At 36.8% G+C, this 55086-nt stretch overlaps 1 pseudogene; it reads left to right on the top strand.

Annotated features, from left to right (window-relative positions):
* The first annotated feature begins 15410 nt into the window (after nt 1-15410).
* On the top strand, nt 15411-17891 carry LOC124974069 (protein Wiz-like; annotated as a pseudogene).
* Nucleotides 17892-55086: the final 37195 nt, after the last annotated feature.

Raw genomic sequence — 55086 nt, forward strand, 5'->3', positions numbered from 1 at the left:
AGGGCTAAAATTGTCAAAGTTAATTCTACTAGGGTACAAATTGCTTCTATGTCTGAGCTGGCTAAATGGTTTTCTTCTGCTCTCAATTTTGTAAACAGTGGGCAAGCCTTGGCACTTTGGGGTTTTTACTCCTCTTTGGTATCTTTTTCCTCACCCGCCTGGTTGTACAACTACGAGCCACCCAACAAATGGACCAGATTATTTTTCATCAGGCCATGACTGCCCTAGAGGCCGGCAGTTCCCCACAAGTATGGCTCTCGATGCTGGACCGGTAGTCAAAGATGGGTAAGGAAGGAGGTGACACCGTACCAACCTAAGACAGGAGCTGTAGCATACTCTGCAGTTATCCAATGACGGGTAAGGACGGTGGTTGACCACTCCGCCTAAGACAGGCACGGTCCCGAGCCTTTTTCTTGTAAAAGAAAAAAGGGGGAACTGTCGGGGCACCGCGGACCCCTGGCCCTGGGTGTGGCTTGGCTGCCTGGGTGTGGTATAGCTGGCTTGGCTTACTTAGATGCGTAGCCAAGATGGCACTTGGCAGGCTGCCAGTATGGTTGGCTTTTGCACAAACAACTGACATCATTTTGAGGAAGTTCCAGGGATTGGTTAAGTTCCCTCATGGACAGTGCATGATCACTGCATGTCTGCATTTACTGCCTGTATCTGTTCATGCTCTCCCCTCGTGCTCAAATGCTGATTGGTTACAGTACTGTATATTTTGGAGTGTAAGTTCCTCAAAGAAGGAGAACAAAGAAAGAACTGAGAGGAAGGGGGTGCACGCAATAAAAGGGCTGAAAAGAACCAGGTGTCGTGTCTCTCTGTGGGCGGGAAGCGCGACAACCAGAGAGGCTCCTCAGTCCTGTAAAATATCTGTCTTCTGGTATCACAAACAAAAAGTTTTAAATTAAGGTATTCATAATGGAAGATATCATCTAGAAGCCATATAAGGACTTTCAGTTGTGGGTAAACTAGCATAAATGTTGTTCAATACAATTTAACATTTTTAACATGAATTCTGAAAGCAGATTTTAAAGAAAAAAGAAAAACAAAGAAAAAGCAAAAAAACAAACAAACAAAAAAAAAACAGAAGCCCCAGAAGTCCCTATAGAAGGACAATTGGGCCCAAATATAAAGTGATAAAAACTGAAGACAAATTGTCCATATAGCAATGTGGCTGTAAATAGCCTTGCATTCAGGTGTTAAAATTAAGACACAAAGCCTGTGTCTTCATGACACTAGTGCACTGATTTGAAGAGTAAAATTTTAATTTAATGGGTAAGGTGTCTTTCCTAGATGGCTTGCAATGATTGACTTGACACATATTTTCACCAGCTTGATGAAGCTGATGGGTTGATCTGGCATCCTATAGAAGCGGCCTAACATGAGTGATATAGATGGGGGAGAAGTTGTGATTGATTGATAGCATTCACACAGTGAAAGGCTTAGATGATGGACACCTGAAAAAATAAATCTTTGAAACCTCACTCAAGATCCCAGTCTTTAAGATGCTGGTGTTTGTTCGATCTTGGAGCAGAGATTCTTGTGAGGTATTAGACATATTGAGTGTTTGGAGGCATAAATTGATTTTTTTTGTACTAATAATAATTAAAAAACACAATTGTGAAAATTACTATCATATAGTTAAATCTGACTCAAATTGTCACTCATTAAAAAAAAAAATTCTGTTCTTTTATTCTATTTCTTTCTTGGAAGAGGAAAGCCCATGGGAATACATATCTTGTTACACCTATTTGGAGTTTCCCATATGGAGACTTGCAAGCACTACTCTAGAGGACTGACAACTTACACTGCCTTGGAATATCTTATCCTAATGACATCAAGTTCATTATCAAGCTGCCTCCTGTGAATGTGGCTGGTTTTTCCAATGTAAAGTATGTTTCTCCATGTTCAAAGCAAGTTTAACATTTATTTAATTAACTTTTCCACGTATGCTGCTCAGACACTGATAAGAAATTAGTAAACACATTGATTTTCAATCTGGACACTTTGTGTGAAATTAAAATTTATAGAAATTATTTCACAAATCCTATTAAACTTAAATGTAAGGAGCTATTCAAGAAACTTCTTACAATGCAAAACCCTCTTAAAATTCATGAATTTCAATATGATCTGAAACAATGGAACATCAGAACAAAGAAAATGAGTGTGTAAAATGTGATTCTCAGCTAGGAAACAAGTAACTCTCCTGCCTGGGATTGGAAGGTATCAAGAAACAACTTGCTGCCACTCGTATCAGAGATGGCCTCACACAAACTGACTTCAGGGTATATAAACACACACAAAACACACACCCTTGTGCACACACAACATAATTCTTTTCTACTTTTTTTTCACATTTTGGTTGGTGTGAGTTCTTTATTGAAAGGGAATAAGAAAGGGAAATATGAGATACAATGTATAGCAGGGAACCAAGAACTGTGAAAGACTGGAAGGCAGGCTACATTTTATCTGTCAAATTCCCACTTTCTTTCTGTGAAATTGTCCTTTCTCATACTTTGCTTTTTTAACATAGATTAGCTCTCACCTAAGTCCTTCACAGTGCATTTAGAACTAAACAAAGCATTACTATGTTCATCTATGTGAAATGTTCCCTTAACTGTTATCTCTGACAGTCATTTAACTGAATTTGATATGGAGAACACATTGACATTGTAAAGGTTAACCATCCAATGATTAACAATATTCATTTTCAGAAAATGGCTGTATTCATTGTTTCATAGAACAAGGGAAAAAACAATTTGTTCAATTTGTTCAGTAGTCCTCCATGTCTGGGAGAAGTGTCTTTCTCTTTATGCTGAATATTATTCCATTGTCCTCAAACAGGTAAGTGTTCTCACAAACAGTAGGTAAAGTGACTCCTGTTGTGTCTTCATCTGTGCAGGACACAGAGGGTTAAAAGAAAAAAAGTGATTCACTGGCAAATAAGCAGCCCAATAGCAAATAAATAAATAAATTAAAAAAAAATGAAAATAGTCCAGCCTGGTAGACAGAGCTTGGTATTGAGAATTCATGATGAGGAGTACTTTGAGAGAGCCTGAAATGTGGATTTGAAAAGAGAAATCCTTCATGCAGATTGAGCAGAGCAACCCAAGACCAAGAAAAAAACCAATATGTGAAATTCCTTATGCTAGATGGGCAGTACTTTAGGACATTGTTGGGGGCTGTGCCAGCCAGAAGGGCACCTGATCACATCGGCAGTGAGGAGGTTAATTAGCATAAGCACACTCAGGTGATTTATCACTGGCAGTATTCAGTTAAGTCCACGCGCAAACACGTGCACAGGTGTTCCCCAGCGTGCCTGTTTAGGCCTGCTCGTTTTAACCCTTGCCATGATGAGGCAGCTGGCTCCTCGCCTGATCGCAACTGGCGTGGCCCCGCCTTCCACCTCCTGGAGGGAATATAAGTGGACAGGAGGGGGGGGCGAGAGTAAGAAGCCACCATAAGAGTAGCAGGTAGCAGAAAGTCATTAACAGAAAGAAGAAGCGGCAAGCAGATAGAAGCAGCGAGTAGGGGCAGCGGCGGAAGGCAGATCACAGAGCAGAGAATTGAGAACACACCTCTAGATGCACCCTTAATACACAGGATGCAGGACGCACCTTTAAGAAGAAGCAGCAGAACAAGAAAAGATTTCTGAAAGTGTAGTCTCTCTCTCTTAAGCAAAGCCTCTCTCTCTCTCTCTCTCTCTCTCTCTCTCTCTCCTCTCAAAGCAAGCAAACCTCATTTTCTCTATCCTCTATAGATAAGCAAGCAAGTAAGGAAGTAGCTCAGAAAAAGAGGTAGCTCAGTTTCCAGTCCACCACCCATAAAAAACCTGCGCAAATTGTTGCTGCAGGCGGTGACAAATACCTGTGGATTTGGCACCGCAAAGAGCCAGTGACAGGACATGAGTGAAAAGAACTGCAAAAAGATAAATGCTTGGCAAATGCTAGTGGATTTAATTTTTTAAAAGTGAATGATCTTATTTAGGAAAAGCAAAATTCTTTACTAATACTGAGGTTCACTATAAAAGATGAGGACTATTGCTATCAATTGAGAACTTCCTATGTGCCGATGTATCACCTCTTTCTATGTATCTCCATATCCTCTCCAAACAGATCCTCTAGGGTGCATAGTACTCATATTACAGCTGCAAAAACCAAGATGAAACCATCAAAGGTCAGAGCTACTAAGTGGCAAACAGTCTACCCAGATACAACTTGTTTCAGTAATAAAGGTCCAACTCAAAACCATCATTCAATCATGGTTTTCCACTTCTACAATTCTCTAATCATGACCACAGTGAACATCAGTGTTATCATCAGCCTCATCCTTATCATGTTATACAGTATCCTGATTTATTAGTGAATAAATCCTATCCAAGGATTCTAGGACTGATAGCCATCCTAAACTACTTGCTCACCAATAACTATGGTTATTAGAATCATACGTGAAGTTACCTTTGTAACCTCATACTGCTGGGGAGCTTATTATATATGTGAGGAAAACAGAAGCTCCCCAGGTATTCATATATAGTGAATTAAACCAATAGACTGGGTTAAACAGGTGATGAGAAAGCCCTAAGCCTATCAGATCAGATTGCAGTTCCTCAGTGATATGCAACTGCTGAAAAAACTGAAAGACAATGGAAGATAATGTGTTTATGGAGGTAAAGAGCCATCTAATAGGGCTAAAGCCAGGACCATCAGCACAGAATGGGACCACAGACATATTTTTTAAGCTGCCAGAAATATCCCTAGATTTGTATCTGAGGCACAAAGACCCATCACACCTCTAGAGATTGATGAAGGAGAGGGAGGCAGAGATACCCTGTCATCTCCCTTCCTCCTGCCTTTCTGACCAAATGACAAACTCCTACCCCACTGGCTGAATCTAATAGTAAAAGCAGTTGACAAAAGAACCGGAGAAATTAAGCCTGCCCAGTCACTCGCCTTGCCCCACTGACTGGAGCAGGAAAAGGGAGAGGAGAGGATCTGAGTACAAACAATAAATGACACAACAATCAACCTCAAATGATGGTTGCTTCTCTCTCAATCTAAGATGTGGGTGCTAAACAAATCTCACAAACTGAATTTTTCATTAACCAAATAACTTGTGTTTGTTTCATTTCACTCTGTACCAAATGACAAAAAATGGATTATCAGCAGTTCTGGAGGTCAGAAGTTGGAAATGTCTCATTGGACTAAAATGAAGGTTTGCATCGCACTCTAGAGACTCTAGGGGAGGCTCTTTCCTTGCCCTCTTCTTGACTCATGATCCTCTCCAATTATTGAAACCAGTAAATCACATTCTTATTCTCCGATCCTCCTCTTGGTTTCCTTTTTGAAGACATGTAAGGAACCAACAGCTCAAGGATGCTAGTAATTGTTTTGGGCCTTTCTGGACAATTCATGATGAATTAACCAGTAAATTTAATTTCATCTTCTACCTTCATTCCATTAATAAATTTGTAGTTCCTGGGAATTTGAGCATGAATATCTTGGAAGATTATTCTGCCTAGCATATAACCTGTCCTTCCAATTAAACCATTTAAAAAAGATTTCAGATGTTATTAGCATAAAATTTATTGTACTAATTGCATGTGATACAGTAACAGGCAAGCAGGAAACTCATTTAGGTTGAGGAAATTGAATTGAATCTGATCAATACCCTTCTCAAATCTTCAATGACACTTCAGTACCTACATGTCATTTGGGCTGTTAAGATTATTTTACTTTTTATAATAGTTTGTTTTGCTTTTAAATTTTACACAGCTGGACATGCTTATGATTTGACTTCTCTCTAATCAAGGTGTCACTATTCTGAGCACCATAATTGAATAAAATGAAGGCCTAGTTTAAGATACTTGCATACTAGTTGTAAGGAACAAGACTGCAGCTATTTCTCCCCTGATTCTGCCCACTCCCCACACACCATTTTGTAATCTACATTGTTAACTTTCTTGTGTCATTGGTCAAATTAGCCTGTGGGCTTTCACTATTTAAAGGTAATTCCCCTGCTATTTGCTCTATTTTCTCTCACTTTCACTCACTCTCCCGCTCTTTCTCTCGCCCTTAAGGGCAGACACTCTGTTCGTCTACTTATTAAAGTCTCTTGTATTAATTCCCGCATCTGGAGTGGTTTTCTGGGTGCTTTCACTAGTGTGTCTGAATGGTTTGGTCCAAATGGACTTTATTTTGCTTATTGGTCACTGTTATCCAGTTGGTTTGAAGAAAATCCTGGAACTAGAAAGGGCTGCTTTTGAGAAGATACCTAAACTTTGGAACTCGATATGGATTTCTTTCCTTAGAATTTTGTTCTAGCTTTTAATTTTCACGATGAAATCTTTTCCTGCCTCTTCCCACAGGGACTGATCATTAAATGGATAAATCCTTGGGTTGCTATGTAACTATGAGACTTAGAGAAATACCTTTGTCTCCCCAAATTCTCTTCTGACCTTAAGTTTCTGATAACTTGGTAGCTAGGAGGACATGTGACAATAGAAATACCAATGTAAAGATTTGAATATGACATTGTCATTTGATCTATCAAAAATGTTCTGTGTATATGACAATCTATCTTGGTTTAGAATTGTGGAGTCCCCCCAAAGCTCATGTGAGACAATGAAAGAAGGTTCAGAGATGAAATGATTGGGTTTTGAGAGCCATAACTCAGTGAATTCCTGATAGGGATTAACTGAGTGGTAACTGCAAGCAGATAGGGTGTGGCTAGAGGAGGTGTGGGTCATTGGGGACATGATTTTGGGGTTTATATTTTGTCTTGGTTAGGCAAGCTCTCCTTCTCTCACTCCCCTTCTCTTTAATGCCATGATCCCAACTGCTTTCCTCTGAAACACACTTCCAACAAGATGTTTTGCTTCACCTCTGGACCCAAAGAACAGTTGCCCATCTATGAACTAATACCACTGAAACCACAAGTCACAAAATAAACTATCCCCCAACTGAGTTCTTAATATGTCCTTCGGTCACAGCAGAGAAAAAGATGACTAAAACACAATTCTACTATAAAAATACTTTTAAATGCTTAGTTTAAATTTAATCAAATCTGTAGAAATTTGTACATTTTAATGTAATTTTAATTGTGTAATATACTTGACAACTTGTTATGTATACACTCAAACATAACATTAAAATTGATTTCTAGAATACTGATTTATACAAAGCATAGGTTCAATTAGCTGTTTGAATATTAGCTTTTCCAATATTTTACTAAGTGACTTTGGGAAAGTTCTTTATCTTCTCTCTACATATTTTCCTCAGATATAAAATGAAGAAAAAAATATAACCCATTTCATAAAATTGATATGAAAATTTTAGAAGTTGACATCCAAGGGCATTTAGAGAAACACTTTTCACATAAACACTATGTCTTCACTGCTATTAATAGAATAATTGAAGACTGTTTTATTCAGAATTTCACCTGAACTGGTTGGTTATTGAGGAATACGTTGCTCTTGCATGCATACCTGGATGGTGTGTGACCCATTTCTGGGTGAAAATGAGCCTTTGTGCAGGGACAAATCTTGCAATTGGTCTATGATCTGCAATGCAAGCCTCCCTTCAGAAGTGTACTCTTTCGTGAGTTAACTCCCTAAAGACTTTCCCACCTGGCTTAAAGTCCTTCACGTTCAAGTAGATGAGCTAGGCTTCAACCTAGGTTTTCCTTTTTACATGGCTACACCCATTCTAAAATACAGAAATAACCAGTTTTTTATTGTGAGTAAGGTGACTATAGATAACAATATGCTGTACACCTCAAAAAAAGCTGAGAAAGGATATTGAATGTTGTCACCATCAAAAATAGATAAATGTTCAGGGCACTAGATATGCTTACCTTGATCTGAACATCACTCTAAATATACATATACTGAAACATCACCTGGTACTCCATAAACATGTTTAATGATTACATGTCAAAAATGTAAAAACAACTAAGTAGAACTGTTTGGTATAACTAGAGACAGCACATGATCAAAAGTAGCCCTGGAGAGGAAAACTGAGTTGCTTTGATGAAGAAAGAAAGGCATGATTAGGTGAGGGGCACATAGCAAAGTTTCTAGCTCCCAATATGCCCCTAATATACTCACCACAAAGCTCACCTTACACTATTGAAATTTCAGTGATTGCTATTCTCCATCTTGTAGTGGAAATATTAACATTGAAATGACTATTCAAGGAATAGGAACTCTCTTGCTAAAATTTCCTTGGTACTTATACTTCAGCCAGTTAACCACAGTCTTGTGGGACAAATGTAAGCTTAGAACATGAAAAGTATTAGAGAAGGAATAGAGGCAACAACAGAACTAGATGGGCAAATTTGAGAGTGAACTTGAAAGAGAAATTCAGACTTTTAGTTGTTACCACAGGCACCAAGTGAAAGGAAACAACTCATTGCTGATGAAGTAGCACTGACATACCTCACAATGATTACCATGGGACCAAAGTGTAAACACACCTCAGTGCTCTTCACACAAAGTCATAACTTTATTTTAGGAAAAGAAAAAGTGAACCTATTTAACTTAAGAGTATCTTTTGCTTCTCCATGACCTACAAGACAGGAAGTAAAATATATATATATATATATATATATATCTAATAGGGTTTTTTTTTTTTTTTTTGGCCTTTTTTTAAAACTAAGTAGTAAAGAGCTAGAATGTGCTTAAATGTTACTTTGGAAACAGTGTTCTATTGAGTAATTAAGTGTATTGATTTAGACAATTAGCTGAAAACCTATGTGCTCACCTAAGCAAAGAACTGCATTATTTGTATTATAGGATTCTTGCAGCAAAACTATGAGTTATTTTATTCATACCTTGGTTTTATGTTATAAGAAAATTAAATACAAGACAGTTAAAGTGTCTAAGATCAGAGAAACAGTACTATGGGCATGAGATAGATGTAGGTTTGAAAATTTGTGTTTTGTATGCATGTATACTAAAGTTTTACACTGCTTTGGCTAATTTACCTCCTTTCTCCAAAATGGAGAAATGACAAACCAGCAGATTTTTTCATCTTTACTCAAAGAACCTTCCTCCCCCAACCCAAGTCTTCAAAAGCATTACTTACAAAGATGAGTAAAAGAATAATAGCTGAAGACATCACTCTCCTCAAATCACACTAATTTTAAGATCATCTCAGGCTTAAATAACCCACACAATTTGGGAATGAAATATTTCCTATTGTTTCTGATAATACGTGACTTTTCCCATCTAGCTTTCCTTTGCTCTTCTCAGTCCCCCTAATATCCCTTTCCCAGGCTGGGTTATACCATTGCCTCACAATGTTCTTTATTCCTTCTAAATACTCACAACTGACATCAGTTGTTCCTGGCTTCCTCCTATCTTAATTACCATTTTGTTAAACTAGATCTCTTTGTGTGAAACTAGTTTCTCTTTAAAGCTTTGGTTCTCGAAGTTAGGTACATATTGAAATAATCTGAAGAGCTTAGAAAATCCTCAAGTCTAGACCTGGAGACAGCAAATTACTTCAGAACCTGTGGAAGTCACCCTGTGACACAGGTAGTTTTTTAAACTCTTTAGGTTATCTAATGCCAACAGAGATGAGAATCATCATCTTAGACTTTTGTTCCAGATCCCTAACAAATTTCTTTAATTCATTCACCCATTAAAGCACTCATTAGCAGATTATAGCAGATCAGGGAGCCATCTCTTCATTTTGTGATTACAGGCAAAAGTAGTTGTTAATGTGGTTAGGGCAAGTTCCATCCAAGTGAGAAACAGGATTATAGGTTTGTCTCTTCAGTACCTGCAATCCACCATCAGCTACTTTTTTCTTTAAATGTTTTATTTACTTATTCACTGAAGTCACTGAAATTTAAAGCAGGAGTCATCTCAAAGGACAATAGGCGTGAATGGAAGTAAAGAATCCCAGGACCAGCACTGAGAAAAATAGGTGAGCTCAGAGAAGCGGTAATAAGGGCAATGATGGTGAGGATCACCTGCTCTCAGAGCCTTCTCATTATTGGCAAGTAAGGATGCAAAGATTTGGCTCTGTTTCTTGGCTGAAATCAAAATACAAGGGAAGGACAAATGCTCAAGAGTGGTATCCAGGCTGATAGGCAAACTCTAATCTCTGGACACTTATAAAACTCCCTATGCCCATTAAATTCCAGGCTAATTCAGTCAGAATTAGGGTCGAGGTCCAGGAATCAATGTTTTTAAAGCTGTGATTCCAATATGCATCCATTATGAGACTCACTCTACTAACAAATGGAACTTCATAGAGAACAAGTCAAATTTTTCTATCTTATGGCAATGGTGTTTGGTCAGGGCAGCAGGGTCAAGAGGAACATTCCAACTCTTCTCCTGACCATCACCCAAAACTGCTGCTCTCCACTGAGCCTGGTTGAATACAGATTTTAGAGTTGATTGCTGATCATCTGTTTCCTTCTACTTATTAGTCTCATTCTTTTGCTGCATTGATTTTTTTTTTTTTTTAAATGACATTGGGTGCCCTCCTGATCAAGCACACAGAACTTCGCCTTCAAAACTGTCACCCCTCTTCACTGCTGCCACATTTCTGATCCTTCACTTACCTCTAACTACCTTCTGTTGGCTACTGTAACAACAGTTACTGGTATATGGAACATGTGTTTCTATCTATAGAAAAAGGCTTGAGATAGAAACAGAAAAGGACATAGCAAACTGCTTAAATGATTTATAGGTGACATGTTCCAAATTTCATTACATGTAACTAATCATAGATATTATTTTTCTCTAACCCAGTGGCCTGCTTTTCTTTTTAGTATTCAATTCATGGAAGGTGAATGTGAAATCTTTGTAAAATATCTCATTGGTCCCCAAATAGTTTAATTTAACTTGATCCAATATTTTCCTTTATAAGTAGTAAAAAATTGAATTTATTTCCCCCCTCCTAAAACCGAACAAAGAATTGTCTCATAGTGTAAAACATCTTAGTAATTGAAGTTGAGCAGATAAAAATTTGTTCTTTGAGAAATGTCTAGTTGAGACTAAGCACACTTAACATGTATTTTAGCTCTCTATTTTTATCCTGAACCACTCAATGAACCACCCAAATGTAGATTCTTTGGTCTTTTCTTGAATTTATGGTTTAATAACTCCTTTGTGCTTTTCTGGAATATGCCTTGATGGTTACGTTCTTAAAAAAAAAAAAAAATTATGGGGCTGGGGCTTGTGGCTCAGTAGTAGAGAACTGGCCTAGTGTGAGGCACTGGGTTCGATCCTCAGCACCACATAAATTTTTAAATTCTAAACCTCAAGATCCTCACATATAAAATTGCAATAATACCAATAATCTTTTAAGATTGAATGGTTTAATTCATGTAAAGTACTTAATTTTAGTTTATAACATGTAGTTTATCACATTATGTCAAATCATGTGGTATTTGAGTTACATTATATTATATCACAAATGAATACAAATTATTTTACACAGGTATGAGCTTTTTGCTTGAAATACCACAAAAAGGGATGCAGAGATGTGATCAAGGTCAGATGGAGTTAATTAACATTTCAGTGTTGGTGAGTGGTAATGAGTCTTGAATAAGCAGAAAACTAGTAGCAATTACTCCCGTTAAAGACATGGCATTTGATAATGAGTGAGAACTAACTTGGCTGAATCACCTTGATATTCTAATAAGTCTGAACTTTACAGTAATGTATTATAATTTATCACTTTGAGAAATTCTTTGTAAAAGCCAACTCATTAAGTTTCTCACTCATGTATATTTTAGTCAATGAATTAAAAGGCAAAGCAATATCAGTCCAAAGTTTCCCTTGATGGATGCTATTTGAACATAAAGCATTGGAAAGGGAAGAAGCGGCCTGGTTTTTATGGGAATCATGGGAGCTGGGTGCTAACTCCAGGAACTTTACTATTTCCAAGGCAAACAATATACCGAATGGTCTGAGTACTCTGTTAAGAATATGTGCAAACATTTATACAATCTGACTTTGGGGATCCCTACAACTTTGAAATTATGTGTCCACTTTCTAAAATGGTAATCTTTTCTAGTCCATGAAAACAAGCAAAAAATGGTCTGAGATAAAAATGACCCACATAAAACACACACACACACACACACACACACACACACACAGGGCCATGGCATGCAGGTTTTGTACCTTGTTAGAGGATTCAGGTTGCAAAAAGAGTCAAGCTCCTAAAATATTGATGCTCATACTGTTTTTTTTTTTTTCCCCAAATAAAAAGACTAACTCATCTTATTTCAGACAGGATGTAGGGATATACAGTCACACTAAAAGGAATTTTTACATGACCAGTTGTGGTTAAGTTCTTATGTGTACTTCCTTTTGAGGTTCTATGTAGCAAAATTTGTTAATCTAAATTCACTGACCCAAATCACAACTATTGAATACCCAATGTGTGCTAGGTAAGGGTATGTGCATTATGAAAAAAATATAGATAAATGATACTTTCTTTGGGAGAAAATTGTATTCAGTCCAGAAGAGAGATTGTCACGTGCACAAATGTAATATATTGAAAACTAGCCCATAATTGATCTTAAAAAAGGTGTCTGCATAAAGGCCAGTCATTAAAGTCTAGACTACAGTGGAGATAGGGACAATGTTTCAGAAAAATCAAATTTTCAAACTACATATGCCTGTTATGATATTTTTCAGTGTACAGAATGAGGGTTAATAAAAGATAGTTTTGAAAATTCCCAAAGGTGACTTTTTTTACACGTACACTGTCACTTGCAGGAAATCACCTAATTAAAGGGAGAGCCCTTTCCATCTGGAGTGATCATGGAAGACCTCTTGTAAGAAACAACTTAGAAATAATTCCTTATTCTACCAAAGTTTTGGAAACAATATAATTTCAGAAAGAAGAAATTACCCTATAAACACCTTGGGCAAAATGTTCACAAATTGATTTTGAAAGGACAACCATGTTAAAAGCTTTGCAGACCTACATCCTCCACGCAGACACAATAGGGTGATGAAGGGGACAAGATGGGAGCATCTTAAGGCTACCTTTCCAATAACAATTGTTGGGCAATATTGAGTAATGAATTAAACTTATGGAACTACCTTCTCAAGAAACGGAATGTAAGACAAAAATATACTAAAGGTCTCATGGGGCAAATTACAAAACCCTTGTGTGATTGGCTTAAAGATGGTGCAGTCATCTGATTGGATAGGAACCAAATAAGAGCGTGCTGTTTCCACAGTAAACAAGTCGGCAGCTCTCGCCTTAGCCTGCTCTTATCTGACTCCCAGTGTCTGTGTGCTTCTTGACACTGCACCCTTCAACCCCCCTTTGCACGAGCCCCTGTGGTACAACAGACAGCATATTTGAGGGAGCCTGGGATGGAAAAAGTGTGGTTTGTTCATGGCAGGCTTCATGGGTATATTACTGGTGGAGTTGAACAGGGACCTCACTTAGAAAATTAATACTCTGTAGTTGTCTGACTATCAATGATTTTTGTCAACAAATTTGTAGTTTGTAGGTAAATCCAGTGGGACAATAGAACATTGACTTGCAATCATGACTTAGGGATAATACCATCTCTTACTAACTCCTTGTCTCCCCAGCAGACTCTCGACCACTGACACTCCCTGGAGTCTGTGTTTTCCTAGCCTCACTCTTTCCTCCTCTACCCCAGGATTGCTATAACTCCTCTGAAATAGAGATTGGGTTCTCTTTTCTTTAGAAGGTTGAATTCCACTTTATTCATTCACCCCTAGCAAGGAACTCAGTCATGAGGAGACTCCAGGTTGGGCAAGCACATTCCACAGTGCCTCGGGATGACACTCTATCAACATCAGTTGGGCAGCCCCACAGCTGTTGGTGAGGGATTCCATGGATATAGAAATCCAGCTGTCCCCAGATCCAGGTACCAAGCATGTCCTTGGATGCAGACCTTTGAGGGTCACTTATCTTTCAGCAGTTTGGGTGACAGGGTGAGTGGAAGGGACATTGACCTCTCCACCAATGGCCATCAAGGCACATTGGTTAAGCAGTTGTAGGACAGGGCACCCTCAGTCATTGAGTCCTGCATGCAACTGATATCTGGACCAGAACTCTGCATGCCTATGAGGTTATATATAAACCCTAAAAGTATCTCAGTGACTCAAAGAGGAAGACATGAAATGGCAAATTAAAAATTAAGAAACATGGAGTGGGTAAAAAAACATAGAGTGGGTAAAAAAAGAAAAATGTTTATTTTTGTAATTTGTAATATAAAAATGTATAATGAACCCCTTACAAAAAAGGGATTCCTATCTATTTTCTTGCTGTTAACAAGGAGTCCTTAATTTTCATTTTACACTTGACTACCCAAATGGTGTGACTGACCCTGGGTCTGTTTGCTTTTTCTGTGGTCTGTATATAAAAAGGGCCATATAAAGAAGTGAATGTTCACCAAAATCCATACCCCCACTCTTTTCTGGGTATATCAATAGATTGAATCTCACCCCTTACATGTAGGATGTATATATGATGCATTATCACTAACAGAATATGACTGGAAGTGAGGTGGGTTACAGGTCAAGGCAATGAGGAATAGGTATGCCTTCCTTTTCTTGGTTCATCATCTGGCAACAGGACTGGGCCCTGAAGAGTGATAGACATTGAAACCTTATTGACTACATGGGGCAGAACCCCATCCCAGTCCTCTCAATCCTCAAGAACACCAAATTCAATTTTACAAAAAGCTTTTTTTGTGTTAAATCACTTAAATTTTATTATGTCACTTAGCTACTTTTTTGACTTAATATAGGTCATGTAAATAGTCATCAAACTGATTTGCCTGGGTCTCTCTACTCAAAACATAAAAGCTCAGTATATCAGATTATTTTTGAGTTCCTTAGAGTATGAGATGCAAATATTTTAAATTATACCATCAAAAAATCATGTGAACTTGAACTCTTCTTTCCCTGTTTTGACGTGCCTTTAAAAAATGGTTAAAATGGTTTGGTGAACTTTGAAATCCAGGTATCGGGGTAAATCCAGAAAAGCATGATGAAAAGTTATGAAAAGGAGGGTGTAGGGAAACTGCTATCCCCACACAAGTACCAGACACTTCAAACCTACCAGACTTCCACGAGAAAGTGACTCATTTCAGTAGTTTTCCTAACATCCAAGAAAAACTTGAATCCATGGACTTGGACTAAAGAGAAGGAAATACTTCAGATCAGTAGGTTCTATGAAAGGGTTTGAACCTTAGAATTAGTCAGCCCTATTTGTGAGTTTTTAGTTCTTAGATACCCAACTTCACTCAGGGACAGGTATGGTGCTAAAAGGTTGAGCTTAGATGTGAGAAACCTTAAAACAAATTACCAAATTGACAGATACAGGCTCGTTCAGTACTATATTTCTAAGCTATATAATTTAGATAATGAAAAATTACAGTGAGCGGGAGCCAAGATGGCAGCCTCCACCGCCCAGTGCCAAGTGACAAAAGCCCAGAACAAAGCAGCGGGGCCGCGCGAGGGGGCGCCCCCGCCCTCCCATCTCCCTAGCCTGGTGCATGACCCTGCCGCCACCGCCAAGACCGCAGCGGAACCAGCCCAAGGCCAAACTGGAGCCTGGGCTCTGTCCCGCGCCCCCGCCGGGCTTGGGTTCTGAGGAACACACAATGGTGGCCATGGACTTGGGGGCCCCCTGCTTCCTAAGAAGAGCCTGCCTGTCCCTGGGGCCTTGGAGCAGGTGGCTAGTCGACTGAGCAGCGAAGCTCCTCATGGCAACAAACGGGAGCTGCTGGACCTCAAGGCCCAGAGCCAGACCACCTGTGAGGTCTGCAGTGCTTGCTTTGAGGCCCATAAAGACCTGTCCAGCCACGCACGTTCCCACCTTCAGCAGTTCGGGTGGCGGAATCAGAGCAGTCTTGACCCCATCGACCTCCTCTATGAACTGATGAAGCAGAAGGGCCTGCCTGATGTTGCCCTCTGGCTGCCCGCCAGGCCTAGAAGGCCAACAGGTCCAAAGAATTGGTCTCTGGGGCTACCCGGCCAGGTCTGCTTACCTTGGCCAAACCCCTGGACACCCCTGCTGTCAACAAAGCCATCAAGTCTCCTCCTGGCTTCTCAACCAAGAGCCTGGCCCACCCACCCAGCTCTCTGCTCCTCAAGAAGGCACCGCTGGCCCTGACTGGCTCCCATACCCCCAAGAATGAGGACAAGAGCCCCCAGCTGTCCCTGAGTCCCTGGCCAGCCTCCCCAAAGTCTGAGGATGAGGGGCCCCTGAATCTCACTTTAGATAGTGACGGGGGCAGAGAGCTGGACTGCCAGCTCTGTGGTGCCTGGTTTGAGACCCGCAAGGGCCTGTCCAGCCACGCCTGCGCCACCTGGGAGTCAGCGACCTGGATGCCAAGGGATCCCCCATCGAAGTGCTCCACAGGCTCATCAGGAGGGACCGAGTCCAGATCTGCATCCCACACGGGCACAGAGCCCTGGCCCAGCTGGGGCGGCCGACTCCCGCCTCTGCGGCCCTCTCCTTTCTCCCTGCCCACCGCCGGTCAAGAAGTCCAAGCTGAAGGCGCGGGTAAGGCCAGCACCTGGGGGAAGTAGGACCTCTCAGCCGCCGCAGCCACCGGCATTTTCTGGGCCTCTGATGTGGAGCCATCTCCTCTCAACCTCTCCTTCGGCCCAGAGCCAGCTCGAGACATCCGCTGTGAGTTCTGCTGTGAGTTCTTCGAGAACCGCAAGGGCCTGTGTAGCCATGCACACTCCCATCTGGGGCAGATGGGCATGACTGAGTAGTCTGTCAACGGCTTGCCCATCAACACGCTGCGGGAGATCCTAAAGAAGCGGTGCCTCAGCAAGGAGCAGCCAGCCGGAGACCTGGCTCCTGCCGTGGCTGAGGATGGGTCCTCCACAGTGGCGCCTGGACAGTCCCCACCACCACTTTCGCCCCTCGCTGGCCGGCCAGGCAAACCAGGAGCTGGGCCAGCCCTGGTTCCCTGGGAGCTCAGCCTGACGCCCATCACTGGGCCAAACCCTCAGCCACTGGCTACCTGGGATCAGTGGCAGCCAAGTGGCCCCTGCAGGAGGACTGTCTCCTCCCCACAGAGGTCAAGGCCAAGACCTACATCCAGACTGAACTGCCTTTCAAGGCAAAGACCCTCCACGAGAAGGTCTCCCACTCCTCCACCGAGGCCTGCTGCGAGCTCTGTGACATTTACTTTGAAAATTGCAAATCCCTGGCCAGCCATGCGCGGGCACACCTGCGGCAGTTTGGTGTGACAGAGTGGTGTGCCAACGGCTCGCCCATCTAGACACTGAGCAAGTGGATCAAGCATCAGCCCCAGAAGGTGGGTGCCTACCGCAGTTCCATCCAGGGCGGCCGCCTCTTCACCAAGAAGTTCTGCAGTGCTGGCCATGGCAAGCGACCACCCCTGGGGCTGGCATCTGGGGGCCTGGCCTTGGTTGATTGCAGTGCTGGTGGGGAGCCAGGGCTTGAGGCTGGCCAGGCAGCTGACAGCGGTGAGCGTCCTCTGGCAGCCAGCTCGCCAGGCACTATGAAGTCTGAGGAACATCAGTGGCAGAATATCAACAAACTTGAGCGCCCGCAAGCCCGTCCCCCAGATACCTCTAAGGTCAGGGGAGCGAGGAGGCCAATGACTTGCATCGGAAGCTGTTAGAGTTAGAGCAGCCTCCACCCAGGGTGCGGCCAGTCCCCTCCTTGGTGCCCTGACGTCCTCAAACATCACTCCTCAAGTTTGTTGGCAACATCTACACCCTCAAGAGCAGGTTCTGAGAAGTGGAATTCCAGGGCCCCCTTTCCATCCAGGAAGAGTGGGTATGACACTTACAGCGGCACATCCTGGAGATGAATTTCTCCAAGGCAGATCCTGCACCTGAGGAGCCCCATTCTCCGCTGGCAGACAGCATCAGCAGGGGCACCTAACACAAAAGCATTCCAGATTTCGTCTTCTGCCACCTCTGTCTCCTATTCCTCCTCTATGTCCTCCTCCCTCTCTTCCTTTCTTTTCCGTTTCCAAAGGAGCAAGCCAAAACCTCAAATCCGTGCCCCTCGGGGGCCCAGGCACACTACGGATGGGTGCCGGGAGCCAGCTAGCCACCCTTCCCCCAGTCAGAGGACTCTGGGGCCACAAAGGTGTCTTCCTCCAGTCCACACCCACCTGGTCCAGCAGGGGTAGCAGTCAGTCCCTGGTGGCAGCTGATCTGGTCACAGGGGAGGATAGCATTACCCCATGGCTAGCAGCCGACAAGGCTGTGTCTGCTATCCATGGCCATTTGCAGAGACCCCAAAGACTTCCATTCTGGTCCCCTCTTGTCCCCATGAATATCCTCACACATGCACCTCGTGAGACCCTGGATCTGCCCTAGCCTCCCAATTCCCGGATTAAGAGATGACATCATGCCACAGTGCTTGCTCAGCTCCCTCTGTGGGCCCACTTGGGCCTGGGAGCCCCCATTGAGCCCACAATGCCACAGAAATTCTTGTTGGCTACCCCCAGAGGGGCATTCCTAACTGGGGAAGAGCTCAGAGCTGACAGCTGCCTCCTGCCATGTCAAGGCCCCCCAGAGCCTCAGGGGCTCCAGGGCTGGATGGTAGAGGGCGATGGGACTCTCTTCCCCCATCCCTCCTTCCCTCCCCCTTTTCACTGTTGCTTTCTATGTATACTTCCCTAGATCTTTCACTTTTTTTTTTTTTTTTTCCCCTCTCGGGACTGGGGATCGAACTCGGGGCCTTGTGCTTTCGAGGCAAGCACTCTACTGGCTGAGCTATCTCCCCAGCCCGATCTTTCACTTTTTTTAAAAACACATTTTGTGTAGAGAATAAGGAACGTGGATCTTTATTTTGCAATCCTGGGCCAGCTAGATACCGGGAGAAGATTGTCCTCCTAACTTTTTTCAGTGGCCACCTTTTGGTTATTGATGTACCTAGAAATATGTAAATTAAATTTCTCCTCTAAAAACATGGGGAGGGGGGATTACATTTGAATTCCTGCCTCTACTGCACCATTGGATAATCCTACAGAGATGAAAGAATGTGAAAATATGCAAGTGTATATTTAGGTTTTCTCATGCCCTTTGGAAGAAAAAGACATTTCCCTGAGTCGGTCATCTTTTATCTAAAATGTGAAACCAAGGTACAAGTTTCATTTTATACTTTTTAATGTCTTAATTACAAGCAGTCCTCACTTTGCACAATAGCATGGGGCTATAAAAATGCCTGTGCAACCTGAAATCACACAAGGGCATCATATTAACCAATGAGAAACATTCTGATTATGCATGATCTTTACTTTTTGTAGAAATAGTAAAATAGGTTCAAATGTATAAGAAAATTAAATAGTAAAATTAATATTTTGTACATTATAATTGAACACATTGGTACTATTTATTGATGAACTTTGAGTTCTTTTGAATATCACTTGGCTTCCTGTTACTAATCTTGAAGTGCAAGTATCTTCTCTGCCTTGGTAAACTGTCATCCTCTTAAGACTGGATCACCTTCTAATATTTAACTTATACTACCAGTGTCATAAAATAATTTAGAGTCTCTTATGTTGTACCTTTTTTATCACTTTCTCTGGGACATCTTTTACGTTATCAATGCTTTCCACATTTACATTAACAAGTTGGCCTTTACTAAGTTCTTCTGGCTGCATATATAGTCTCTGGAACATCAGATAAGTCAGCATTCCCCTAAACAGCTATTCCTTTTATAATTCCAATTTATATTTTATTCATATTTCACTTTCATCACTTTCACTTTTCCTTTCTCACTGTACTTTCACCTTTACCAATTTCCTCTTTTCGTTGTTAAATATCAACAAGCTTATCCCCAGTAGACAAGGAGGCAACACACACTTTATTGTCAGTGTGCATAATAAATAACAGATGCACACTGACCAACCACCAACAGACTCTGGAAACAGTGATGCAGTTGATCATTTGTCATGATGTGAATCAGTTAATTAGATAGTGAATGTGGACTAAAGGGCTACAGCAGTTAAGTTTGTACTTTTTCCATTTATTCATAGATAATATATCACGGTAACTGAAATTTTAACCTTGTTCTTGGGGACAGGTTTTATTAAACTAAATCATCACCAAAATGTATGTTAGGGAACTTGCAAAAAAGGGACTGTCTGCACTTTGTAAATATTTTCTCAGATGTGTAAAATTAGTTTCAGATTTTTAAACAATTTTTACCATTTTTTCACAAATAACATCTTTAACCTATGCTTAAAGTGGCTATTGTTATTTACTAATGTCCAAATATTTTTATTTTGGTACCAGGGACTGAACTTAAGGACATTTAATTACTGAGCCACATCCCCAGCCCTCTTATGTATTTTATTTAGAGACAGTCTCACTGAGTTTTTTAGGGCCTGGCTAAACTGCTGAGACTGGCTTTGAACTCACAATCCTTCTGGCTCAACCTCCCAAGTCACTGGGATTAAAGGTGTGTGCCCCTGTGCCCGCTAATGTCCAAATCTTATAGGTAACAATTTTCATAAAATGTTACGTAGTTTCACATAAATTCAGTTGAAATGGACAAATTTGAAATGTTTCATTAAAATTAAACTGTTGAATTACACCATAGATATCGACAACATCTACTTTCTCTTCATATGGAAAAAATAAATCTTTATGAACTTCAGCAATAGAATGCTTCACTACAGTTCCCAGTAGTCTTATAGAGGTTGCATAGTTTATAGTTCAGCACAATAACACAGGTTCTCTCCAATTCACCCAGAATATTAATAGTAATATTAATTGGATGATGTAATTAATATTTTGGTTCTTTAGTACAGAACTTCTCCTTGAAATTTGCAATATTTTGTATTTCCATGTATGATAGAGTTGCATAATATTAAGGAAATGCAGGGGGGATATACTTTAGACAGGCATGTATAATGTCCTTTGACTTCATTCCCACCGTTCTCTAGAGCGGGAGAACAGAGCAGAAAAATTACATTTTGTTACCTGTGTTTGTTACTTTAGTGAAACAGCTGCATTCTATTTCACTTAATTTTCATAATTACATGTTAGATTTTAAATGTGAGGTGTCCCCCAAAAGCTTGTGTGAGTCAATGAAAGAAGACTAAGAAGTAAAATGATTGGCTTATGAGCCTTACCCCAATCAGTGCATTAATCCTCTGATAGGGGTTAACTCGGTGGTGACTACAAGCAAGTAGTCTGTCTGGTGGAGGTAGGTCACTGAGAGCACACCTTTTGTGGTTTATAGTTGGTGAGCTGAGCTTCCTATCTCCTTGCTTCCTGTCATCATGTTCCCAGCTGCTCTCCTCCACCACACTCTTCTGCCATGATGTTTTGCCTCATTCCAGGCCCTGAGGAATGGAGTCAGCCATCTGGACTCGAGCCTGAAACCATGAGTCCCCAAATAAACTTTTCTTTCTCTAAACTTGTTCTCGTAAGTTGTTTTGGTCACAGCAGTGGAAAAGTCTCACTAATACACCACTGTAAGAGGAAAGTTTTTTATTCATTCATCTGTTGAAGGGCATCTAAGTTGGTTCCATATGCCCTTTAGCCAGGAAGATACCATGGCAGACTGAAGTATGGAGCAAACTTAGCCTGTTCTCTTCCTATTAAGATCTGGAAAAAGTATCAGTGTCCTGCAGAAATCTTTATCTTGCTCCAAAATTCCTGCCAGTTCTCAGCTTTCATATCCTCACGTCCTCTTCATCTTCTCAATTCCCCATTTCCTTGTTGGATTATCTCTTGTCTGTATATAATATTTGGCAAGATTTTTATTCAAATGGGGGGAAAGATTTTTACAATGCCTTGAGTAGATTAGAATTCACTGATATTTCATGTTTGGGATTTCAGAATTGGGGTGGATAGGTGAAAGATGGAACAGTTGATAATATTCCAAAAACCAGAACAGAATAATCTGCCAATGTTAAAATAATTCTCAGTCTCCAAATTATTGGAGAATTTCATGGTCATTTCTCATCTAATCCAGTGTTTCTTTATTTTTCCTTCCTCTCATTTCTCCTGTGTATTCATTCCTTTTCTTACAGTTCCTCTCCATTTTCTGCTCCCTCTCAGGATCAGGAACAAAGGTAACGTAATTTGTTCTTTCTCTTTCTCATGCAAGTTAGCTCCTTGTTTCTCCAAGGTCCTGGTATCTGTTAACCTCTAAGCACAAAGCTTATGAAGGTGTTTTGTCTTATTCATTAACATTAAAACATGCATTAAGAGATGAGAATTATATATGTATATATTTTTATATTTTCATTTGCCTAAATCCATGATGCCTTACTTATTACAATAGGGTGAGGATGCTATTTTTCTGTCATTCCTTACCTAGCATTTAATCACTAAATCCTCACACTGCTCTCTTTTCAATAACCAGTACTTTTGGAGCAATTCTCTGTATATTTCCATGTGGTTCTAGGATCTTGGGAAGAATGTTGCAGTGCTTTGTGTAACCTGATGCTGAATTTTAATGGCCCTTTTATATGAAACAAACTATAAGCAAATATGTATCAGTATTTATAATCAGTTATGAGAAATTTTAAAAATAAAAAAAACTGCCTTTAACAAAAAATCTATGAAATATTTATGTTCATGAAATCTTATTTTTATCCTCCAGTCCTATATTTTTTGACTATACAATCACTTTTTCATAGGACTATAAACATTTACATTCTTCTGTATATACAAAAATGTTTTATTATATTTATTAAGTCTATTTCTTTCCTCATCACAGGTCTTACAGGTTAAGATCCCCTGTCACTGGATCTCCAATATTTTTCTCACAACATAGAAAATTCCAAAAACTATGACTGTACAGAACAGGTTTTTTGTTTCTTACTAAATTTGTGCATTATACATCTCATGTTGCCTTCACTTCAGTTTTCTCTGTCAAACTCCATTTAGCCCACCTCATTACGTCAGTCTGTCTGGAGAACAAAGGTAATGGGGTCTGATGGTAGGGTAAGAACTCATTAACACATATGTAAAATTTATACTTGTGCCATAGTATTTTTTTGGAATTTTCATTCTTAACTCAATATCTTATGACTGCTTCTATCTTGGAGGAAAGAAGAAGATATTTTCAGATTTGATAATTTTCATCTTTTCTCCATCTTTCCCATGTAGCTGCTAAGGTGTTCTATTAGGTCCAAATAAGCGTTGCTATGAATTCAGACCCCTGAAAATTGTCTTGAGCAAGGGATGCATAAGAGATTCTTTGAATTAGAGAATAGAATTCTTATCCCAGTTCTATGATTATTTTAATATTAGCTAAGATATAGTACCCCATACTTTCATGTAAGGAACAGATGGTAAAGAAGCCCTGTTCTTAGCAGGTAGTGATGCATGACTGTAGTACCAGTTACTTGAGAGGCTGAGACAGGAGGATGGCAAGTTTAAGGCCAGCCTCAGCAATGCAGCGAGATTCTAAGCAACTTAGTGAGACCCTGTCTCAAAATAAAAGAATAAAATGAGCTGGTGGCATAGCTCAGTGGAAAAACATCTCTGGGTTCAGTCTTTAGTACCCCCCCACACACAAAAAAAATAATGAAGTCTGATTCTTCTGTTTACAACAATAAGACTGAGCACCTGAAAGAAAATAAGTGATTTGCAAGAACAGATGACTTCATAAGAAGTTCACCCAGAATTCTGATCTCTTGGAACCAGTTTGGGTTATGATTAAACCTATTGAATTCTCTCAGCCTATAAGTGAGAATCATGTCATCCCTTCTTACCTCCTGCTCTATATTCTTCAATTGGCTTTTGATTTGCAAGCCCTTTCTAATTCTTTGTACACTGTAATTATGCCTCTTTAGTAGGCAAACAAATAGCAGTCTATATGTATATACTGATCCCATAACAGATTGCCCCTCAAAGTATATCATCTAAAAATAGACCCAGGGATTTCACCACAATGGAGCAGTAGACAACTTGGGACTGGGTCTGAGGCGCAAACAAATGACCTACTGGCAAGAAGTAAGGTAGTTTTCAAAAATGTAGACTAAATGGAAATAATGATTAAGTAGTATCCTTTGGAGAAAATGCAAAATAGCAGTAGCAGCTCTGCATCTGAAATATGGTGGCCATATTTGCAGAGATTTTCACATTTAATGTTTTCACAGTAAGCAAATAGGTACATGAAATCATTCATCCAAAGTAAGCAGAGTTACATATTCAAACATGATTGTCTGCTTATTATTGCAGATAAATGAAACCAAAAGCTAAGAGTCACAAAGAAGCAGCTCATGGGAACTTTTCTTTAGTTAACATATAGGAAAACATAAAGATTCTTCAGATTCTTCCAAGAACTTCTTGAGGGAATTTTGAGACACTTGATTATAATCTGTAATTACTGGGATAGCACAAGAAGTTCAACCCTGGTGCTATGCCAGGAACTGAAGGTAGGGAGAGATTTCCTCACTGTACACAACATTAGCGAATATGAAATAAGGAACTATCTAATATGCTAAGACTGATAAAACTAACTACTATGCATTTGGAAGTAAAATTAATCAGTTTCTGTTGTCCATATTACTTTCCTATAAAAATCTTATACATTCTAATAAAAAGAAATCTCAAGTAACAATGTTGACCAGGGTAGGGTCTTGGGGGAGGGTAACAAAGAAAATAAAACAGAAGCAGAAAAGCCCATAGGTTTGCTTCCATAACAACAGTTGGAAAGAAAAACAGAAAGTTAAAATGGGACAGGGCCAGCAAAAACTGAGAAGGAAATCAGTTTAGCCCAAATTGTGGGCTAAAAACTGTGCCAGGCAGGACAAACATTTTGTAGCAGCCACAGTTGGCCAGCCTTCCTAGAAGAAATGAAATGAACAGTTTTTTTTTCCATCTTCAAATAGTAACAAGTAAAGTTGGAAAATGCTCTTGAAATGAGTTAATTCAGTAATCCCTATAGAAAAAAATTCGGAGAGGAGTTGTTGCTAGTGGAAGTTTACCTCCCATCAATTAAGGACAAGCAGAATGGGTTGGAATTGACCTGAGAACTAATCACTCCTGGGGAGTGCTAACTTCAACCCAATGCTCCTCAGTCTCTGCAGAAGTTTAGTCAAAGATGGGTCAAATGGCATCCTACCCATCAAGGTGACAGGTAAAACCAAAGTGAGCTATAGCAGCCCGGGTGGAAGTTTCTGTGCTACAGACTACCCACAGTAGAACTTGCACCCACAGTCCCCACAGTTCTAGATAGCAACCAAGTACTTAGATAGCATCACTCTTCAGAAGTCTCAGCAGAGGTAAGTGGGCAGCCATGATTCACAACCACTGGCAGTAGGAGCTCAGATGCTGACACTGTATCTCACTCATGGGAATGGTACTCCAGTGATGGACACCAGCCAGGATAGAGGTTTCTTTACCACCCAGAGAACCTGCATTTACAGGTTCCACACTTGCAGACAGCCAACAAGCCCCTTTAGAGGGGAGGGGGAGGACAGTATCCCACAGCAGTCAGCATGACACCCCTGAACTCTGCACACTATGTCTCTGCACTCAACAAAAACCTGCAAGCATTCAGACTGCGGTCCCTGGGTGACAAATAAGAACTGACTGAGAAAAGCAGGGCAACCAGGGAGGAGATCCTGTGCTTCAGCTCCTCTAGCAGATCCGGAATTTCCAGTTAACTCAACTCGCATTCAGATGTAAAAATCTATAGAAAACAATTCCTGAGGATAACTCCAAGCAGACATCAGAGAAACCCAGGGACACACAATGGTGGTATACCCCACAAAGGGGTTTACAGAGGAGCACCTAACAGGAACCAACACCAACTTGTGTGACAGATACAAACCTACAGACCTGCAACCTGTGGATAGAGGGAGCAGAAGCTGAGTCATCCAGTGCCACATCAAATAGATAACAGTACCTTTAGACTACCACATTACACATACTCCAAAATATGCATATGGGAATTCACAGTAGATTTGATAGCCCTGGATACTCACAGCATTCCTTCAGGAGGGCACACAGGTCTATGCCTCCTCAAAGGGAATAACTTGACTGCTAAGTCACAATTAGGGATAATCTTCTCTGACCCAACAGAAAGATAGTAAGCACCCAGACATACCAAAGAGCAAAGAGGTCTCTCTGAATCATATCAGAGGTGATCACTAACTCCATATCCAGGAAAACAAAGAAGTAAAACCAGAGAGTAGTGAGCTTTTACTAAAGATTGCAAACCTGATGAAATCTAAATTAGGAATATTGAATGAGAAATCTCTCTACTTCATCATGGATTATCATCAGTAGTCCTAATGTCAAATAAGGTATTATAGATGTCACGTTTTGTATTGAATTGGTAGGTGTTCCCTTGTCATTTGATACTGCACCCTCTGCCCATTTGATTGTATTTCTTCTAATGTCTTCAAGCAATAACTGGAATCTTTGATTTCTCAGCGTAGGCTTATACTTCTTATTTCCTCTTTTCTCTTTTCCCCTGCTTTACCTGCTCTTTCCTCAAATCCCAGTTACCATCCCTGTTTTCTTTTTTTTCTTTACTTTGGTTTGTACTATTTTTTAAATTTTTTCTCTTCTCCCATTTTCAGATCCTGTATAATATAATAGTGATTTTACTATAGTTTAGTAATTTCTTAACCTTTTCTAGAATGTTGCTATAGTTTATATCTAGATTAGAAGAGAACATGTTAAAGTCCCTACTGCCAAGATTTATTATTACATGACTTTGTTTTGAAGTGGTTGCAGTAATAGAATTTAGTATCTTCTCTTGAAGTGTGCTGATACTGAGGAAAGTAGAGGATGCACGTTGAGTGAGACGAAGCAACACTTTGATATTCACCCAGCCTGGGACACATAAGAGAAAGCTCACTCAATCTTTCTTGCATACAAGTTGATAATCATTCGAACAGATGAGTAGACATAAAAATATTGTGGAAAAGCAAGGGGATAAAACCACATCAGTCAACATAACATCAAAAACTGATCCATTGACAACATAGTGGAGAAAATATAAGAAAAATGACTTTTTACATCTATAATTCAGTTAAAATATTCAAGGAACTAAAAAATTCCATTTCTTACATCCTAAGAGAAAAAATGCAGGAAGAATAAGATCATTTCAATGAGAGAGATTTTGAAAAGTGACCAAAAAGAAATCCAAGAAGGGCAAAACTACAAGTTACATTTTAAATGGAGTTGAAGGCTTCACAAATAAATTAGATCACATAGAAAACAGATTCTCAAGATTTGAAGACAAAGTATATAATCTTATTTTGGGGGTGGTGGTGTACTGGGGATTGAACCCAGGGGCACTTAACCACTGAGCCACATTCCCAGCCATTTTTTTATATTTTAGAGACAGGGTCTTGTTGAGTTGATTAGGGCCTCATTAAATTGCTAAGGCTAGCTTTGAACTCATAATCCTCCTGCCTCAACCTCCCAAACTGCTGTGGTTACTGGCATGCATCAGGCTTATAATTTTGAAAATAAAGAAAAGATATTAAGATACCATGACCAGAATATTCAAGAAATCTGAGATAACATTAAGAAAGCAAATATAAGTGTTGTTGGCATTGAAGACACCACAACAGAAATGAAAAGAGTGCACAATCTTTTCAATGAAATAATATGAAAAAAAATGCAAGCTTTATAAATGTGATGGAAATACAAATATAATATGCATTTAGAATTCCAAATGAGCAAGATCAAAAAAATCCAAGAAACATTATAACAAAAATACCTAATATATAGAAAAAGGATAGAACTTTAAAAGTTGCAGGAGAAAGAGAGTCACATTTAAAGGAAATATGTATATACCAGGCCCTGAAAGAAAATGGGTGTGAAGCAAAGTTACTATATTCAACAAAACTATTCTTCAGAGTTAAACATAAAACAAAAATCATCCATGGTAAGCAGAAACTAAAAGAATTTATAACCACTAAGCCTGTACTACAAAATATACTCAATACTGCATGCAGAAGAAATGAAAAAATAAAAACAAAAGCCATCAGAGGGGTGAAACATATTAGTCAGTAAAAGGAGAATCAAGTCTTAGTTATTAGAAATTGTCAGTTACAGGAAATAAAATACCATCTCTCTGCAATAACACAGAACGCAGATGGTCTAAACTCTTCAATAAAAAGTCAGATTGGAAGAAGGAATTTAAAAAATAAAACCCAACTATGTGTTGTTTAAGAGTCTCACCTCACAGGCAACGAAATCCCTAGGCTAAAGGTGAAAGAATGGAAAAAGATATACTATGGAAATGGAGACCAAAAGTAAGCCAAAGTAGCTATGCTTATACCAAACAAAGTAGGTTTCAAGCCAAAATTATTTAGAAGACAAAGAAAATCATACTGGTTAAAGGAATCATGCTGGTTAAGGGAATCACCTAAGAAGAAAGTATAATAATTGTAAACATTTATGCCCCAGATATTGATGTACATAAATTCTACTCAATATAAAATCAAATAGTTCACAATACAATCATACTTGGTGATTTCACATGTTTATCACTAAGAGATACGTCATACAGATATAAACTAAGAATCTTCAGAACTACAAACACTATTAATCAAATGGACCTGACAAAGTATAGAAAACTTCACTCAACAACTGAATTTACTTTCTTCTCAGTAGCACATGAAACTTTCTACAATAGGTCATTTTAGGATACAAAGAAACTCTTTGAAAATACAAAGAAACAAGATATTTCCTTGCAACCTATCAGATCATAATGGAATAAAATTTGAAATCAATAATATAAAGATAAAACATTTTAACACCTAGAAATCATATTGTAGCTTTGAATGAGAATCATAGAAGTGAGAGGAGAAATTAAAAAATTAGAAACAAAGAAGGACAGAGATAAAACATATCAAAATCTTTGGGACAGTGTGAAGACAGTTCTAAGAAGAAAACTTATATAATTGACTATGTACATTAAAATAATAAAGACCCCAAGTATATAATCCAATTTTTCTGGGCCTTGTGGGATAACATAAGAAGAAAATACTTCTAAAATCAGTGGGGATAAAGCAAAATAATGAAGATCAGATATTTTTAATGAAATGGAAACTAAAAATAATAAAATGGATCAATGCAACAAATATTTGGCTTTTTTAAAGGACAAAGAATATTAATCTCAGTTAGCCAAACTAACCGAGGGAGGGAGAGAGGGAGGGAGGGAGGGAGGGGGAGAGGGGGAGACCCACATCAACAAAATTAAGGATGAAAAATCAGATGTCACCACAGACACTTCTGAAATGCAATGATGAAAAAATATTTTGAAAATTTACACTTCAATGATTCAATGAACTGAAATCTAGAAGATACTGGCAAGTTTCTAAACACATATGACCTGCCCAAATTAAACCATGAGTATAAGAAAACCTAAACAGACCAATATTAAGCAATGGGATGGATGAACCAATTAAAGGTATTCGAAATGAAGAAAATCCTAGGACCAGCTGTATTTTTTTTTTTTTTTTTTTTTTTGCTAAGTCTACCAACGTTTTAAAGAACTAATGCCAATCGTCATCAAATTATTCCTTGAAGTAGAAATGGAGGGAACTTTCCCAACTTCATTTTAAGAAACCAGTATAGTCTTGATACCAGAACTACAGAGACACATCAAGGAAAGAAAACTATAGGCCAATATCCTTGAATTTATGCAAAATTCCAAATGAATTATTGTCATTAAGTCATGCAATATGAAAAGTAAAGTAAATCAAAATTAAATTGACTGAGATAACACTCAAGAAACAATTAGAAATTTTCAGAAAATTATTTTAGAAATGGAGACAGAGTAAGAAACAATTCTTTAAAACATGAGAGACAAAAACATGGAGAGAAAAATTAAACATCAAAACCAAATCAATAGATGACAGTGATTTGCTGCAAGGAAAAAATACTGAAGAATGGCTAAGAAGACCTAACATACAGATAATAGGAATACCTAAAGAAGAAAACCAAAGTTTATAAGCACTAAAATAAATCTTAAAGATGTAAGAACACGTTCCTAACTTAAAAGAGATTTGAAACCACAAATTGAAAATGCCCACCATATGCCTAAAAAATCTAAACTCAAAATAACCCAAACTAAGAAATAGATGTTATAGTAAAAACACTAAAATTTAAGAAAAAACCTTCTTTTGGAATCTAGATTCAAAGAGTAGATGAATTATAAAATAGATTGAATTATTAGCTTGGTAGTACAACTTTACCCCAAAAGAAAGCTGAGTGATTGATTTAAAATATTCAAGAAAAGAAAAAGAAAGATTTATTCTCAGAAAAACACCTTTTAAATGTACAGGAAAGAGATAAAAGCAATAACTTAGTTACCAGTGTTCTCATGAGCATTTCTTGAGGAATCTGCCAGACAACAAGCTTCCAAAAACCAAGATGACTAGAGACTGGTGGCAAGATTGAACTGTATGACTACTTCGAAGAATTAGGAAGTGAGGATTTAAAGGGAGAGACTATACTGTATAAAGGTTATGTGATCTGAGAATGTGTAGATTCAGTGCAACCATTAAACCTGTGGAAAAAAATTTCTTAAAAAAATATTGGAAAACCACTTTAAGAAACACAATAAGAAGATAGTACATCATGATCACTTGGGTCTCATTCCAGGGATGCAAGGATGATACAACATATCAAATGAATTAATGCAACACATAAGTAGTATCAAGGACAAGAATCACATGCTCATCTACATAGATGCAATAAAAGTCATCCATTCATGTTAAAAATGCTGACGAAACAAGGGCTAAAATGAGTTTACATCAACATTGTAAAGGCAAAATGATACCCAAGGCCACATTATACTGAATAGAGAAAAACTAAAAGCTTTGCCTCTAAATTGGGAAGAAGGCAAGGATGTCCACTCTCACCATTTCTGTTCAACAAAGTTTTTGAAATTCTAGTCAGAGTAATGAGGCAAGAGATGAAAATTAAAGGGATACAAATAGAAAAAAAGTCAAATTATTTCTGCTGCTGACATGACCATATATATATCTAGGAGACCCAAAAATTTCCACCAGGAGATTTCTAGAGATGATAAAGAAATTCAGCAAAGTAACAGGATACAAGATCAAGATACATAAATCAATCATTTTCTTATACTGCAACAGTGATTCTGCCGAGATAGCAATCAGGAAAACTATTCCCTTCACAATAAATTCAAAAAAATAAAATAGTTGGAAATGTATCTAACAGATGGTGAATAACCTCCACAATGAAAACTATGGAATTGAAGAACTCATAAGATGCAAAAATTTCCTATGTTCTCGGATGAGCAGATATAATATTGTCAAAATGGTTCTACTAACAAAACAACATACAGATTCAATGCAATCCCCATCAAAATACCAATGATACCTTTCACAGAACTAGAAAAAACAGTACAAAATTCATTTGAAACATGAAATCTCAGAATAGTCAAAGCATTCCTGAGCAAGTAAAGTGATGCTGGAGGTATCACAATACCTGATCTCAAAATAAACCTTAGAGCTATGGTAACAAAAGTATTGAGATATGCCATCAAAATAGACATGAATACCAATGGAATATAATACAAGACAGAGACAAACCAACATAGTTACATTTATTTAAAACTCAATGAAAGTGCTAAAAACATACATTACAGAAAAGACAGAATTTTTAACAAATGGTTCTGGGAAAATTGTATATCCATATGTGGAAGAATGAAACTAGATCTGTTTCACCCCACACAAAATTCAAAGTGAATCAAAGACATAAGAATTAGACTAGAAACTTGACAATTGTTAGAAGAAATCATACTCCCAACCTTCCAGTACATTGATACAGACACCAACTATCTCAACAAGACCTCTAAAGCTTAAGAAATAAAATCAGTTTCAATAACAGGGACAGCATCATATTAAAAAACCTCTGGACAGCAAATAATTGAAAACATAAAGAGAAATCCTACAGAATGAGAGAATCTTTGTCAACTACTCATCCAACAGGAGAGTAATATCCGGAATATGTAAGTAACTGAAAGACTTAACACCAAAAAATAAAATAAAAAAATAAACAAAAACAAGACCCAAAATGGGCAAAAGAGGTAATCAGATATTTCTCAAAAAAAAGGCTAATAAAAGAAAAAAATGTTCAACATTTCTAACCATCAGGGAAATGTAAATCAAAACTACTTTGAAATTTTATTTCACTTCAGTCAGAATGTCAGTTATCAAGAAAATAAATAATAAATGTGGTAAGGATGTGGGAAAAGTTTCACTCATACATTGCTGGTGGGACTACAAATTGCTACAAGTGCTTTCAAAAGCAGGATGGAGATTCTTCAAGACTTGTAATGGAGATACTATAGAACCTGGCTATTCCATACCTTTTGTATTTTTCCAAAAGAACTAAAATCAACATACTATAGAGATACAGACAAATCACTGTTCAACACACACACGACTCATTTGGTGCTTTAAGCAATTGGTTATCGGTATAGAAGATTTGGGAGACAATATTGGCAGTGTCAATTCTGTGTTTCACTTCACACAAGTCTGATAATATTCCTAAAATTTTCTGGAGAACTCATGTTGTCATTGGAGACATATATTGACAAAAGGCTAAGAATAGAGAATTTATTTCCTTGCTATCTGAGACATTACCCAGAACTGATAGAGAAAGCAGAGTATTAAAAAAATGAATTTTAAGGTACATATAATGATTAATTCACTGATATATAGACTGACTTGTGCTATTTAGACATTTTGGAACAAGGTCAGTAGGATAATGATGACGTGCTTGATGTTAGCCCATGGCAGTGAATACACAGTTCTATGCTGTTTTGTTACGTTTCAATAAGAAACATCTATGTCCCAATCTGTCCCTTTTATTACAATAAATAGGACTCTGTGGAAAAGGTGGGGGTTAGGGCATTTGAAAACTTGAAAGACAAATCTTACGTGAAATTAGGTCATATAAAACAATCAAGAATAGTGAAAATAAAAAAATTACAGAATAGTGACATTGCAAAGGGAATTCTAAGCATTTTCAAAAGCTTTGAATTGAGAGAAAATGCAAAAGTATAGGATCAACAAAAAAATCTGGTAGCCAAGAGTATTATCTATTATTCATGATCAAAAAAGTCACAGCAGAGTAGTAATTTAGTGTGGAGGGTATTACATGCAAGAAGCTCGCCACTCCACTCAAATGTGTAAATCCATAAGGAAACATGGATTCTTGTAAATGAATCTAGAGGGTGATCAAGCCTCAAGGGACACTCAACCCAGTGTTTCTCCTGCTGTTTTTCTGAGATGCCCTCTTTTGAATTCTCTTCTTGGTTTAGTTCACATTGATGCTTGATTCCTTCATGGGGAATAAATGGCTTTAGAACACTATAGTATTCAAAATAAGAGTGTCTCACAGGGTGACTTTCTCCTGTGATCCACAAAACTTCCCTTTGTGAAGCTTATATTTGAAAATCCCCTCTTATTTCCTTGACTTGAATACAGTTCCATCTCTACACCTGAACCAATCCCTGCAAGGGAAATGCTGTGTTGACCAGCAAATCCCAGGGTAAGGGAACTGGTGAATGTGATAAGGGAAACAAGATTAACCTTGGACCAATGGAGTTAACCTATTGATTGGGCACTACAGTGGTGGAGGGTTATTAATATTAGTTTCCCCTATTTTCATACTGTTCATGAAGAAGAAAGTGACATCTAAAAGGTAATTACCAGGAAAAGGGAGAGAGTGGATGGAAAGTAGTTAATAATGTCCACTATCCTTTGTCTAACCCCCTTTCCCTCGCCCTACCCGGGCCCTCCAGTGCACATGTTAGCTGATATACATGGCAGTATTGTGAATATACTTGAACAGGTATTTTTTTTTTAAATCTTCTGTAATGAATCACAACTCTTACAAGATACTAGTTGAATTATACATGGCTATTAACTTTTGATAAGGCTATATTCTGTATGATTTATTTAGGTAAATATCATATATGGTATTGTCATTGTCTTGATGTTTTCATAATTATCTTCAAATTGTTCAAAAGAATTGTTTCATTTGCACATTATTTGTGAATTTTCCAGTTTTTTTCTGTTCATTCCTAGATCATATACAATTTAGTCGGGAAATTTAACTAAAATTATACCAATTTTTAATGAACTCCTATTCAATCATTGCTGAAGAACTTAAATAATGTTTATTCTGCTGTTGGATGAAATGTTCTATGTAAATCTTTTAGATACAATTGGACCTCTAGTGAGTGTTGCTCACTTTTCTTTTCTTATTGATCTTCCTTTTAGATTCTCTAAACATTATGGAAACTGGGATATTAGCTTTATTTAATAGTGATAAGGAATTTATATCATGTGTTAATTTTTTTCTCTATTAATATTCTCCTTTAGTATTTTTAAACCTCTAGTTTTGCATTTGAGACCTAAAATATCCCTGGAGTGATTAGGGTTTACAATGTAGCCAAGAATTGTTGTATTTCATTGTGTGATATCTAAGTTATTACTGATATTAAAGAAATACATTTATTTTTTGCCACTGCAATAAAGTGTCATCTTTGTGACATAGGAAATGTATATGTAAGTTGTGTACCGTTTCTGGTCACTGTTATGCTCCTGTTACCAGACAAGTATTTTAAAAAATCTTTTAAATACCACAATGTTCTAATCACTACGTTTCCATTACAAATCAGGATTTTCTTCCTTTTCTTTTTGTTTCTTGTACTTTCTCTTTCTCTTTCTTTTTTATAAGTGAAAGTTCTTCCAACTTGTCCTTCATCATTAAGGACATTGAATTTGGCACTTCAATTTTGGAAACAGTTCATCAAGCCATCCCTGAAAAACAAAACCTTGTTAGAAATTTATGGAGTTTTGTTGTGGGTACAGATAAATTTCAGGGAAGAATTGACATTTTACAATGCTTAGTCTTCCTTGCAGAGATAAACTGGGTCCTTTGAATTTATTTTAGTCTTCATAATCAATTTTCTTTATATTTCTCTCCTGTTTTTTAGATTTTGCTTCTGCATGGTTTATAATTCAGTTGTTCTTTTATTGTTGTATTTGTTTATTAGCCTGAGTTCTAACCCAGGATCTTGGGCAAATGTTCTATCATTGAGTAATAGCCTCAGTCTGTGAATACATTACTTTTAATTTCAGCATTTTCCTGGCTATGAAATGTAGATCATTTTTTATACTGAAACTTTGTCCTGGTATTTTGCTAAACCCACTTATTAATCCTCATAATTATGTGAAGATTTTGATTTGTTTACATTGTAATCACATCTTTAAATGATGTCAGGTTAATTTCTTCCCAGTCCTCAGTGTTGAATAGAATAATTGCTGGTTTGTCTTCCCTAGACCCACTTTGTATATTAACAAACATCACTTTGATTTCAAGCTTGCTGAATGCTTACAGGAAACAGATATCAAATGCTATTAGATGATGCTCTTCGGGATTTCTTTTAGACATAGATTTTTCTTTTATTCTTTTACTGAAAAAGGAATATTTTCTAGTGTAAATGGAAATTTTCATTCATGGAAGAAAAACTAAGCAAAACAAATGATCTGTGTTTATCTTAAGCCTAAATTGAGTTTGCTAATATTTCATTGTAAAGTTTCAATATTAAGATTTTAATATTCATACGGGAAATTAAAATGTTACTTTTTGTATTCTCCTTTGTAGATTTTAGTATTAAGACTATAGCATTAAAAAAGCAATAGGGAGGAAATGGGAACAGTGGCACATTCCTATATTACTAATGACTTTGAAGGCTGAAGTAAGAATTGTAAATTGAAGTCCAACCTCAGTAATTTAGTGAGCTTCTGTCCCAAAATTAAACAAAAGAAGAAAAAATTTTAAAGAATTGGGGATGTAACTCAGTGGTAAAGTGCCCCTGGGTTCAATCTCCATTACCAAAAGAAAACAAAAAATAAGAGGAATGCTATTTTGTACTTTCCGTATATGTTCATAGAATTCAGCAGTGAACTCATCTGTTGAATTTTTAGTGAGTTACTAATGCAAATTAAATATTTAACAGATTTTCTGGGATTTTCTATTTTACCCATAAGATTTGGCAAATAGTATTTATAGACAAAATTGTTGATTTACTTTTTATTTTTAAAAATTCTGCAATAAAGTTGCCTTAACATTGTCTCTGTAAGGTTTGTGGTGATGCTCATCTTTATTTTCATTTCATTCCTGATGTGGTAGATTTGTTCCTCTTCCCTTTTTTCTTGATCTTTCTCAGCATTGCTTACCAAATTTGTTATTTGTTATTTTTCAAAGAAAGATTTTTCCCTTTAATATTTTATACTGCATGATTATCTTGTTAATGTGTCTGCTTTTCAATTATGTATTCTATTTCTTTGAACTCAGACTGAATTTGCTCTTCTCTGACTTCTAAATTTTTATTTTACAAAGATTAAAATATTCTTGAGTTAAATTATCATATCTTGTTGGCCAAGAAGTATATTTTTTTGTGTAAATATCTTAACTTTTAAACCTGTAAGGATGGTAAGCAAACTTGAAAAATGATTTCTGGTGTTATCAGAGAAAATTCTCTGTGGTTTAACTCTTTTGAAATGTGTCATATATTATATTTCATTCCATGGATACTTTTTGTAAATGTTCTCTAGGTCCATAAGATTATTTTTCATCTGTATTGTAGGTGTGATCTTCTGAATTTTTCTGTTAGGGTAAATGTGTTAACTTTATAATTTAAATCTTCTGTAACAGTACTGATATAATTTTTCTGTTTGTTCTAACAGTCACCAAGAGACATGTTTAAATTGTCTATTTCAAATTTGTCTCTTACATGTATTTTCTGATTCTTGAAGATCCTTTACCTATTTTGTTTGTATTTAAAATGATTTCAGCTTTAATTTAAATAGAACTTTAATAGACTGTAGAAGTCTCTTACCTGTAGTAATCCTTTATCTTATGTTAGCAAAGTAGCAGGATATAAAATCAATATGCATAAATCTAATGCATTTCTATTCATAAATGATGAATCATCTGAAAGAGAAATTAGGAAAACCACTCCATTTATAATAGTCTCAAAACAAAAAAAATACTTGGGAATCAATCTTACAAAAGAGGTGCAAGACCTCTACAATGAAATCTACAGAACACTAAAGGAAGAATTTAACAAAAACCTTAGAAAATGGAAAGATCTACCATATTCGTGGATAGGCAGAATTAATATTTTTAAAATAGCTATTCCAACATTGAAATTCAATGCAATTCCAATTAAAATCCCAATGATCTTCCTCATAGAAATAGAGAAAGCAATCATGAACTTCATCTGGAAGAATAAGAGACATCAAATAGACAAAATAACACTGAGCAGAAAGTGAAGCAGGAGGTATCACAACACCAGACCTTAAACTACACTACAGAACAATAGTAAAACAATGACATGGTATTGACATCAAAATAGGCAAACCAATGGTACAGAATAGAAGAGGCAGAGAAAAACCCACACAAATACAGTTATCTCCTACTAAACAAAGGAGCTGAAAACATAAAATGGAAGAAAGATAGCCCGTTCAACAAATGGTGCTGAGAAAACTGGAAATCCATTTGTAGTAAATGAAATTAAACCTCAATCTCTCACCCTGCACAAAACTCAACTGAAAATGCATCAAAGACCTTGGAATTAGACCAGAGACACTGCACCAAATGGAAGAAAAAGTAGGCCTGGATCTTCCTCTTGTTGGCTTAGGACCAGACTTCCTTAATAAGGCTCCCAAAGTGCAAGAATCAATAAATGGGATGGATTCAAACTAAAGTTTTTTCTCGGCAAAGGAAACAATCAAAATTTGAAAAGAGAGCCTACAGAGTTGGGGGAAAACTTTCCCTCATGCATTTCAGATAGAGACTAATCTCCAAAATATATGAAGAACTTACAAAGCTTTACACCCAAACTACAAAGAATCTAATCAATATATGGGCCAAGGAACTGGACACTTTACAGAAGAAGATATACAGGCAACTAACAAATATATGAAAGTGTCAATATCTCTAGTAATTAGAGAAATTCAAATTAAAACAACCCTATTATTTCATCTTATTCAAATTAAAATGGCTATTACCAAGAGCACAAGCAATAATAGGTGTTGGCACGGATGTGGGGGAAAAGGCACACACATACCTTGCTTGTAGAGTTTCAAATTGGGGCAACCACTCTGGAAAGCAGTATGAAGATTCCTCAGAAAACTTGGAATGGACCTACTTTTGACCCAGTTATTCCATTCCTTGGTTAATACCCAAAGGACTTAAAATTAGCATACTACAGTAACATAGTCACATCAATGTTTATAGCAGCTCAATTCATGATAGCTAAACCATGGAACCAACCTAGATGCCCTTCAACAGATGAATGGATAAAGAAACAATGGAATGTTATTCAACCATAAGGAAGAATAATATGGCATTTGCAGATAAATGGATGGAATGGGAGAATATCATTCTAAGTGAAATAAGCCAATCCCAAAAAACCAAAGGTCAAATGTTTTTTCTGATAAGTGGATGATGACATATAATGGAGGTGGGAGGGTGGGGGATGAGAAAAGAATGGAGGAACTTTACATTATGTAGAGGGAAATGAGAGAGTGGAGTATGAAATGGTGGAATGAGACATGTACATGTAGATTCACACCATTTGTGTAATCATACATCAAGTACAACCATAGAAACAAAACGTTGTACATCATTTGTGTATAATGAATGAAAATGTAAAATTTTTTTAAACAAATTAACTTGATTATATGGAAAAAATAGTTTATTAGGCCTTAATATAGCTATGCCTGCTTTTTTTTCTTTTCTTTTTGGCATGATATATTTTGTGACTTGTATTTTCAATCTCTCATGTACTGGTGTTTCAGTTGGTTTTCTTATGAGAAAAAGACAGATCCATCTACATTAAAGTAATTGCCAATATTGTCAATTTAAAACTCTCATTTTATTATATTCTTTGCAATTCTAATTACATGTCTATTTATATTTTGTGTATGTGTGCCTAAATCATTCATTTTTTTCAAGCAGTTTTAGGTTCACAATAAAATTGGTAGAAGGTATAGTTTTTTTCTCATACCTTGTCTCCCACATGCATAGCCTCCTCCATTACCAACATCTCAAACCAAGAAGACAGAGTTGTTACAATTGAGTATATATTGGCACATATCATCACCCAAAGTTCATAGTTTACAGTAGGGATAACTGTTTGTTTTATATTGTGTTAGTTTGGACAAATGTATAAAAATATGTACACAAAATTATAGTATTATACACAGTAGTTTTAATGCCCTAAGAATCCTGTGTTCCACTTATTCAGTCTCCTTTCCCTCAGCTCCCAGCAATCTTTTTACTGTCCCCATAGTTTTACCTTTTCTAGAATGCCATAAAGTTGGTATTGTACAGCATGTAACCTTTTAAAAGTCTTTCAATCTGTAATATGCCTTTAAATTTGCTCAATGTCTTTTCATGTCTTGATAGCTTATTTTAGCACTGAATATTCTACTGTCAGAATGGACCAGTTTATCCACTTGCTTCTTGAAATACATTTTGAAATATATCTTGCTTCAAAGTTTTGATAATTACAAATAAGTCTTCGATTAGCATCTATATTCAGGCTTTAATGTGAATAGGTTTTCAACTCCTGTTGTATTGATGATTGAATCCAGGAGTGTTCTAACACTAAGCCACATTGCCTGTTCTTTTTATCTTTATTTTGAGACAAGGTCTTGCTAAATTGCTCAAGCTTGCCTTCAACTTATGATCTTCCTGCTTTAGCCTGCTTAGTTGCTGGGATTATGGGCAAATGCCAACATAGCTGGCTTCAGTTCCTTTGAATATCAAGGAGTGCTGTTTGCTGGATCTATGTACAAGTATATTTAGCATTGTAAAATATTGCCAAAAATTCCTCCAAAATGGCTATAACATTTCCAGTTTGCAGCAGTGCTGAACAAAAGCCTCTATTTCACCAGTATTTGATGCCAATGTTCTGGAATTTGGACAATCTAGTAGACATTTGGTTGTTTCTCATTATTGGTTTAATTTGCATTTTTTCCTAAGATACATGATGTGGAACATCTTTTTATCTGATTGTCACCTATTATAACTCTCATGGTGAGATGTCTGTTAGGGTTTTTGGTATATGATTTAATTAGGTTGTATTGTATTGTTGAATTTTAACAACTCACTGTATATTTTAGATAGTAACACTTTGTTGCCTTTTACAAAGATTTTCTCCTAATCTTTTTTTCTCATTCTCTTGACAGTATCTTTCAAACAGCAGACCTTTTCAATTTCAATGATTACCAGTCTATCAATTCTGTATTGCATAGATCATACATTTGATGTTGCATGCAAAAAATGACCACCAAATACAAGGATGTTTAGGTATTATCCTTAATATCTGAGTTTTATAGGTTTGTTCATTTTATATTTGTGATCTAATTTCAGTTTACTTTTATGAAGAGGTTAATGTGTAGATTCATCTGTTTTGCACGTGGATGTTCAGTTACTATAGCACCATATGTAACAAAGACTATTTTGTGTCATTTGCATTTTTCTTTCCTCTTTAGTAAAAAAATCATTTGATTATATATCTGTGTGGGACTATTTCTGGGCATTCTATTATGTCAGTCTATTTGTCTAGTCTTTCACCAAAACCATACTCTTGATTGCTATAGTTGTGCAGGATGTCCTGAAGACAAATACTATGAGTCCCCCAAACTTGTTCTCCTTCCATATTGTGCTGCCGTTCTGGGTCTTCTGTCTCTCTATAAACTTTAGAGCCAGGTTGCTAATAATGACAAAATAACATTTTTCTTTTTGAATTTTAATTGGGATTGTGTTTATACTAGGGGTAAAGTTGGAAAGAAGACACAGCTTGATAATGTTATCCTATGCATGAATATTTATTTCTTTTTTCATAAGAGTTTTATAGTTTGACTTGGAGATCGTGTACACATTTTCTTAGATTTTTAAAATTTTACCAGATTACTTAACTTATCATTCTATAAGTCACAGGAATACAACTTATATCCTTGCATATCAAATATTGTTCCATAAGAAATTTAAGAGTTCAGAGGCTGCGGTTGTGCCTCAGTGGTAGATAGCTTGCCTAGCATATGTGAGTCACTGGGTTTGATTCTCAACACTGCATATAAATAAATAAAATAAAGGTCCATTGAAAACTAAAAACTATTTTTAAAAAACTCAGGGTATATTTGGGGCAGTCTCAAGAAATGTGAGTACTGACCTCCAAAGGCACCTCAAATGAAAACTCAATTTAAGTTTTTGTGTTCATGATAATTAACAATAAAATCAAGAAGAAAAATTAATGTATTTTTAAAAATACAGTATTTTATTTTAGTATTTACAGAATTTAAAAGTGAGAGGGTAACTTAAATTTCATTTTGCAAATTCAATATTAATGAAATAAAACACCATTGACTAAGCAGTGGAAGTTTTAATTTATAAAACATTCATCTTTATTCAAAGTTTCTTACATTATCAGCCTTTTATGGACATCTCTACATGACCACTATTTATGTGCTTAGATTCATAGAAAATTTTTGATAGCCTAGAAATTTACTTTTACTTCACTTAAATATATTTAAATGATAATTATGTGAAAAGAATAATTTTTTTATATACATTGTAGCTTAAAAGTCATCAGTAGTAAAAGGCAACCCTACAAAAACCTCAAACAATCCTAACTGCCCTTTCTAGCAAGGTATTGTACTGACTGGCAACTAACAGCATTCCTTCACCTGCCCCACCTCCAGGGTAGCATCATTAATTCCTGGTGGACCTCTGTCATTTTACAATTCACAAACTGTGACAGCTTGAGACATCAAGAGGTTGTATTTGACTCCAGAGTGGTCAACAACTTCCTTTGTTTTACAAATTCAGAAGTTCCTCTAATGAGAAACAACCAAGAACAGAAAAACTTGATCCTTTCACAATGTTCCAGACAAAATGTAAAGAAGGTCCCATTTAAAATATGCATATCTAAAAGGAGAGCTGTTTAAAATGGCCTCAGGGAAAGTTGAGCATCCTTCAATACTCCTACAGAGTACAGATGTGAACAACCTGAAGGGTTTTACCTGCAGAATCAAATCACCTATAGAACAGGCTGGGCACATCACCAACAGATACCTGGAATGCCTGCCCACAGTTCAGCAGCCTGTGCTTCATTTAAAAATTAAAAAAATTTTTTAGTTATACATGACAATAGAATATATTTTGACATATTTGTACAAACGTGGGGTTTTAGTCAGCTTTTTTGCTGCTGTGTCTGAGATCTGACCTGAACAATTTTAGGGAAGGAAAGTTTAAGGGCTCATGGTTTCAGAGGTCTTAGTCCAGAGGTCGTAGTCCATAGAAGGCTGGCTCCAATTCTCGGGGCTCCAGGTAAGGGCAGGAGAGTGTGGCAGAAAGGAGCTCACATGGTGATCAGGAAGCAGAGAAAGAGACTCCACTCTCCAGATACAAAATATATACCCCTTAACACCACCCCCAATGCACCACTTTCTCCCCTCACACCTTCCTGCCTCTAGTTACCACTCAGTTAATCCTATCAGGGATCAATTCACTGATTAGGTTAAGGTTGTGACCCAATCATTTCTTCTACAAACTTTATTGCATTGTCTCACACATGTACTTTCAGAGGACAACTCACATCCAAATCATAACAGGTGGAGTACATCTTATTCTAATTAAGGTCCCAGTTTTATGATTGTTCATGATGTGGAGATTCACTATGGTATATTTATACATGTACATAGGAAAGTTTTGTCAGATTCATTTCACCATCTTTTCTATTCCTATCCTCCTCCCTTTTATTCATCTTTGTCTAATCTACTGTACTTCTTTTCTTCCCCTTCCCCCTTGTTGTATGTTAACATCCACATATCAGAGAAGACATTCAACCTTAGGTTTTTTAGATTGGCTTATTTCCCATAGCAAAATAGTCTCCAGATCTGTCCATTTACTGGCAAATGTCATAAAGTAATTCTTTGTTTGAATTATATTCCATTGTGTGTGTGTATATATATATATATATCCCACATTTTCTTTATCCATTTATATGTTAAAAGGTACCTAGGTTGATTCCATAGTTCAGCTATTGTGAATTGAGTTACTATAAACATTGACGTGGCTGCGTCACTGTAGTTTGCTGATTTTAATTCTTTTGTATATATACTGAGGAGTGGGATAACTGGGACAAATGGTAGTTTCATTCCAACTTTTCTGTGGAATCTCCACACTACATTCCAGAGCAGTTCCACCAATTTGCAGTTCCACCAGCAATGTATGAGTCTACCTTCACCATACATCCTCGCCAACATTCACTGTTACTTATATTCTTGATAATTGCCATTCTGACTGGAGTGAGATGAAATTTCAGTGCAGTTTTAATTTGTACTTCTTTAATTTCTAGAGATATTGAAAATCTTGTCATATATTTGTTCACCATTCACATCTCTTCTTTTGTGAATTGCCTGTTCATTTCCTTTGCCCATTTGTTAGTTGGGTTGTTTGATTTTGGTGTTAAGTTTTTTGTGTTCCTTATATATCTTTCAGATGAATGCTTAATCTGAGGTGCAGATGGTAAGATTTTCTCCCATACTCTAGGTGCTCTGTTCATATTATTTACTTTGCTGTGAAGTAACCAAATGTGGATATGTACACAATAGAATATTATTCAACCATAAAGGATGAATTTATGGTATTTGCCAGTACATGGATGGAGCTGGAGACTATCATGCTAAGTGAAATAAGCCAGTTCCCCAAACCAAAGGCCTAATATTCTGACATTTAGATTCTAACACACAATAAGTGGGGTTGAGGGCAGAGAATAGAATTTCATTGGATTAGATAAAGGAGAATGAAGGGAAGGGAGGGAAGAATGGATTAGGAAAAGACAGTAAAGTGAATTGGACATAACTTTCCAATGTTCATACGAGTTCACAATCGGTGAAACTCTACATCATGTAGGATCATAAGAATGAAATCCTAATTAGGATGTTATACTCCATGTATGTATAATACATCAAAATATACTTATGTACATGTAAAAAAAACAAAAAAATTTTAAAAGTTAATGAAAAATAGAATAAGACTGTATAAAGCTAAAAATGAAGATATGTATTTATAGAGTCAATCTATCAGCATTGCTGTGAACATATGCCACTTAATAGTGAACTGATCATGAAGCAAGCAAGTACCTACCATGATAAACCAAAAATTTAAGAGAACTCTGCATATACAGTTTGCTGTTGCAGTTTAAAGAAAGACACTAACATTACATCTTTAAAGATTTGTTGTGATAAAGCATCCACTGATCACAAAGCAGTGGAGAAACTCACTGATAAGTTTACCAAGGTCATCTGTTGAAAATCTGTCACCAGAACAAGTCTATTGAGTTGAACAAATAGTACAGTTTTGTCGTCATTGCCCCAGAATGGCATTGAATACAGTTGATGAGACAGATATTATTGAAATTAAGGGTAGAATTACTGCGATAAGATGTGCAAATGCAGCAAACATTATGTTAATTTGCTGATATACAAAACATGTGTCCTTTCTGTTGTAAAAGTGATTTTATTAGCAGTTCAATATTATCCTAATGAATATGCATAGATTACCCAGTACATGGTTTCTGATTACTTTCACAAGGATTTTTATATTGGTGGCTTGTGTTCCCTGCAGGAAAGCTAAGTTGGATGACAACTCCAATATTTGGTTATTCCTTGACAACTGTTCTATTCATCCTTTAGCAAAAATTCTCACTAAAAAGGACTATGCCATACACTTATCCTCAAATGTGACTTTATTAATTCAGTCATGTATTCATTCAGCAAGGGTATCCTTAGATCAATGAAGAGTACATATAAAAACCCTGTCAAACAGCTTGCTATAGCAGTAAACAGATGTGTAGACCTAGAAGGTTTGCAAAAAGTTTATCATGCAATTTGTTGAATATGCTGTTGCCAATGCTTAAAACACACCAACTAAACACAGTTGTGTGTGAATGGTCTAGGACTATGTTCAGTCATGATCACGGACAGGTAGTGATTACTGAAGAATTCTTTGTGTCAAACGAGGAAAAAAAGTCTCTCTTTACATATGCAAAAAGTACATATCTTCAGAATTTATCAAAAAGCAGTAAGTACTGCTTATTAAAAATTTTAACATTAACAATTAGGCTCCAGTTCATTGATCAGTGATTGAAATAACCAAAATGGTTCTGAATCAAGGTGATCATAATACTGGTGAAGATGAGTGTGGCATTGTTGATACTGCAGTAAAAAAATGCCTGTAAGTGACATGGTGAAAATGTGTGATGGGCTTATTGATGGAGCAGCATGCATTCATTAAAGAATGAGAAGTCATGTCCATTTATAAAATCAAAGATGGGCTTTCATGACAAAAACGGTTGTTAATGAGGCAGGGAATCTTGTACGACACGTTTTAAAAAGCCTTTTAGCAGAATGCCTCCTCATCCCTAGGGAAATTTCTTTCTTGCTTCCTTGTCTATTCTCTGCTTCTGTTGCTTTCCTAAAAATGAAATACAATGTACAGTGACATTTTAATACGAACACAACTTCAAAGGTGAAGATGAAGGTTTTTATGATTTGCTGTTGCATTAGTTAATATCTGGTACTGGCCTTCTGCTACTGTGCTGCTCAGTTATGCTTAATACATGACTATTTTCTCACATGTTACTGACATGATGTGATGAGTTGGATATGTGGTATCCCTCAAAAGCTCCTGTACTAATGCAAGAATATTCAGAGGTAAATGTTTGAATTATGAGATCTGTAACTTAATCTGTCCCTTCTAATATGAATGAACTGACTGGGTGGGCATCAGTAGGTAGGTGGGATATGTCTAGGGAAGGTGGATCACTGGATTGTGCATCTTTTCTGTGGTCCTTCCCACAGCCCCACCTCTGCTTTCCAACCGGCAGGAATGGAGCAGCACTCTTCTGCCATGATGTTCTGCCTAACCTTTGGTTTAGAGCAATGGATTTGGATTCCCATGAACTACATCTCTGAAACCAGGAACCAAAATAAACTTTCCCTCCTCTAACTTGTTCTTTCCAGGTGTTTTGGTCACAGTGAAAGAGCTAACTAACACATATGACATATTTTCACTATGAAGTATTTATGTGTGAATAACTATAAGTAAACTATTGCAAATTGGTAGCAAATAAATTCAGAGTCAGCAATGATGGTGTTTTCAAATCACCACAGGCTATCCAGGACATGAGTGGTAGGATGGTGACACCTTTATTTTCTGATGAATCAATGTACATAAATTTAGTTTCATGTACAAAATACTTAAATGTATACAAAATGAACTTTAGGCTATTTATATACAAAATATAAAAGCATTTTTTTAACTTATATCTCATCACTAAGACATATAATTATGTAACACAAATATTCCGAATCCCTGCAAAAAAATTCCCAGACTAGAAAAAACTGTCTAAGCATTTTGAAAAAGGAATAGTCAACCTGAATGACATTAAGTTGTTGGTTTTTGTAGTTATTCCTTAGAAAGTTGTGGAAATTGCCCTCTTTTTTTATATTGACAGTTTTTATTATTGGGCAGCACTGGACTTTGACAAATGTTTTTCTGTATTTGTCAATATGGTCATGTGATTGAGTGTGTTTGTATCTAAGTTTAGGCAAATCAATGAATGATTAATTTAATTTTTGACTTTGTGTGTGTATGTTGCTAGGGATCAAATTCAGGGTCTTGTGCATGAAGGCAAGCACTCTACCACTGAGCTACATCTCAAGGCCCATTTATTGATTTTGGAATTCCAGTCCTCCTTAAGTAAGGGAATCTCATTTGCTCAGTGTTTCTTGGATTTTGTTTGTTAATGCTTTGCCTGATATTTGACATTGATGTTGATGATAGACATCAGTCTGTAGTTTCCAAATCTTATAAAGCTATTGCTTGGTTTCATTAAGAAAGTAATGTTGTCTTCTTATAAGGATTAGGAAGTATCCCCCTCTGCTTCTATTTTTAAATAAATTGATGAAAATTGATATGATTCCTTTCTAAAGTGTTTGGAAGAATTCACCAGTGAGCCCATGTTGGCCTGGCAGTTACTGCTAACAAAGGTGTTTAAATGCTGATTCAATTTATTTAATAGATATAAACCACATGTGATCATCTATTTCATATAACTTTCATTTTTGAATTGTTTCATTTTATCTAGGTTATTGAATTTGTGGACATAGAGGTTTTCCTAATATTCCTATATTTTAATGTGCATGAGCTCTTTAGGGATGACCAACTTTCATTTCAGATATTAGTAATTTCTCCTCTTGTGATGTCGTTATAACAATTTGTTGTTGTCATTGTTGCAGTTGTTAAGGTCAATTTTATTAATCTTTCCAAAGAACTAGATTGTACTGTCAGTGATTTCCCCTGTTGATTTCCTGTTTATGATTTTATTGGTTTACACTCTAATGTTCTTTCTTTACTTCTGCTTACCTTGGATTTAATTTTTTGTTCTAATTTTTTCAGGTGGAACCTTAGGTTATTGACTTGTATTTTTTTTCTAACATGTTAGAAAAAAAATTCAAGTGCTATAAATTTTCCTGTAAGCATTCTTTCTCTGCAACCCACAAACTTCAATAAGCTGTGTTTTCATTTTCATTTAGTTTAAGGCATTTTTTAGTTTGTCTTATTTTTTTTCTCCTTTCATACAGATGTTTAGAAGTATTATTTAATCTCCAAGTATCTGAGGATTTTTCTACTCACCTTTCTATTTGATTTCTTCTTTAATTCCATTGTAGTTTGTGAGCAGAAATTGTGTGATGCATTCCTTTAAATTGTTTTAGATAGACCATATTCTGGACCATGAAGTATATTTTGTTGAATATCCCATGTGAGCATAAGAGGAATATGTAAGCTGATGATGTTGAATGAAGTAGACTATAGATGCCACCAATAATCAACTGAATATAATTGACATTGCGTTCAAGTATGCCCTTACTGATTTTTGCCTGCTGTATCTGTCCATTTCTAATAGAAACTTATTAAAGTCTCTAACTGTAAGTAGTGGGTTCATCTAGTTCTCCTTATAATTCTGTTAGTGTCTAACATATTTTGACATTCTATTGTTAGGTGCATACATGTCAGGATTTATATAAAGGATACCTGAGCACATTATCATTATGTCATACCCCTCTTTGTTCCTGATAACATCCTTTGATCTCAAGTCTTTTCTCTCTGAAATTATTATAGCTACTTCTGCTTTCTTTTCATTGTTTTAGCTTGGCTCATCTCTCCATACATTTATTTCTAGTCCTTTTGTGTATATTGTTTCTGAATAGAAACTAGGTTTAATTTTACATTTGTTCCTCTATAGGTAAGGTGTGTTCTTCCTCTGATTTCTTTCAGGATATTTTGTCTTTGATTTCCATAGTTTAAAAATCATATGCCTGGGTTTTGTGTATTTTTGTTGTTTTGCTTTGTTTTCTATTTATCTTCTTGGAGTTCTCGAGTTTTCTGCATCTGCAATTGGGTGTCTGATATTCATTTGGAGAAACTCCTTCTGGAATTTTTATTCTATATATGTAAACATTTTAGTGTCCCCACAATTCCTGGGTTGGTTGATTTTATTTCTTTATTTTTTCCCCCTTCCATTTCAATTTTAGCCATTTTCTGTTGATATCCTTAATTTCAGGGATTTTTCCTCAGCCTTCCCCACTCTGCCATTAAATTCATGAAATACAATCTCCTTTTCTTCCTTGGGGCTTTTGACTTCTGACATTTATTTTTAGTTTTTCTTAGAATTTCCATCTCTTTGCTTACATTGCCCATTCAGTCTTGCAAATCAGCTAGTTTATCCATTAGAGACTTTAGCAAAGTAATCATGATTATTTCAAATTCCAGGTCTGATAATTCTAACATCTCTGCATATATGAGACTGATCCTCATGCTGGTACTATCTCTTCAAACTGTGTTTGATATTTTTGCTTTTAATATATACATATATATATATATATATTTTTTTTTTTTTCCCGCTAATGGCTACACATGATGTTCATGGAAATAGGAATGCTGTAAATAAGAACTAAGTGATGTGGTAGAAAGGTGTGGGAGGGGAAGTGTTCTTTAACCCTAATAGACATCTCCATCTTTAACTGAACCTGAATCTCTGGGCTGTGAGCTTCATTCATGCTTCCCAGGTTTACTTCTCTTCTGAGGTGAGACAGGATGGCCAAAGTGAGTTGGTGTTGGGTATTTCCCTTCTATCACATGGAAAGTTGAAGCTGTCTTAACTTGGATCATTTTCCTTTTCCCAGGCACTGATAAAACCTACAAGGTTAAGCTCTGGCTAGTTTCTCCTGAGAGCAGACCTTGTTAAAAAGAACAGAATGACCTGGAATGTTTAAAATGGTTCCCTTATCCCTTCCCCTCTGGGAGTGCAAAAGAATTTTTCTGATATTCATGGAGGGAAGCTAGTCCAGCTGCTGGAAGTAAAATCACAAAACTGCAAGGGCTCACAGTAACTGTCTCCCTGGAGTTATCTTTCAAGCATGAACTGAGATTTCAGAATTTATCAGTTATAATTTAGGTTTTCCTACCTCAACACTAGTTCCCACGTAGCTTAGTGTCCCTGGATTTCTGCTTCAAAAATCCATAAGCCTCTGCATTCACCTTTTAGTTTTTGCAATTTGGGCACAGTGGTTTGCCCTGAGACCATAACTAACAGAACTAGAAAGAATTGTTCCTTTTAGTTTTTTTCATCTTTTTTTTTTTTTTTTTTTTTTTTTTGCACTTTACCTCTATTACAAAACTTACGGTACAGGAGATACAATTTCCACTTAATGTTCTTTATTAAAATTTTTTTTAATTCTTTTTATGAAACAAGGTATATACATTCACAAGCTTCCCTTTCCAAGTACAAAACCACTACTACCAGTTTCTTAAGGGTATTTTGAGAAACTATATGTAAATATAAACATGCATCATTAAAAATAATAACTGGGGTGTGCTAAACCCCACTCTTCACATTACTTTATCTTGGACATCAAAGAGACAAGTGTTGTTTCATTCTTTCTAGTGGTTCCACAAAATGAAATGTACTGTAACTTATTTAACCGTATCCTATGCACTTAGTAATTAGTTTGTTTTGATATAGAAAAATATACTAAAATTAGTACTAACAGAATAAGAATTATGCATTTGGCAAGAAAGTGTTTAGAAATATCAAAGAATATTTGGCAATCAATATACCAACAGGGGATAGGGATGAGGATACAGCTCAATGGTAGAGTGATTGCCTAGCATGCTTAAGGCCCAGGGTTTGACTCCAACATCCCCCCAACACACAAACAATACACCAGTATACCTCTTGATCTTAATATTAAAAGAAATAACAAATGCCCTGAATATAATTACTCGATGTATCTCTTCTTAGCACACATGTGAAGGAAGTACAATACCATTTTCCCTATGCATGTGTGTTGACTGTTGAGGGAGTAATATAGTCACACACATCATTGGGAATGAAGGAGGAGGTGACAAGATGACACATGTCAGTTAACACCTTCTTTTCCTACAAGTTGCTAATTTCAAGGGTTACTCAGCATCATGGGTGACTTGAACCTCTTTTCAGAGCCAAATATCCATCTATTCTTAATAAAGCTACAGTACAGTTAGACTTATACAGCAAAGTAGATAGACTGCGGAAGTGCCTATTTCTATAACTGGACCAAAGAGTGTTAAGAGTTTTGTCATTCTCAATCCTTTTTCTTCAAAACTAGCACATCTCCCATTTTACCCCTAAGTTTGAAGGGTGATGTTTTGCTCTCCCTTTCCTGACACTTGACTCTTGACACCAGAGCCTTTAAAACCACACTGTTTATTAAAACTACATTTTCCTTCTTCATAGATTATGACCTCTTTTCCCATGGTAATGCAATCTGTTATTGACAATCCTTGAGAATCGTCCCATTAGTCACTAAAAATGTCTAGTCTCAGAGGCTGCAAGGCAAGAGCCTCGTCCCATACTAAGAAATCACTGCTGTAGGACTGATCCCTCATGGCTCTTCTGCTCATCACTTCCTGTGACTGTCAAGTGACCATATCTTACTACTAGTGAATTTTGCCCTTTGAATGTGTTTATTTTCCTTGGCCTGGTTCCTTAACTCCATGGCAAGCATACAAATGTGTGAAGCCTTTTTCTTTGTCTCAGAAAAAGACAATGGAAAACAAAGGTTACATCAAAAATTTAAATCCTAACTTCCAGGCTTGGAAAATGAAAGCAAGAACAGTTTGCTTTTTTTCACATTATAAACTTTAAAATCTGTAGCATAACATGTTGTCAAAGGAGAAATTTAAGAATAATTTTCTGCTTTCAAGGAGATTAACAATCTAACAGGAAAAGGACATAATAACTACAATATTGAATGTGATGAGGAATTTTAATATAATAAAGGTTACTATTTAGTGAGCACTTATTGTGTCAGGCACTAATCTAAGTATTTAACAGTATGAGTTCATTTAATCTGCACAATAACTCTATGAGGTACTTACTGTAATGGCCATTTTACAAATGAAGAAATTAAAGTAGGCAGAGAAGTAACTGGTAATAGAACACACAACTAGTATCATCAACTAAGTTGTAACTTTCCTGGGCTTCAGTGATTGGTAGCTGGCATTAAAAGTGAATATATTATTTGAAATGAATGTGCCAAATGACAAGCACCAGAAAGTCATTGGTTTACATTAATAGCAAGACCACCGAAACAAAGAATTCTTCAAAAAAGGAGTTACATAAAACTGAGCTATCTTCCTTACAAGAGAAAACGCCTTCCTTTAATCTTTCCTCTCCTTATTTCTCTCATTTTTAGCATAGAAGAAAATTTTCCTTTTATTTTACAGAGGTGGCAATAGGTTTGAATGATACAATGTTAATGTACATTTCATACCTCTGCATATTAATTAGAATTTTGAGTTAATCTTCTAAAAAAAATCAAAGGACTTTCCTACCATAATACATTATGAAACATAATACATTTTGAAACATAAGCTGGTTCAGGTGTAACAACAGGTTCTGCAGGGATAGGAGGAGGACCTGATGGTTCTAACATTTTGGTTCAGGTTCATCCAATTGTAGAAGCTCATCAAGAGCAAATTTTGCAGCATTGGATCTAGACTCCTTTTTGTTTTGTCCCCATCCAATCTTACATTGAAAACCATCCACAAAAAGCAAAATATAGTCCCATAACATTACCTGTTACAGTCTCCTTAAGGTCAAGCTGAACCCGCTGCATTTGTGCAAATTGGTGCAAGGCTGACACAGATTCATCTCTCCACATTTGTATTTCATTATAAATTCCTTGGGTACTTTCTTTGGAGGCAGGACAGGATGTGAAATAGACAAAAGACCTTTAGAAAGCAATGGTTCTGGAAAATGACCGGTCACTTGTGTAACCTTGGATGCCATACTGGACAAGCTGCAACTTTCCGAGGAGTATCCTGTGGGTGTGGTTACCGTCTGGGCTGATGGCTGAAAGGGCAAATTGTTTTTCAGCATCTGAGCAAAACTAGGGACCCTGGAACTCTGAAACCAGTCATTATTGCCAGGCGTCCTCTCACCGAGGCCGTCCTCCCCGCCGCTCTCTCGGCCAGACCCCGCGGCACGCACGAGGCCGGGGCAGGCCTGGAGCTCGCAGCTACCGCCCGCTGCCGCCATGGCGTCCTCCTTGGCGTGGACGCTCACCTCAGGCGGCTCTGCGCCCGCCAGGTTATTCATCTTTTACTTATTTAAAAATGGTAATAACTTCTTACATGCTAAACAACAACCGTTGTGTGTTTACATTTTAGAATTATTTCATTTTTCTTATTTAGGTATGATACAATTTTATTTCATTTATTGAGCCAATGCTTTGCATAGAGCTTTTGCCATTCAGAAATATTATGTATCTCTGTTGCCCAATATAATAGCCACTAGCCACATAAGGAGATTGAGTACTTAAAATGTGGTTAGTGTGATTGTTTTGTTAAATTTTACTGTACAATTAGATTTCAGTAGAAGTATTAGAAAGAATAGAAACTACAAACACAATCACTGACATAGGAAACAGTGCAATTTTATTCTTACAGAAAGCAAGGTAAGAGGTAAGGTAAGTGTAAATTTACTTTGTGTATCTCCTCCAAAGTAAATGAATTTGTATATTTATATGAACACTTTTATACATACACTCCCAAAGACGTAACACACATAGACATATATTTACAAGAATACTTTTTCATATTCTCAATAGTGTGAACATACACAAAAATGAGTGTAAAATATATTCGTACATAAACATACATATATATTTTACAGAGATGAACATATACAAAAGTACATATTTTATTTACATGTATATTGTTGTAAATTTCATCCTTCATCCCTAAACTTCCATATGACAGTTTCCTTCCTTTTGAAGAGCAACTTTCCTTGTGGCTGTGTCCTTTTAACTTCTGGATGGCACCTGTGTTCTTGAAGGATGTGCTCAGTAAGGTCACAGGGGTAGTTGGAGTAGGTTGGCAGTCATTTTTCCTTCAGTACACTTAGGATTTGTTTTCTATTTTCTCTGTTATAAACTTATTGAGAGTCCAAATATTTCTCCTTTGAAGATAGTCTCCTTTTTCCCCTAGCTTTTTTGTTAAAGTAAAATCTTAGATGTTCTACAATGTTATAGTGATAAATTTTGCTTGTGACTTTATTGTTTTTGTCTTTGGTGGTTTTTGTCCTATTTCATTTTATTTCTGGAAACCACAATTAAATTCCTTCAATTAATTTTGGAAATTTTAGATATATTTATTCTTACTCCCTTATTCTTTTAGCATTTCGAAGAACTAGAATTTTGGCCTCTGTTATTTATCTAATTCACTTAACATCCCTCCATTTTCTGCTCTTATTTCTTTTTGCCTTCATTTTGGATATTTATACCTCAAATATTTTCTAATCCACTAATCCCTCTTCAGGAGTTTTTAATAATTTAATCAACTGTTACATTCTGAGTTGTGACTGTTTTGTTTCAGAATTCTAGAAATCCTCTTTAAAAATCTTAAAATAAATCTCCTAAAATAGCTTAATTTCTGTAAAAACTGCTTTTATCACATATTTTACTTTGTAAACATAGTAAGCGTAGTTGTCTCAAGTTGTGCATCACAATTCCAATTTCAGACTGCTAGTAGTTATCTTCTCATGCAAGTGATAATTCTTATTCATGTTGCCTTGTCTCCTTGTTTCCTTGGTTAGTTTTGGTAGTATATGAAAAATTGTGATTAATATATTATTTTTTGAAGAATTGTTATTTGCTTCTTTCTGGTGCACCATATACTAAAGCCTTCAAGGGTGCCTTCACCAAGGTTTGGGGATTGAGCTATATTTAGGACACCCTGTGTTAGGGTACTGGTTTGCAGTTTGTGTAAATGCTATTTAGTGTCACTTACTGCTGATTCCAAAGAAGTAGAACTTTTGACCTCTACCCAAAATGTGAAGGTTTTTATCAGGATTACACATAGGTGTACCTTGGACCCCAACTTCTGTACCCAAAACATATTCTTGGCCTTTCATTAGCAATGGCAAAGACCAGCAATAGGCACAAAAAAGTAGTCTACTGACATAGATGTTTATCTTTTGCTTTTTGCCTAATCTTGGCCTGATAGCTTTGAAAATGAAAACAAACATATGAATAAAAATCAGACACTGTCCTATGAAAGTCTGTTTAAACTGAAGCCATAGCTAGAGCACACATAATGCAGAATAAAGCTGACCCATAATCTCTGGAGCTGGAAATAAAGACACACTGCCAATGATCACCTTTCTCAGTTTTTTTTTTTTTTTTCCTTTTTTTCCATGATAATTACAATGAAAGGCTGTCATACATTTCAACAGTTGGATAAAGAAAATATTCTAGACTGTTTTTACTTCAAGTAGATTTTGCTACTTGCATATCTTCATTTTCTCTTAAATATAATGGGACATGGGAAAGACAGTCCAGCAATCTAAAATCGCAACTATTTTGACATGAGATAATTTATGTAACTTCATTATAATTTTCCTATGAATGGGAAGTACATTTGTATTTTAAGAGTTTCTGCTAAATCAGTCC

Source organism: Sciurus carolinensis, unplaced genomic scaffold, assembly GCF_902686445.1.
Source record: "Sciurus carolinensis unplaced genomic scaffold, mSciCar1.2, whole genome shotgun sequence".
NCBI classification, from domain to species: Eukaryota; Metazoa; Chordata; class Mammalia; order Rodentia; family Sciuridae; genus Sciurus; species Sciurus carolinensis.